We start from the raw sequence: 62753 nt of genomic DNA on the forward strand, positions 1-62753 counted from the left end.
TCAAATCCATCAAGCTCCTCCCATGGCTCCCAAGAGACGTCAAGACGCTGAGCAAGGTCATGCTCGAAGAGCTCCATAACACGAGGAAGTAGCTGTTGCTAAGGGAACTCAACACAAAGTTGAAGCGCAAGCGGAAGTTACCCTTGAATCCATTCAACCCGAAGAATCGGTCATTCCACAACAAACTAAGGCTACGGCCATAACCCGTAATTACGATGGATAGCTAAACGGAGATAATCAAGTTTAGTATATAATAAAAGGATTACTTTTAAGCTATTAACTCTACAACTTCCTAATGAGGGATAAGTTAGTCTATTACATAGATTATAATCAATTAGAACGTACTTAAACTTACAAAAACATGTTAGTATTATCAATTGCTTTTTAGAAAGGAACACGAGAATTGATGGATGGGATATATTCTCTGCATCGCATATATTGACAAGTGTGTTAAAAATATCTTATGGTTATGATTGCTTTTGGATTTTGAATGATGAATTATGACTCATTACAAGATATAGGCCTTATACCGACATTAAAAGCGACGAAAATATTCATAAAGAAATTTTCCCCTGTTGTTGCAAAAAGCATCGTTATTTGCGACGCCATAGAGCGGTCGGTATCAATGTCGTTATGAGCATCGCTATTTGCGATGGTATTAGTGATTTGCGATGCTAATATCGATGCAAATAGTGACTCTAATAACGACGCTTTGTGACGCATTTTGCGACGATAATAGCGACGCGTACAGTAAATTTGCGACGCTAATAGCGACAGTAACAGGGGGAAAATTTTTTTGTGGTAGGGTAGCTGTGTTTTATTTGGGCCATACAAAATAGTTTCAGTAATGTGTACAATGCTTGTGTAAATAAAGGCAAAGTGTACTTAAATCATAACATTGATACATGAAATAAATACATGATCGCATAATGAAAGTGACCGGTACAATCATTGCAAGATACTACTACTACATTGGAAATGTCTACACACATCATGTGACCAAAAAAGAAGGGTATGTGAGCTCCAGGGATCCAAGGGCGAGCTATAGATCCTCGCTATCCAAAACCTCATCCTGCCGCAAAGGCGCATCGAACGGACTTTGCAAAAAAAGAAACAATTACACATCAGTCCACCATACAATAATGCATTCTAATTAAACATAGTAACTACGGACAAGAAAGATGAGTGACTTACAGGGCCGCCACGTCCATACAATTAGTCGATCAATGCAGTGAGACCGTGCCTCTCTGCATATCAAGTCTCAAGGACGGTGGGATCACGATTTGTAATGTAGTGCTGTAAAGAAAACAAAATACAACTATTAGAAACACGATTGTCAGTACAAAGAATATTGAAAAAAATAAGCAAGCAAAACAAAAGAAAAACTTACAAAGTCCTCCAAATATGTCATTGGCCGCCACTCCCAAGATGATGGACCACTCTGGCCTCTAGTCATGCCCTTGCCGCGTCGCGCTACTGTCTCCAATGTCCTAGAGAATCTATAGCCTCCTCCCTGAGTCGGCGCTAGTCATTCGCATCTAGCCACTCGGGCTTTGAAGCCCCACTCTTGAGTGCCTTGCGTATGTTCGATCGTCTATGTGACATGTATGTTGAGATATCGAAATCCACTCGTGATATGCTAGGGTGACCGTTGTGCATTTATGTCACCGACGTGTTAGCTGCAGATGAGGTTGGTACACCGCCCATGAATAATAGCTAGATGACAGCTATGCTTATCTACTCTATTTTGTGGCTCAGTTAGTATGCCACCTTAGTTAGTTGAGTTTGGTTTGAGACCCATATATAGGGTTCTTCTATTTCTTTGTACTAGAGTTCTTTTTGGCTTACACAACTAAGAAGAGAAAAACTGTTTTCAGCCTCCACCTGTGTGTGTATTCCCCCATTATGCAAGCAAGAAAGCTACAAGTGAGACTCCTTCCTTCTCTCCCACAATCTTGACATGGTATCAGAGCCTTGTTCGTGGTAAGGAGCTCAAGAAAGCAAACCAAGTTCGCGGTGTTCTAGTAAGAGGACCAGTATTGCTTTCATTTTTTGAGTTTGGGAGCAAGTCTCTGCAAGTAGCACAGCCGCAAAGTGCAAGAGTGCATTGTCTCAGATTGAGAGACCCTTCGTGGTGTAGCAAGAGGGCAGTATATGCTGCGGGCAAGGGCTTTAGCCCTTGGTTGCCCTGTTTTTTTGATTCGAGGCCATTTCGATGCCTGTTTTGGAGGCGAAAGTTTTCCACATGCACTCAGAAAAAGGCCATGTTTTTTGCTGTGCGACCACTGTTCTACAGGTCGGTGAAAAGTTACTGTAGAAATTGCATCGTATGCCTGTGCATAGAGACATTGGGAGTTACAGAATCATCCTTGTTACCTGTTGATGCAAAATCGTCACTAGGAAGTGACTGTGTGGTCAAATACCACTTTCGTCAGTTTTGCAGATTTGCCCTTGTGAGGCTGAAGCTGTGCTTTTTGCAGTGACAAAATTTTTTGTAGTGTTTTGTAATGGCGTCCGATTCTCTTTCACAGATTGTCACTGAAAAGCTTGAGAAGAACAACTTCCAAGCATGGAAGTTTAGAATGACGAATTTCCTTATGGAAAAAGGATATTGGGAATTCGTTGCAGGAAATGAAGAAGAACCAGTTCTTCCTGATGTTCCCAATCAACAGCAAATGCAGGCATTTAAAGGATGGCATGAGAGAGCCAAGAAAGTTATGTACTGGCTGTCTATCAGCATTTCAGACTCTATGATTGTGCATATTCAGGATACAAGTACGCCAAAGGAGGCATGGGATACTTTGTCAAAAATATATAGCACACATACGCAAGCCAGGAAAATGCAGCTCAAGCAAGAGTTGCACAATGTGCAAAGAGAAAGTATGAGCATCAATGACTACCACATGAAGGTGAAGATGATTGCAGATGCACTTGCTTCCATTGGGTCGCCAATGGAAGATGATGATTTAGTTTTTGTGACCTTAAATGGTCTAGGAAAGGATTATGCACAGTTCCAAACATCAATTTCCGTCCATGAAAGATTTCCTGATTTTGAGGAGTTGATTGCTCTTCTGGTGCATCTTCTTCAGGAGGAACTTCAAAAGAAGCTGTCTTCTACTCAAATGCTAGAAGAGGTAGAGGCAGAGATAGAGGAGGCCGATCTGGAGGCCGTGGTAGAAATCAGAATATGCAACAAACTCAAGAAAACCAGTCCTATGGAGGAGGACGTGGTAACTCTAGAGGCAAGGGGATCCAAAGAGGTCGTGGTGGATGGCAAAGAGGCCAAAATGCAAACAGCAATGTTGAATGCTACTACTGTGGTAAAATGGGTCATATGGCTAAAGACTGCTATAAAAAGCAGAATGACATCATGAATGGAAAATTGCAACAAGGGAATTATGCATCTTCTAGTAGATAGGGTGATGACAGAAATGAGCATTTGTTTATGGTGCAGCACATGACCAATTCTGTGACAAGTGCAGAAGAAAGCAACGATGTGTGGTATGTTGACTTAGGTGCATCAAACCACATGACAGGTCATGCAGAATGGATGCAGGATGCAAGGAAAATGGAAAAACCAGGATTTGTGGAGACTGGTGATGATACTGCACATCCTGTTGTGCAGATTGGAAAAATTCCTTTGTCTATGCAGGATGGGAAAAAGAAATACATGTCGGATGTATTTCATGTCCCGAATATCACCAAGAATCTGATTTCTGTCGGTCAAATGGTTGAGCAGGGCTTGCAAGTCAAATTTAATTCTCATGGATGCTTTGTTGAGGATATTAAAAATAAAGATCGCTTGATAGCAAAAGGAAAGAAGAAGGGCAGAATGTTTACATTGGATGCAGACATGCCTAAATTGAGTGCAGCAATGTTTGCTCATGGGACCGGTGTAGTTGCAGATATTGATATCTGGCATAAACACATTGGTCATGTTAATGTACAACGACTTAAATCAATGCAAGCCCAAAATATTGTTGCAGGATTGCCTAAATTCAAGGTTGCAGAAATCCATAAGATATGTGAAGCCTGTCAATTTGAAAAACAGGCAAGGAAACCATTTCCTAGACATGTTCAAGAGAGTAAGAAGCCATTGGAATTAATCTACTCTGATGTGTGGACTACTAAAGCTGTATCTCTTGGAGGCTGTCATTATTTTGTCACTTTTATTGATGACTATAGCAGAAAACTTTGGGTGTATTTTATGAAAAAGAAAAGTGAAGTTTTTGGGCATTTCAAAACTCTTAAAGCTATGGTTGAAAAAGAAACAGGCCTGCAAATAAAATGCCTAAGGTCAGATGGAGGGGAAGAGTACCTCTCAAATGAGTTTGCAAGGTTCTTGTAGGAGCATAGCATAAAGCAGCAATATTCATGTAGTCATACCCCACAACAAAATGGAATTGCAGAAAGGAAAAACAGGCATATTGGAGAGGTATCTCATGCCATGCTCAATGAAAAAGACTTGCCAGATTTTTATTGGGCTGAAGCAGTTGCTACAGCAGTCTACATAATGAACAGGACTCCCACTGCAGCAATACATGGGATGATTCCAGAGGAGAGGTATATTGGTAGGAAACCAGATATTTCTCATTTGAAGATTTTTGGTTGCATTGACTATGTTCATGTGCCAGATGAGTTGAGATCCAAGTTAGATCCAAAAGCTGAGAAGTGCATCTTTATTGGTTACTCTCTGTAGGCAAAAAGGGTATAGATGCTATAACCCTTCTACTCGTAAGTTTATAGTGAGCAGAGATGTTGTTTTTGATGAGATGAGTAGCTGGTATAAACCAGTAAATGTGATTGATGATGTAGATGCACAAAATGGTAATGCTGCACAGAAACAGCAGCAATCACAAAATATTAGTGGACCTGGAGTGTCCTCTAGTAGTGGTTCACATTCTTCGCCATGGACAGGCAGATTGAGATCAGGAGAATCTCCTCAAAACAATGCAGATAGTGGCATGCAAGTTTCACGAAAAGGAAAAGATAAGGTAGATCAGCCCATGTTTGATGTGAATGCAGGTCACTCTTATGTGGATGGTGAATCCAGTAGCTCAGAACAGAGCATTGATGATGAGTTGGGTATTCCTTCTATAGTTACACCTAGAGTAAGGAAGACCAAGGATGTTTTGAGAGCACCTGGGAGTGAACCTACTTTACGCAGGTCTACCAGAGCTAGGTATCCTGTGGATAGGCTGAAATATGATGGATTTACAGCCATTCACTATGCCTATATGGTCAAAGTGATACAGGAACCAGAACCCACTTCTTTTGAGCAAGCCATGGGAAAAGAAAAATGGGAGAAAGCCATGGATGAAGAAATGGATGCCTTGGAAGCAAATGCTACATGGGAATTGGTACATTTGCCTAAAGATAAGAATGCAATTGGTTGTAAGTAGGTTTATAAGGTGAAGCACAATGCAAATGGTTCTATGAACAGATACAAGGCAAGATTAGTGGTCAAGGGGTATGCACAAATATATGGCATTGATTATGAAGAAACATTTAGTCCGGTTGCAAGGATGGTAACCGTAAGAGCAGTCATTGCTATGGCTACATCAAAGGAATGGTTTTTGCATCAGATGGATGTAAAGAATGCCTTCTTGCATGGTGATTTGCAAGAAGAGGTATATATGGAGCAGCCACCAGGTTATGTGCATAATGTTCATCCTGAGTTTGTTTGCAGGTTGAAGAAAGCCTTGTATGGCTTGAAGCAAGCACCTAGAGCATGGTCTGACAAGATAGGACAGTATCTTATCACTATTGGCTTTCAGATTTCCAAGGCAGATTTCTCACTTTATGTGAGAAAAACAGAGAAAGGTATTATGCTACTTGTCATTTATGTTGATGATTTGATTATGACAGGTGATAGTGATGAAGATATCCTTCATGTGAAAATGCTATTGAAGCAGAAGTTTGAGATGAAGGATTTGGGAGAGCTGCGTTATTTCTTGGGCATTGAGGTGATTAGATCACCAAGTGGTATACGGCTCTTGCAGAGGCAGTATGGATTGGACATGCTGTCCAAATATGGGATGACAGGCTGTAAGCCTATTTCAGTTCCTTTGGAGCAGAATGTGAAGCTGAGCGCAGATGCAAGTGAGCTTCTCAAAGACCCTACTATGTACAGATGCATAGTAAGAAGTTTGATTTATATGACTATTACCAGGCCAGATTTGAGCTATACTGTTGGATTGGTAAGTCAGTTTATGCAGGCTCCAAGGAAACCCCATTTGGATGCGGCTAGACGCATACTCGAGTATGTGAAGTCCACATTGTAGTATGGACTTTTTTATGAGACTGGGGTTCAGATACAGTTGCATGGATACACTAATGCTGATTGGGCTGGTAGTATTTCTGATAGACGATCTACTAGTGGATATGTGTTCTCTTTTGGGAGTGTTGCAGTCACTTAGAGCAGCAAGAAACAGCCTACAGTTGCCTTCTTGAGCACAGAGGCTGAGTATAGGGGTGCAGCAACGGCTGCATGTGAGGTAGCTTGGTTGCATAAGCTACTTTATGATATGCATCAGCCTACAGATGGGCCAGTTGTCATTTATTGTGACAACATGAGCTGTATACACTTGGCAAATAACCCAGTCTATCATGCTAGAACAAAGCACATTGAGGTGCATTATCACTATGTGCGGGAGAGGATTTTACTAGGTCTTATTGATCTAGTTTATGTTAGCACAGAGGATCAGGTAGGTGACATATTTACAAAGGCATTGGGCGCAGAGAAGCTGCGCAAGTTCAGAGACCTGCTTGGTGTGCAGGAATTGGGATTGAGCTCGAGGGGGAGTGTTGAGATATCGAGCTCCACTCGTGATATGCCAAGGTGACCGTTGTGCATTTATGTCATCGACGTGTTAGCTGCATATGTGGTTGGTACATCGCCCATGAATAATAGCTAGATGACAGCTATCCTTATCTACTCTAGTTCGTGGCTCAGTTAGTATGCCACCTTAGTTAGTTGAGTTTGGTTTGAGACCCATATATAGGGTTCTTCTATTTCTTTGTACTAGAGTTCTTTTTGGCTTACACAACTAAGAAGAGAAAAACTGTTTTCAGCCTCCACCTGTATGTGTATTCCCCCATTGTGCAAGCAAGAAAGCTACAAGTGAGACTCCTTCCTTCTCTCCCACAATCTTGACAATGTATGCACATATGCACTCCATCATCCAACCCGTAGAAAACCTATCTACTACAGTTAGTACCGGAAACTCCTCATGCAAGGACGCTACTATGTAGTCCTTGCTTCCCTTCGGCATGTTCTTCCAATGATCCAAGATGTTGTGCCAAAAAACTTGTTGGCACAACTCTCTCATGCGTGCCATCACCCTCCTCCCCTCATCATTCATGATGATGGCTCCTGACCTATCATCTACAAGGTAGGCATACCCCTATGGGGTATGCCTAAGATAGGTCCTTTCCCACCTGTGACCATGCTCCTGGGCATATCCAGGAGGCCCCTGTACATCTGGTGTACCTACCAGGGTAGTATCTCTCGGAGTAGCACCCATAGGGGTGCCACCTGTGGATGGCTGTGAGCAAAAGCCAGAGTGGCTAGAATAGACATCCCCACAGATGTAACAAATCCCGGAGGTGGAGCAACTCCAGCAAAACGATGAGACGAAGACACTGCATTAGTACCTCCACAGCAACCACCTGAGCCACGCTCTCTCAAACCGCCACGAGAGCAAGGAGTAGCACATGTATCCTGATCCGACTGCGAGCTTACTACATCCGGATCTCTACAGCATCCCCCTGAACCACTCCCTCTGTCTAGCCCAAGTCTGGAGTCTCGACCTTGTCTGCTAGAAACTGAATCATCAGGGCGTGCTGAAATAGATCTAATAGAGTGGTCCGATGGTGTCAGAGATAGATCCTGGTTTGCCATATCTTTGAATCTCGCCATCTGATTTGGAGACATACGCGTGAAGATCTCCTGTAGCTCCTCATCGCTCATCCCTTGACTCATCTTGATTATCTAAATATGCACAAATGTCACCTGCACAGACAAAAAATGATGTTAGCATAATCAATATAAATCATACAAAGCACGGTAATATAAATCTTTAAAAAATGATCTTACTTAAAATGCATATCTTATGTACCCTTATAAGTGATTCGTCAACGAATTGAGTAGGTGGATGCTCCAAGTATGAAGTACCCATGGTCCCATGTCAATTTCTTGACAAAACTCCACATACATTGGAAGGTCGATAGACATGTCACCACAAAAGGATGAGTCCACCTCGTTTTCAAAGAATTCTTGGACTCCTGTATTTCCATCATTGTACCCAATGTTGGCTCCTCTACATGCTCCAAGCTTTCGGTGGCCTCCACCCCTTGCAATATCGACCCCTCTATTTGCATATTGTCCTCATCTATGCTCGGAACATCGCTTTGATCATATACTCTCGCACTTCGAGGAGCGGAAGGTATAACGTACCACCATCGAGGTTGTCAAGGGTTTGGATAGAAAATTACATGTTCACAATCACATACAAGAGAGATTTAACTATTGTGATATGTACCATGTCGTAATACAATTAAAAAACACACGAGTTCATGCACCTGTTCACGATGGGCCGGCAACATAAACGTGTCATGCAAATCCATCAATTTTTTTTCAGAATCTATTTCGAGAAATTCAGATGGACCTCGTCGAACTGTTGCTCCAACTCCTTCAAGTACCACTTTGAACCACTGCACATCGAATAAGATCATGGAGAAGCTACGGTAATCCACCGTGACAATACTTTGCAAGTTTCAAAAATACTCCATCTCATCTATAACCATGTTTGGATCCGTTATTCGTCATCGGCTCTCTTGCTCGAACCTTGCCATGATACCACAATTTGTTGTGGAGCGCATTTTGTCAATACACTCCACGCGGAAATGCCATCCACGCGACCATGCTATACTATATATTTTGTACTGTACATTGAAACACTCAATTAGTTATCGTATATAAAATATAGATACGACAAACCATAAACATGTCATCACCTTTGGACTACATCCCCTCAAGAATTCCCACTCCTTGGTTGAGACCTCTACCCCTTCGCGAGATGTTGTGGTTAAAGCTCCATGCAACCATCATGTTGACATAAACCGCGGCATCTCCTCTATGCCCTTGGGATATCAAATCAGTTAATGGCACGTACTACGTCAAAATTCAAATCGCGCTTCCTCTCGATCTTTCCTAGCAGCTTGCTGGTACCTAGTGAGCCACATCTCCATAGAGGCATGGTACAATATACAAAAGCGATTCACTTTCTCCTCCATTGCAGCATCCATTTTTTTTTCTACCCCATTTTCAACCACCACATCTTCGGTCAATCTATCATCATTCTTTAGCGACCATAGCACACTGTTGTTTGAATCCACTATTGATAGCCATTGTGAAATATGCACTAGCACCTCAGACACCAACCAATCTTCAGCCATGCTACCTTCTAGCTGGGCTCGTTGTCGCACAAAGCCTTTCAGGGTTTTCATAAAGTGCTCTAAGAAGAACATCCATCACGTATGCACAGGTCCACAGCAATCTCCACTTCATCTACAAGATGCACAAGAAGGTGGATTTGTATCGTGAGCATGCTACTAGGCAGGTATTTCTCAAAGATACAGACCGCCTCCATTGCTCCCTGCCTCAGGATTCAATAGAGAACATATTAATCTCCTTCTATGAGATCCATTGCACTAAAGTCAACAACCTATAAATCGCCCCTCGTATTTCTAGAGTAAGGTATCCTACAATCGCGATCGGTAGTACAAACTACCACAAACGAGAAAGCATTATGAACAATGACTACACTCCAAATAGCAAAATATGCAGGCCACTTACAATCCATTCGTAGTACAAACCTGACATATCTTATGCCAATCATGGGATTTTAGCCCTAATAATTGGTTGTCTTTAGAAAACACGGACCTGAGAGAATGCATCATACCCATTGGAGTGCGAATAGACTTGACTATTTACTTCACAATGCACTCTTCTTTAGTGGACAAAACCCAAGGAGTGCGAGGTAGCTACAAGCGACCATCAGCACTTGACTGCGGCCAAAGCGCCTCCATATTGCCTACCTCCTTCAAATCCATTCGTGCCCCTACAGTATCTCTCTTTCCTGCGATGTAGTCCCATAGCAAGCTACCCACATTCTTGAAAATATACATGGGATCCAATAAGTGGTTGATTTGTAAGTGGGTCCAATATGGCAACTTGTAGAAAATTGAGAACCGTCGTATTCCGTTTGGATGTGACTCCGTGTGGACCATTTTCAGCTCGTACTAGCTTTGGGCATTCATACGTGCTGGAGGTCATCCAAGCAAACCTTCCCTGAGTTCATGACCCTCTGACAAGAAAGCGGCGTGTCCTTGATATACCATCTTCTTCATGGTTCGTGACCTTCGGGAGTCTAACTGTGGCCCACACAATGGACATCCATGATAACTCTGAGGTAACCAAACCTATCCCAACACCTCTATCCAATGAATACAAACTTGAACGAGCTATGATAGATATTACCAACGAGAATGGAAGCCTACCTACCTGAGCACTCTCTGAATCCCGGAAAGTCATGCATGGTCCACATGAGAATGGCTCAAATATTGGCAGACCGTCAACCATCACACTTGCTCATATCTTACACGGTGATCCCCTCCTCCCACAAAATCTTAAGCTCATCTACTAATGGACGAAGATGCATGTCCATATTTTTGACTTTGTAGCGGCCGAAAACAAGTAAGCTAAGGATGAGATGTCCTTTCTTCGTAGAAAGCCATGGAGGGATATTGTAGTTGACAAGGACTATAGGCCATACACTGTAAGAAGTTGAGCGCAAATCAAATGGGTTCATGCCATCCGTGGCAAGACCGAGCCGAAGATTCCTTGGCTCTTGGGCAAAGCCTAGGAAGGTAGAGTCAATGTGGCTCCATGTGCATGAATCCGTTGATATTCGTTGAACTCCATCTGTGGACCTATTCTGTGTATGCCACGTTGTCAAGCTTGCCATGTCGGATGTACGAAACATGTGGTTTATGCGACGGGGAATAAGTGGAAAGTGTCTAAGAACTTTTTGAGGGATGTTTTGCCCTTGTAAGTCCTGTCGATACCTATGAGTACCACACTTTGGACATGTCTCCATAGTCTCGTATTCTCCTCGAAACAGTATGCAATTGTTGATACATGCATGGATATTGTTGTAGTCCATGCCAAGCTTTCGTAAAACATATCACACATCATCACGAGACTCAAGCATGGTATTTGCAAGTGGTAATATATGATACTTTAGTAACCCAAAAATTTTATAAACACCTTGAAAAAGCATAAATGTTTTTAATGATAGTGCCGAAAAGAAATCAACGAAGCGTACGTACAAGGTACCTGAACAACTCGATCACACTCGCATTGCTCCACCTGTATTTTGCTTGCACACTTAGGAGTGCAAGCAGTGTCTTCATGTGAGATACTCGGCACCCACCATATAACAGTATGGATGCTTCCTCTCTAAGCGGATCAGAAGTCTTGACATCCATGGGCATCAATGCATCGATCATTGCCTCCATCTCAGGCTCCAAGATTGTAGGTAAGTCTAGAAGGCTACATGTCTCCTCTAGTATTGACGGTATAGATTGGGTAGTACCTTCCAAGTGCTGGATTGGCTCAGGCACTCCATCCATTGCATGCCCACAAACTCTTCTAACTGGCCACAAAGGGTGCACTCCTCCTTGGGACGAGACGTCACCTCCCTAGATAGAAATTTGCCAGTCACACCCAATGTTTTTGTATATTGTATTCAATAAGCTTGCGAATACAATGCATAATTGATATACACTTTTCTTACCGTTTGCTCAAAATCTGAGATCGCCTGATCAATGATCTCAGATTGAAACTCGTCGAAGCATCATATGTGTTCTATAGATAATCGACATTTTTGTCTAATTGCCTGCTTACATTGAGAGCAAGGACATGGGACACACTGATTAAAATCATCTTGAACATCACGACCTTCATCGTTTTCCATTTGGTCTACGTTACAACAAACAATTTGTTTTTGGTATCATTCTTTTTTTTTCTTAAATTGTTTAAGAAGGGATTTTTTCTCTTGTAACTCAACAAAATTAACTTATGTAAAGTCTCCACCCACCCACAAATTAACGTATGTCGGAGTGTTTCCCATCTCGTGGTATTGCACTGGACCTCACCACCACTCTCTCTTTGTTTTTTATCCATTCATTCTCTTCTCTCCTTCCATCTCTCTCTCTTTTTCTCTTTCTTTATTATGTTGTATGTTTATTCCCTCTCTCTCGTTCCTTCTTTCTTTTTCTTTTCCTCTCCCTCTCTCATTTCCTTTAACAAAACATCTCTCTCTCTCTACCACTACTACTACCACTACCACTACAATAAACAAGAAAATAAGAAAAAAAAAAACAACAACAACAAACAAGAAAATAAGAAAAAACTACTACTACTATCACTACTACAACAACAACAACAAACAAGAAAACTAAACAACAATAAACAAGAAAAGAAAAAAAACTACAACAATAACAACAACAAACAAGAAAACCACCACCACCACCACCACTACTACTACTACTACGAGGACTACGACTACCATAACAACAAATCGCTACCACTATCACTACAATAAACAAGAAAAGAAGAAAAAACAACAACTACTACTACTACTACTACTACTACTACTACTACTACTACTACTACTACTACTACTACTACTACTACTACTACTACTACTACTACAAAAAAAAAAAAAAAACAAGAAAACTAAACAACAATAAACAAGAAAAGAAAAAAAAAACTACTACTACTACAACAAATAAGAAAACTACTATTACTACTACTAGTACTACTACTACAATCATGACTACGACCACAACTACCACTACCACAACAACAACAAACAAGAAAAAAAGAAAAGAAGAAATAAAACAACAACAACAATAATAACAACCTCTCCCTCCCTCTCCCTCTCTTTCTCTCTTTCCCTATTATGTTTAAGGTTTTCTCCCTCTCTCTCTCGTTCCTTCTTTCCTTTTCTCTCTTCCTCTCCCTCTCTCAATACACATGATTTTTAACAAAAACAAGTTTTAAAAAAAGGAGAAAAACAAAAACAAAGCAAGAAGGAACAATGCACTTACCGCAAAGGCCCGAGGATGGATTCAGTAGCTCCTCTTCGCGACGACGGCTCCTCTTCGCCCTCCATACACTTCCTCCTCTTCTTGCAAATGGTGGTGGCGGCGGTGAGAAGCTTTCCTTCTTCCTCTTTCTCTCTTTCTCTCCCTCTCCCTCTCAAATGCAAGATGGAGTTCGCTCTCCCTTTCGCTCTCTCTTTCGTTCGTTCACGCAAAATAATGCGCTCGATTTTCAGCCCGCGTTTTTTCGTATGAGCAGCGTCGCTATTTGCATCGCCATTTCTGACGCAAATAGTGATAATGCTATTTTGCGTTAGAAAGCGCCGTCGCTATGCCTCCATATCCTTATATTGACTCTTATGATTCCATCCTTGCATAGATAGACAAGTTATGGATTATGGTGGTTTGGGACGTCGGGGTCCCCAACCGAATGCTCCCTAACATTGTGCGGAGTGTGGAAAAACTCACCTATGGGTGGGGGTCCTATACTCCTAAGGGAGGTAGGTGTTTTTGGTTTTTGATCACTCGAGCACCTAAAAGGACAAAGGGCCGAGTGATAAGTGCCCCTGTTATTTAGGACGGCTCCTGAGGCTGGTAGTTAAGAGGGAGGAGAAAGAGAGTAATAAGTGTTGGTGGTGGTCTTGATAAGGAGAGGGAGAGTAAGATGTGATGGCTGGTGGAGTTGGTGGAGTTGGTGGAGATGATAGAGGTGGTAGTGGCAGTGGTGGAGCAATAGTGATGCTTCATATATGCCCATAAGAAAAAGAGGGCAAAATGGACTGCATGGAATAAAAATTGGAGGTTGGCAAATAAAGCTCGCTTCGAAAGCTCACTTCTTGCACGCACTCCCAACAAAAATACATTTTACAGCTTTGTGATCTAACTTCTTGTGTTGTTGCATTGGAACAAAAGCATAAGTCAAGCAACCAAAAGCATGTAAGTGAGCAACTTATGATTTCTTACCATGTCAAGCCTCATACAAAGTGATAGATTTGAAAGCTTTACTGGGACACATGTTAAGTACATAGATTGCACATAAGACAACTTCAAACTAGAAACTATGTGCAAAGCTTAACTCTTAAACAATTATGGTGTATGTAGCATTACACATTGTTATTTTATCCCACATTCGACCTATACTCTCCCCTCCATTAGAATATAGGGTAACCACTTTACATAATGGCAAATTTTCAACTATGCTGCTAAATTGCTTGAAGCACAATTACACTTTTGACTTAGCTTTTAAGCCAAATATCCATGCACGCTTAGAGTAATCATCAATGAAATAAATAAAATACATGTAGTTGCCAAAAGATATTGTTTGCATTGGACCACAAACATCACTATATACAAGCTGCAATTTGTAAGTTGCTCTCACTGAATCATCTTTTGGAAATGAAGCATGTTTCACTTTACCCAATATGTAGCCTTTGCAACTGCATTTTCTAGGTGCCTCAAGACTAGGCAATGAAGTTGTCACATTAGATTTCTACAAATACAACAAACTAGCAAGACCAAAATACACATGCTGATGTTTTGCATTTGAGATTGTTGCAAATTTGCAACAGCACATGCCATATCTTCCATGCATTTCCTATCATTATTAAGCTTATACATCCCACGATATAGTGAACTAGAGGTGATAATCATATCACCATGAGAGTGATTGTGAACTATACATTTGTTATCAACAAGCTTCATAATTAAGCCAATCTTGGCAAATGCAAAAACTGATAGCAAATTCTTTTTTATCTTGAATACATAAAAAGCATCCATAAGTGTGAAAGTATTGCCATTAACAATAGTCATCATAAATTTTCCAACTCCTTTGACAGATGAAGAGGATTTATTAGCACATGTCACTGTACTACACTGAGGGGTAAGCTCAAGAGAAGCAAATAGATCACATAGAGAAAAACTATGCTTAATGGCACAACTATTAAAGTACCATGCATCTAAATCCACAATAGACATGTAGAATCATGTAAAGAAGGGTCACGATTGTGTTATGTACTACATGCCTGTTCAATGTCCTACACAACATTTGCAAGTTTTGACTTAAAAGGAGAAGCATCTGCACAACAACCATACTAACCTTTTTGTTCCTAGCCTCTCTCGCAACCAATTTAGAATAGTCCTTTATGACATGGTATTTTGCCTTATGACTCTCATTTTTCTTCACATCCTTATTAGCCTTCTTTGTTTGAGCAGCATTTGCAAATTTTTGCTTACTAGCAAAAAAGGAAGCTTTTCCTTTACCTTTCTAACCAAAACAAAAGCTTGGTCTATAACACACATAATGGACATGTCTTGTCTAGATTGTCCTTCTTGCACAAAAATAGAAACCAACGCATCAAATGAAAAAGCATTCACATTATCTTTCATTGTCAAATGAAGAGTAGATGCAAAACTATGAAACTGGGAAGACCACTGAGAACAATCTGGACAAATGAATTGTCTGGCAAAATCTCATCCGTAACAATGAACAACTTCTTAAGGTCTCTAATCTTTGTTAGAAAAATATTTATGGAATCATCTTCATCCATATGTTCACTTTCTAACCACTTACGTAGATAAGCAATGCGAACCTTATTTCTTCCTTGATACAAATGTGCAAGAGTATCCCAAGCATCCTTAGCTATCTTACATGATTGAATATGTGGGATTGTGATATGTTTAGTAGACAATGCAATCAAAGCATGAGCCTCTACATCTCTACAATCCCAACAAATCTACTCACAAGTAGGTGGTGGTGGCAGTTTATGGACTAAAACCTAAACTTGCAACATTCTCAACATCGCATGTTTTTGTTGCTTTTGCTACACTTGCAATTTCTAAAACACCACCAATATATCTTTCAATTCCATACACAACATTCCAATGTCCTTTTGTAACCAATACATGATGCATCATATAAGACAATAATGAATAGTTGGTTCCATCCAACTTGTCTTCAACAACCAACATATAGAACATATTATTATTTCCAACAATGGCCATTAACTATACTTGATGCAAAAGTTGTTAGTATAGAGAAAGATATGCACAAAACCAACATGTGTTATACAACACAGTATAAAGGGGATTATAAGGGCTCTTACCTTTAGAAATGAGAGGTTGAAAATTCTACACAAAATGACAAAATAGTGTAAACAGATGCCAAAACGAACTCGGATAAAAAATTCTCATCGAATCCTGTCCCAATCTAAGGAAAATAGCATGCACGATACGACAATAGTGTAAACAGATGCCAAAATGAACTCGGATAAAAAATTCTCATCAAATCCTGTCCCAATCTAAGGAAATCAAGTGGAGGGTGTGGATGACTTTGCCCAAGAGGTCAAAGCTTGCTCTGGTACTAATTGTTGGATTTATTCAAATCTATGATCTTGCTAAACTCTTGAGAGATAGGACAAAGAACATAAAACAAATTAAGAGTACTCACCAAGTAGTTGTAGTCTTGATGAATTGATGGGCTCCCAAGCTTCATCGATCCTGTACAACATACTATCAAGCCTTGCACCTCTCGAATCCTAAGAGCATGTGTGTAAAGAAGTCGACCACTTTGCTTAGTCCTCCAAGTAGAGTAAACAATCTCTCTCTCTCTCTCTCTCTCTCTCTCTCTCTCTCTCTCTCTCTCTCTCTCTCTCTCTCTCTCTCTCTCTCTCTCTCTCTCTCTAGGTCATTTAGAAAAAAAAAAAGAGAATGGGCAGATGAGAAATAGACACACAATAACTTGAAAAGAAGGCTATCCACAAGCTCTTAAGCTCTCCTAAGTAGTAGGCATTTCATTCTTTCAAGCTATGGCATGCATAGAAGCTCACAGTGAAGTACTAAATAGGAAGAGATACGCTCAACTTACATTGTGAAGCAACAAAAAGAGATAAGCTCTTTTTTTTGCACACACATGACCTTTGATTAGTTTTTCCCACATAAATATGAGTGGACACATTTTATAATAGGGTAGAGCCATTTCACTTTGGGCACCCACAACCAATTTCATCCTTTACATCTCCCATTGAGTTATTTCTCCTCACTAAGCGAGTCTACATTAATTGGCACTGGCTTTGCACTTTATGCGTTTGCCATTTTTCATTTACAATTTGCAAGCTCTAGAGAGAGAGAGAGAGAGAGAGAGAGAGAGAGAGAGAGAGAGAGAGAGAGAGAGAGCCCAATGCACAAAAAGTATTTCACATTAATATTTTGGGGCTTCCAACAATTTACGTTGAGTGCTCCTTAATGTCTCAAAGCACTTGGCATCTTAAATTGGAGTAGTGTTCGACCTCACATAGGGTTAATAGTCCTCTTTGCTTATCTCCCTTGTCAACCCTTGTTGAGAATGGAAGCCTCTAGTGTTGGAACATATGAAGCTCGAGCAAAATTGAAGGCATTGCAACACGATCAAATCAAAAGTATCTATGAGGAACTATATGCAAGTTAATATTTTGCCATGAAGGTTTAAAGCATCTCTTTGATCATACGATCAATAAGTTTGTTGGTATCAATTTGCTTTCACTTGCCATGTTAGGAGGTTTAACCATATGGATTGATGAGGTCTCAAATTCCCATGCACTATCCTTATCTTCTAGCATGCTTGAGTTAAAGTTGAAGATAGACACCATGTATTTCCTTAGTGAAATTGGAACCACATTGAGTTTATTGTTTCTAAGAACATGGCATTAAATTAAAGTCTAGTTTTGATCTTTGAATAGGAAGGGCCAAACATTGAGGAGGCATGGTTGTTGATGCAACAAATGAGCTATTATTTGTTGGATGATGATTTAAGAGCCAACACAATTGAGTTGCAATTTGTTGCTAAAAGTAATAGCCTCTTTTGAAAGTGTTATATTGCCAATGTTTTGTACTCTACCTTGGGCACTTGTGAGGATTTAGAGTGAATTCTTGGCCCATACACCATCATACCCTCTAGGCCAAAAAACTTGTAAAAGGTATCATTGGTAGTTTTTGAAATGTTGATTTTAGCCTCTTCATGGCTAGTCTTACAAAAAATAATCGAGTATGAGCACTATTGTGATAGATGGATTCACAATTTTCTGGATAAATTTGCATGTCATATTCTATGCCCTGTATTTGGAGCATAATTTGGAAGGATCTTGAACCTACACCCACATTAACAAGTATATAATAGCCAATTCCAATAGGGTAGGATACATTGTGATTGGCAATTTTGAGGAAGGTTATGTATTGGTAGTCAATACGCAAGTGTAGATTAATGAAGATTTCATAAAGACCTCATAAGCTTGATAATATACAATGTATTGACATCAACCATAATGTCATTAAGTATAGCCCCAAAACATATAGCAAAATATAGGTGTTGTGTTAGCAGTCATGTTTGTCATGCCTTGTCATCTCCTGTCTGTGAGCCTCAGTCTGAGTCAGATGAGGACTTTAGGAGCTCTGACTTGTCTATCACTTGTTTTGACGGAGGAGGTAGCTCATTCTAGAGCACTCAGAAGTGCATTTCCCGGGGCAGTTTCTGCATTCATCAGCCTGCCTCACCTGCCGGACATTGTCCACCCTTTCCGGGATTTTTCTGAGCATTCCTGGCATTTTTACCAGCATTAAATGCTGGTCGGACATATTTATGGCCTCAAATTTCAGGTCGGCCAGTTTGTGGGTTTTTTGGCTATTTATAGCCATTTTCCACTTGGCAGTCAGTTGTATTATCAACTTCCCTCCTTCTTTGGCAAGTGCACACTCCGACTCCGTCATCTTCCTCCGTCTTCGGTGCTGCCGTCATCATCAGCCTGATCTGGTGCCCTCACTGACGCTTTGGGCTGCGTGCAGGGACTGATCAGTCCATTTCAGTGTATTCAGCATTCATTTCAGTCAGTGCAGACTTTCTTCCTTCATTCTCTGCTTTCTCTCCCCTCTCCTCCGTGTTCGTGTTCTTCTTCTGTTGCGCACTCTCACATGGTATCATCGCCAAACTGAGAGCACGGAGGTCTTCATCGACTGGAGAGACACCACACCTATCATCTGTTGCTGCCCCCCTTTTCTCCAACAGCCAGGCGGCCCCTCCAGGTGGTCTATACATTTGCGTTTGCTGCATCAGCCCCTTCCAGAGGCTGCCACGTCATCAACCAGCCCCTATTTCCTTGCGTTTTCAGCTGGGCGGCCTTCTTTTCAGCTGGGCGCCTCCACTACAGGCTGCGTTTTGCATCCAAGGTGGTTGTATTCCCTCCTGGCGGCTCATCTCCAGCTGGCGCTTCTCTTCTGGGCTGCGTTTTGGTGCCTGGCAACTTTCCCTCCGGATTTTGTGCCCTACACAGCTGCGTTTTCACCTTCTGGTGCTAGGCGACCTGATTTCCTGGAGTTTGGTGGTTCTTCTGGTGGTTGGTGACCCTTCTGGTGGTCATTCTTCGGCGTCGGCACAGTTTTCTTTGGTGTTTGGTATTTTGCAGATTTAGAAGATGTCTTATCATCAGTTTACAGGTTTTGATGATTCAGATGATGAGCTTTTGTCTCGACATTCACCTGAACAGAGGCGTGATTTCTATCGCGAGGATCGTCATATGGAGTCTATTCCTCGTTCTCGTCCCCCTTCTATTCATGTATCTCGGCGATCCCCTTCCAATGGGTCGAAGATGCAGCCTTTGGTACCCCCTGTACATGTACCCGTACTTCCTCAGCTGCCCAAAGAGGACCGGTTGGATGGCTCCAACTTTTCTTTATGGTCCTGCAAGGTGGAGTGTATCTTGGACTCCTTCGATCTTTGGGAGCTTGTTTCTGTTCCTATTCCCCGGCCTAAGGTGGATCCCGCAGATGGGACATCTATGGATCGTGCAGCCTTATGGGATCGGCTCAATTCTAGAGCCAGATCTTTCCTCTTTCTGAGTTTACAGGATTCTGTCCTTGTTCATGTTCACAGGTTGAAGACTGCAGCAGACGTGTGGAGAAAGCTCGCGTCTCTCTATCAACAGAAGACGTTTGCCCACCGGATATCTCTCGAAAAGAAGTTGCGGATGCTCGCTATTGATGATAGCCCTTCCATGAAGGACCACATCAACAGATTACAGGATATGAGGGATGAACTTGCATCCCTCGGTCGGACGATATCTTCTGAAGACATGGCTATGATTCTTTTGACTCAGCTGCCATCGCCTCGGTTTGATTTCTTCTACACCAGCCTTCTTACATCGAGGACCCGTGAGAAGCTTCTATGGGAGGAGTTATCCCCGCTTGTCTTGGAGCATGATGAGCGACTCAGAGAGGTCAGTGCTAGTGGATCCGACTCCACTAGAGCCTTTGTTGCAGGTTCGGGAGAACAGAAGAAGAAGAAGAAGAAGTCAAAGGCTACGAAGAAGGACAGTTCTTCAGGCTCTAACTCAGATTCAGAGAGACCGAAGTGCCCACACTGTGGGAAAGGGACACATCCAGAGGAGAAATGTTGGAAGAAGTACCCTCACCTTCGTCCGGGAGCGAAGGGTGGATCTACATCGGAGCCTTCTTCTACCTCTACACCCGCTGTTACCCATGAGTCAGTGTTCCTTCATATCCATGCTTTGGAGGAGGATCCTTCTTCCGTGGCTGCAGTGTCTTCTGCGCAGCCTTGGTTAGTGGACAGTGGTGCTTGGAGTCATATGACTCCCCGAGGTGATTTGTTACAGGATCTCCGTCCATCAGAGGGTTCAGTCTCACTGTTGGTGACATTTTATCAGTGCCTATTAGTGGTGTTGGCACATTGCCTTTGTTTACCGACCGACCTTCGAGCTCCTTTTCACAGGCCCTACATGTTCCGGATTTGGGCCTTCCCCTCCTCTCAGTTTATGGTCTTACGAGGCTTGGCACACGAATGATCTTCACCGAGCATGCCGTTGTTATTGAGGATTCTCTTACAGGAGCTGTCTTATCTACAGGTTGGCAGGAGAGCGGGCTTTACAGGCTCCATTCCCCTTCTTTGATGCAGGGTCCTCCGAGGCAGTCTATTGCTACACCCGTTCCCGCTTGTGCACATTCTATTCCACAGGTTCCTTCCCATCCCCCACCTTCTCCTCTGGTGGTTCCCTCGTACCCTCCATCCCTTTCAGAGGGGGATGATCTCGGTGATGCGGCTATGGATTCCCTGGCCCCTAGTGTTTTGGAGGGGGATTCCCAGGATCGTGAGGAGCTCCTTCAGCAGCAGTCTACATCGACGGACTTCATCGACCTTGGCATTCCTCTTGCCACCCCAGGATCCATTTCTCCCTTGGCCTTCTGCCACATCTAGGATCTGAGAGGGGGTGTTAGCAGTCATGTTTGTCATGCCTTGTCATCTCCTGCCTGTGAGCCTCAGTCTGAGTCAGATGAGGACTTTAGGAGCTCTGACTTGTCTATCACTTGTTTTGACGGAGGAGGTAGCTCATTCTAGAGCACTCAGATGTGCATTTCCCAGGGCAGTTTCTGCATTCATCAGCCTGCCTCACCTGCCGGACATTGTCCACCCTTTCCGGGATTTTTCTGAGCATTCCTGGCATTTTTACCAGCATTAAATGCTGGTCGGACATATTTATGGCCTCAAATTTCAGGTCGACCAGTTTGTGGGTTTTTTGGCTATTTATAGCCATTTCCCACTTGGCAGTCAGTTGTATTATCAACTTCCCTCCTTCTTTGGCAGGTGCACACTCCGACTCCGTCATCTTCCTCCGTCTTCGGTGCTGCCGTCATCATCAGCCTGATCTGGTGCCCTCACTAACGCTTTGGGCTGCGTGCAGGGACTGATCAGTCCATTTCAGTGTATTCAGCATTCATTTCAGTCAATGCAGACTTTCTTCCTTCATTCTCTGCTTTCTCTCCCCTCTCCTCCGTGTTCGTGTTCTTCTTCCGTTGCGCACTCTCACATGTTGTTAGTTCACATTCATTTTTATGGGCCCACTTTCACATGTTTCAATTTTATGTACTTGTTTGAGAATAAAATCAGTATGTGGTGCAATGCATTTTTGTTGTTTCCTAAGCTATTAATTACGATGGGGTGAGTGCTAAGAGTTGTTCAAATGTGAGAGTTGCTACAAAATGGGAGAGGTCTTTAGTGATTTTATTGAGTTAGAGAGGAATGGACATGAAATATGATAATGAGGTTTAAAGTATTTATTTGTGGGGATGGCTATCCAAGAATGTGGTGATGGTAGTGTTAGAAGAAATAAGAAGTATCCATGAGATATTGGAGGTTAAGGTAGGCATGGTCATACGAAGGGTTCTACTACTTCTTCCAAGCATTACATATGATGTCATGGATGTGAGTGTAGTAGTCGTGAAAGGGTAAGGTTTTCTTGAGAATTGGGGACATCTTTGATAATGTGTACTTGGACCTAGTAGGGAAACATCGAGTGAAATGTGACAAAAATATCTTAAGGGTTTATGTATGGGGATAACTAGATGTGGATGTGGTAGGCATGGTCTTGCTAATATTGAAGTTTAGATTTACAGTGAGCCTTAGGGTAGAGTTGAGGCCATGAGGGTAGAAGGGGGGATCACCAATCATATTGCTAACTAAGATGAGGCTATGAGAGTAGAAGGAAGACCGACTGCTAATAAGGTCGCTCCACAAGAAGAGGCCATGATGGGCATATTGAACACTAGTAGGGTCCCCATTTTAGAAATTTGTGTGGTCTAGGATTGATTGTTAGGTCAAATGGGATAGAGTAATTAAAGTTACTAAAGTAGGCATTTGAGGCACCTTGAATAGGGTGGTAAGTTAACAAGTGTCTTAGTTGTGGAGTTTGGGATACTATACTTAGGCAAACACATATGAGATAGTTGGTGAAATTCACATTGGGATACATATATTATTTAGTGTGGGTTGTGCATTTGTTTAGACTACTCACATGCATCTATGGTCAAATCTCTAGCACTATGTTTTGATCACCATATTGCCATGCATAGATATCTATTCATTGTCAATGGTTATAGAGAATGATATCCATAGGTTTATGAAGTGTTTACTATTGGGATGTAATTGCATTTAATTTTCTAAAATGGCAATATTGCCATGTTTTGGTAAAATATTGGAAGCGAGTTGCATAACTTTAGTTTCTAGTTTTGCTTCTCATTTCTCTCTATATTTTCATGTGAAGACAATATAAAAAGTATTGACAGGCTTGGCAAAAACAACATAAAGCTTTAAAGCTCATGATTACAATATCTATATTAAAAGGCTTATGAAAAAATGCATTAAGTTTAGAGGTAGAACTTAAGCCGCTCAATGAGAATCCTATAGTAAATTTAGATGAAAACACCATAAAAGTTATTTGTTGGTTGACCATTAGAGTTTTTGATAGCATAAAGGTGCAAGCTTGGGATATGAAGTGTGCTAAATTTTGGAAAACTTGCACAATCTAGTTCCAAAGGCATTGAAATGCAATTTAATATATGTGTTGAATGTTATGAAGAGAGAAAACATGTAATTTCATAATTACATGCATAGTTTTATCTATGTGTCTATCACAATATAACGGATTTTATATGCTAGTGTACCACAAAATGATGATGACCTTCTGTCTATTTCATTAAGTTCATCAAATGCTTTAAAGGACAAGGCATAAGTGCCATCTCCTACATTACTTTGGTTCTAGGATCTTACTCATTTACTTTACAAATAAGGCATGTGATTATATAATGCTTTAAAGGACAAGGCATGGGTGCCATCTTCTACATTACATTGGTTCTAGGATCTTACTCATTTACTTTACAAATCTAGCATGTGATTATGTAGGCTCTCTTCCCTTACCTCATGTTTGAAAATAGGGTGTGTAAGTATTGATTCCCATGGTTTCATTGTAGTGAGTGGTGTGTTGGGAAGTATGGTATGGCACACATCTATTGTATGGTGGGAGACACAAGGTGAATTGATTCAACCAAGTCTTAAGGGCCTAAAAACTCAATGTCCAATCCTAGGCTTTTGACTCTTTGCTAACTAAAGAGTGAAACCCTTGCTTTGTATCATGTTATACAATTCATAAAGCTTGGAAAATTCATTTGTAAGAGCTAAAGTATAAAGCACTTGATACTACTATAATAATTCCTCGAGTGCTCTATGTTGTCTCATTGCTTACCATGCACTTACATAATATAATATAGGCCAATACAACAACAATCATTGCAACCTAATGTTGTAATTGCTTCATCTTGTGCCATATCAACCTACATGTAGTTTTCTCTTAATGGACTGCATGTAGAGTTCTACTTTCTAAAATTAGTAGTAACGATCTATGGATGTGTGAGTAATCACACCCATATCTCTCTATATATAGCCCCCTACATATTTTTATTGTAAAACTAATATACTTAAAAAAATGCAAAAATATTATTTAATATTACTAATAGAAATAGAATTGCTACAGATAAAAGCACTAGGTTGAGGACACATGTTATCTTTACTAATATTGTAATAGAGGTTTGGGGTTTCGAGGAGGTCTTTAAGGTTGCTTACAAACACTTGAAGAAAGGGAAGGCATGAAGTTTTGGGCTAATCCTCCTCTAGTGGGGGAATCGGTAGCTTCTTAAGGATGCATGGTAAAACTATGGTTGCAAAGTTGTGGTTGTATTTGAGGCTCTTGATATGTGCACTACTCTAAATGAATTGCCCCTCTGTAAAAGAAAGTATAAATGTATCCCTTGTATATTTTTGTGTCACAAAGTTTAAAAATATGTCGTTGATGAACTTACATGATATGATACATTCAAGAAAACTGACAATAATGATTCAAATATGCAAGTTTTCCATAACCAAGTGCCTAATGTATGGATAGAATGAAAATGTGTTGCACATTTCAAGTCACAATTTCTAAGAGATGATAGCCTAATGGCATGAACATTCACTACACAATGCTTGAAAGGTAAGAAACTATCATGTATTGAGATATGAATAACCACATGCACAATTTAAGAGAATCGTGTACTACAACTTAACAATGTTTGCATTAAACATGACTTCATGTTAAGTGCTAAACATAAAATGTTATTTGAGTTTGATAAAATGAAGATGCGACAAAAAAGCCCATGACTTGTTGGTAAGGAATCAAATAATGACACCTCACACAGTATGCCATGGTGCAACAAAGAGCTTGTAATAACAAAGGATTAATTGCTAATACCTCCTTGGTTAAGTGAATACATTATCCCACTAGTAGCACTACTTGTATGATACTGGATTGTTGTCATCAAAACAACCTACCAAGCAAGTGCACTTCATGCATGAGAATAACTCCTTGTAAATTAAAAAATTTACTACTTGCTAGGCCATTGTGACAAAGTGGTTAGAGTTTCCACAAAGCTTATTGCTTTTCCACTCCCCTCATCCTTTGTGGCATGCATGCATAGACAAAGGGTTTTATTTGAACCACTTGCATACCCAAGTAGCCTTGGTTTAATTACCTTTATTTGGAGATGGAAAGTATGGAATATGATTATTTTCTTAGTTTACATGTACTTACAACAATGGATAAGCTCCCATCTTTGTGAGAGGCCTCCCTACTTTATTGCTTTTCTCATGAGTCACATCAAAACAAATGTAGTCCCTACTAACTTGCATGCACCATTATGCAACACTCTATAAGGATCTCCATTAGAACCAACTCTCTTTGAGGGATTGGTTATCGACATGTGATAAATTATTTGGTAGACTCTTTGTGCAACAAAAGAGGCACTTTTATGGGACAATGTGAAAAGTTGTAGGATGCAACAAGTTAATAGTGCAACTTGTAGAAGATGATAGATGTGGAAGCTCCATTGCCATCTTCCTAGTTGCTAAAGTCAAAAATAGGTTGATTGGGACATCACCCATTCTAAAACTAGTTTTCGCAGAAAGCTCAGGCTTAATGTTAATGGAACCATTTGATGCTAAACAAATCTTTGAAGTATTTAGAGAGAGAGTTTTTTGATTTCAAAATATCAAGCCAAAATATAGTAAAAACTTGCAGACTCGGAGGAAAAAACTTGTGAATCAGCAAGCTTGAAGGTTTTAATCTTGGCCTCGAATACATTTTTGATGCATTAAATTTGAGATTGATGGTAGGTGGCCTAACTTGATTCACCTGAAAGTATATCATCTTGATTCACCTGAAAGTATATCATCTGGAAGGATAAGACTCTAGGTCTCCGGTTCAAAACCCACAATTGGGCATCTCCGCTATCCACACCACCTTGTAAGAGTGTTTTGTCTTTCTTTCCTCTATAAGTACATTCAAAAAGCATGCCTCTAGGGCCTAGGCTGTGAGGTTTTAACCTTCATGAGAAGAAGGGCCAAGAAAAGTTGGAATTTTGAAGTTTGAAGGACGGTGATGTTATTAAAAAAGTTGGAAATTTGAAGTTTGAAGGATGGTGATGTTATTAAAAAAGAAGAATAAGTAAAACACACCACTGTGGTGGTTTATTATGGGTGGTTTGTGCAAATCAAGGCAAGTGATGGAACCTGACACAAAGGAGTCAACCTCCTTGTCAAAAGCTATGTCGGGTTCCTCTCTCTCCTTGTTTTCAGACATTTTCTCTCTCACATGGCACCTTTCCCTGCCCCTTCTCCGACTGTTGCTTCTTCTATTGGGATCCCATACCACGCGTGGTGAGCCAGAGCCAGCGCCGGTTAAATATTTGCTACCTCCCTCTTCTGCGTTACCATTTTGTCTTTTCAGAGAGGCAGAAGAAGAAAGAAGGAAGCGACAGAGGGGCTTATGGAACAGCCCCCAAGCGATGGGCAGCAGCACCCTGTTCCCCCTCTGCTGTATGTGCCTCCCCTCAGGATCGTGGCACCTCCAGGTGTGCAGCCAATCCTCCCCCCTACCTTCAATCCGCAGAACCCATTTGATGGTTTCCTCTCGATAAACGGTTTCCCTGCTGACACCAAAATGGGAGATGTAGAACAACAGCACCACAAGCTCAAGCCTGAGCCGCAGCCGCAGCGGCCCATCTCGTCGGCGGTCCGAGACTACCCCCTTGGATGTGGGCGCAGCTCAGATTCCAAAGGGAGCTCAAAGAAGACAGATTCACCCCCCAGTGTGAAAAAGAAGCCCAAAGGAGCAGGCGCTGGGGCAAGCAAGCAGGGCACAGAACCTCGGAAAGGCAAACAGAGTGTCAAAGGCAAGCAATCTGGTCCATCTGCTGGTTCACCCGCCACCCCTGTCACGTCCCATTTCGCAGAGCCCTCGGCCACCCCCGGCCCCGTCCCTTCCTCGGCACCTGCTCAGTCCTTCAACACCCCAACTGCGTCCTCCAGCAAAAAGACCAAACGTGGTCCTTCCACCGATCCTAACCCAAAGTCCTCCAAACGCCCTCCCCCTGGATCTGTCCGCTCCACAGCTTCTCCCAAAAGGGCAGTTTTGGAAACAGTTCGAGTATATGATGCTATACGCCGGAACTTGCTCCTTGATGAAGAGTTCAAGGGTAAAGATGCTGTCAAAGGCAGTAGGCCCGACTTGATGGCTGGAAGTGTCCTCAACAGCAAGGGTCTCGCTGTTAATCGTTCAGGGAAGGTTGTGGGGCATGTCCCAGGAGTGGAAGTTGGGGACATGTTCTATTTTAGGATGGAAATCTGTTGCATAGGAATGCACGGACCTATACAAGCTGGCATTGAGTACCTCACGGCTAAAGAAAGTGAATATGGGACCCCTGTTGCCATAAGTGTCATCTCTGCAGGAGGATATGATGCTCGGGATGATGGGGATGAGCTTATTTACACAGGTCAAGGTGGGAAGAGTGCACAGGACAGCAAACCGAATGAAGATCAGAAGCTTGAAAGGGGAAATCTTGCCATGGAAGGGAGCATGAAGCACCAAGTGCCTGTTAGGGTAACTAGGGGTGTCAAGGATACTGCAAGTCCATCGGGGAAGACCTACATTTATGATGGACTTTATAAGGTGGAGGAATGCTGGCAGGAAAAAGGAAAATTTGGATTTGAAGAGTTTAAATTCAAGCTGCGAAGGTTGCCTGGACAGCCAGAGCTTGGTTCAGCTGTCATTAAGCTTTCCAACCAGCTGAAGTATAAGCCAAACGCACGACAAGACATGATGCTGGCTGACTTATCAGAAGGAAAGGAGGGATCACCTGTCTGTGTAGTGAATGCGGTGGATGATGAAACTCGCCCTGCCTCATTTCAGTATTCAACCAGTGTGCAGTGCCCGAGGGAAATATCCCAGCAATTCGGAAAGCCACAGGGTTGTGAATGCAGGGGTTCATGCGGCTTAACCCAGGCATGCTCTTGTTTTGCAATGAACATGGATGCGTTTGCTTATCTAAACAACAGTATTCTTGTAAAAGAAAGGGGCATTATTTATGAGTGTGGAAGCAATTGCGATTGTTCACATAACTGCCGGAATAGAGTTACTCAAAGAGTGCCAAAATATCGTTTTGAGGTATTCAAGACTGAAGATAGAGGTTGGGGATTAAGATCTTGGGATGTAATTCCAGCTGGCAGCTTTGTTTGTGAATATACTGGAAGATTTGTTCAGGACATGCGATTGTTGCAGACCAAGGACCATGTTTTGAACCTTGGCTTGATGCCAGAAAGTAATCCTCGCTGGGGTGATGTCTCCAAGTATCTTGAAACTCAGGCTTCACGTGCTGTTACAGACATGCCCAGGCCTGATCTCATTATTGATGCCAGTGAACTTGGCAATATGTCTAGATTTATCAATCACAGCTGCTCTCCGAATCTTCTGGTGCAGTGTGTGTTGCAAGATCAGCAGGATATGAAATGTCCCCATGTTATGCTCTTTGCAATGGACAATATTCCACCTTTCCGGGAGCTTACAATAGATTATGGCTTTGAATTACCCACTTTGGAAAACCAAATACAGGGAAGACCTTGTCTCTGCAAATCAGAGGATTGCAGAAAAAGATTTGGATACTGAAACCTGGTCTTGATGTAATTCGACTGCTTGGCCCAGAAAAGAGTTTCTTTGGTTGGTAAGATGATCTAACCTTTTTGACAGTATGTGGCTGTTTCTAGACTAACTTTCTGTAATTGTTCGTGCATGTGCTCAAGCACACATGCATACAGGGGAGGGGGTGAGTGGGTTGCCTTTTTTGGGGTGGAAAAGTATAATGTAGATTTATAATGTGGCTGAACTCTTTGAGTGAGTGTAGCCAAAACAGTAAGATTTTTTTTGGGGGAGGGGGGTTGGGAGAGGGACGGAGGGATGGAAGAAGATGAAATGAATTGATTTATAAAAAATTGCAAAAGGCCAAAATGACCTATGAGACCATCGGTTACAACTGTTTGTAAAATGATACAACTGTCTAGGAAAGTGAAAAAACGTAAATGCTGATAGTAGCATAAGTGGCAGAGGTATCCAACTATCCATACATTATATTAAGGTAAAAATACATGAAATGGACCTAGGAAGGCCATGAGGGTACATATCATCTTAAGAAATCCTTTATTGGTCATTTGCGCATAGGCTCAATCTCATCCCATTTAGAAAAGAACCTAGGGAGCTTGCTACCTAGCTCTGGCTGGGGTAATAATTTGTTGTATCCTTCTATATATGTATCGTTGATGAATTTGTTCGGATCTATAAATCACTTGATCAATCAATATCCCTCGGGTAGATGTAATTTGAGGTTTTGGGGGGACTCCTTAATGCTCCTCTTGGATGTAGATTGAGATTGCTTTGAGGTTGTACCTCATAAAGAAATCTGTGAGTCGTCTTTGGATGAGCCCTTGATGAATTGGTGCTTTACCTCTAAGGATGGTCTCTCTTAGCCCTCATCTCTCCATAAGAAATAGACCAAGTTACCTTTGGTTTGTGTAGTCTGCGACTAGGTTGCACATCGTCATGCAGTCTTACCAAATGTAGTGCTCCTCTCTTTTGCTCTCCCTTGCATATTTGGCATATATGCTCCTCGGGAGGTGTTGATATGTATCTACTAGTCTTGAAATTTGGTTGCTGTGAAGGGGTGTGCAATTAACCAATAGCACATGTAATCCCATGTGATAAATGGGCATCCATGTATCTTCAAATTAAAGAAAAGCATCTAGACACAAGCTTTTATTGCAGTACTATATTGTGACTTCCAATCTCTTGGATGTCACACACCGCCATGTAGTCATACCATCAATCATGATTACTGTCATGGTTGAGTGAATTTTCAACTTATTTCTTTGGAACAAATAAGCTATGCACGTGTGAGATGCACATGTGAATTCAAGTAAAATATCATTTGCAGGTGCACACTTCGATACTCTTGACTCTCCATGCTTGCTGCTACCATTGTCATCAGCTTGATCTGGTGTCCTCACTGATGCTTTGGGCTGCGTGCAAGGATTGATCAATCCATCTCCGTTGTATTAGCATTCTTCTTCAGTTAGTGTAGTATCCTTTCCCTCATCTTTTGCTTCCTCTTTCTCTCTCTCTCTCTCTCTCTGTGCTTCCCTGTGTGTTCGTGTCTCTTCTGTTGTGCACTCTTACATGGTATCATTGCCTAAGTGAGGATACAGTCTAGAGATTCTTGCAGAAGAGCAGGTTTTCATCATGGAGCAACCTTGATTTCTTAAACACAGATTTTCAGCTTGCGTTTATTGCATTGACCATAGTAGCAAGGGAATGCCGTTCCACCCCCGTGGGAACATGGGAACATGCTCCACACCAAAAAAATGCCAAAGGAACGGGGGAACGCTTGTGAAGGGGAAACGGTTAGGGGAATGCTGTTAGGAATGCCTATGAAGGGGGAACGGCTGGGGGAACATGAAGGGGAACGTGGATGTTGCTATTCCCCAAAGGGGAACGTTGAAAAAGTGACGGGTATTGTTGCGACCACCGAAAGTGACCACGAGATGTCCAAATTGTGGCGATTGGCGTGTAAGCTGTCGAACTGTCAGGAGCAAGGCGCTGTGTGTTGTGACTTGTGTGCATTCGTTTCAACCTCTAGGTAAGAGAAAACTGCTCGCTGGACTGCAGTCTCCTCTCTCTCTCTCTCTCTCCCCCCCCCCCCCCCCCCCTCCTATTTGAGAATAATTATAGCTCTCTTTCTCTCTATCTTAGCTTTGTTTTTACAGCTCTCTCTCTAACTCTCTCTCAAAACAAGCTTAGAGCCTCAGATTTAGCTGTTTACAGCTATTAGCCTTTTCTTTTACTAATTACTGCTCTCTCTCTCTCTCTCTAAAATAGCTTTGTTTTCATTGTAGTCTCTTTCTCTCCCGTAAAACAGGCTGAGTCTCATGGAGGGTCGACTAATGCGTTTGATTTCTAAATTTGTAGAAGTTATGGCTTTCTCGGGATCAAAACATTCGGGCAATAAGCGATCTCAACCCAGGTTGTGGGAGGAGGTTGAGAAAGTGGACCACTATGCATCAAAGGGAGGTGCAAAGAAATTGAAATGCAAAAGGTGTGAGCAATTGAAAACAGGAGGATCCAATCGTGTGAAGCAATACTTATGTCATGTTGACATCGGAGCCCAAATAAATTTTTGCCCAAATAACACACCCGAAATGCGAAGGCAGCTCTCGGCAAAGTACCCAAGTGAAGAAGACAAAGCATGTGCAAGGGAAAAGCAAGCAATTGATGCATCTTTTTTTCGTGGACAAGCCGATGATATAGTCATGGGTGATGGAGCCATGCATGGGGGACTCGGAACTTTGCATCCTCACAATCCCATCATGGAAAATGCAGCAAGCAGCAAACCTTGGGAACGGCTTGGGATCCTCGTAAAAAGGACAGGGTGGATGCAACTGTGGCAAGGTTTTTCTACCATGATCATGTTGCATTCAATGTTATAAGATCTCCCTACTTCCTTGAGATGGTCCAAGAGATTGCCAAGTATGGTCCAACCTATAAGCCTCCATCATATGAGACACTGCGTACCACTTTGTTGCAAAAGGAAAAGGATGCAATTGAATGTGCTTTGGCAACTGTGTAAGAAAGTTGGGTCAAGAATGGTATCTCTTTGATAGCAGATGGATGGAGTGATACTCGAAAACGGTCCATCCATGGGATGGTTGCTTATTTCGGAGGAAAGATGCAATTTGTTTCCTCACACGATGCCTCAAGTACAGGAAAAAGTGCAAATCAGCTTGTGGAGGAATGGACGGAAGGTGTTGAAAAAGTTGGGGCTGAAAATGTAATCCAGTTTATTGCTGATGGTGAGGCAACAAATAGGGCAGCAGGTATGAGACTCGAGGAGAGATATCCGCACATCACATTCAGCCCATGCTTTGCTCATTGTTTAAGCAATTTGTTGAAAGACATTGGTAGCTTGTCATGGATTGATCCCTTCATCCAAAAGGGCAAGGGTATAGTCAGTTTCATCCAAAGCCATCAGTTCATTCTTAGTGAGTTCCGCAGGAGATTACCTAAAAAAGATCTATTAAAGTACTTAGAGACCGCTTTGGCTATAACTTTCTTATGACAAAGAGACTTGAGAAGGTAAGCTTACCCCTGAAGCAATTGGTGGTAAGTAATGAGTGGATGGGATGGGCTACTTCTAGATAAAGGCCTGGTATGGTAGTGGAGAACATCATACAAGATCATGCATTTTGGAATGAATTAAAAAGTATCAATATTGTCATGAAGCCAATCATGTGCTTGATGTGAATTGTAGATGGATGAGAGCCATGCATTGGAAAGGTCTATAAGGGGGCAGATCGCATGATTGAGAAGCTAGGACAGCTTGGTTTGGATGATGCAAAGTATCAAGAAGTTCGAGATTTATGTGAGGCAAGATGGAATGCTTATCACTCACTTATGCATGCAGTAGCATATGTATTAGATCCAGAGTTCCAAGGGTGTGATCAAGAGAAGGATGAAGAGGTAACGTAGGTTTGGGACATAGTGCTTTCTAGGTTGGTTTCCATTGATACCAAGAGAAGATTGGTGAAAGATCAGCTTGGTTTTTATAGAAACAAGTTAGGAAGGTTTGGGTCAGCTGATGCACAAATAGATTGGTTTAAGATCAGGGCTGCCTTGTGGTGGGAAGATTATGGGGCACGTACACCTGAGCTTCAAACATTGGCAGTGCAGATTTTGTCTCAAGATGCAAGCTCCTCTCCCATTGAGCAACTATGGAGTGTATTTGGGCATGTTGCATCTAAAAAGCAGAATAGGTTTGGGACAAAACAAGTGAATGACTTGATATTTGTGAGTGCAAACTTGCGCTTGCTTGCAGATGTGGCTTCCCTCAAGGCAGAAAAGTTTATAGCTCTTGATGAAGAAGAGTCCTCTGACGATGAGAATGGGGAGACCCCTATGCCTACATATATGGTTGATGATCAAGATGCTTTGGAATTTGCAAATGCTGATTTTGATGATGATATGGCTTTCTTAGACAATGTGGATGATAGTCTTTTGGATAGTCTTGTTGCTAGTGGCAGCCATGTATGATCCAATGGTTACTTTGAGAGACTTTTAAATTCCAAGTTGCCATATTTTGTCAACTATACTTGTTACTTGATGCTTCTTGACTCTTTTATGTAGTATAATCCTAGATTATCATCTATTTTGGATCTTATAAGTTATGTGCCATTTCAATGTAACCATCCTTTCATCTATAAAAAAGACTATCATGTTTTGCAAATTGTGCATGTGTTTTTCAAAGAGCTTTTATGAAATATATAAATGAATAGTTTAAAATATATAAATCATATATATAGTACAAGTCGTTCCCCTTATGTTCCTGTTCTCGTTCCCTTTCCATTGCTACTATGGCGTTGACAGCCCGTACAAGTGGTCCATTACCTGTTTAACTTTCCTGGCAGTGAGGTAATTTCTCTAGAAGACTAGACGACAGCATCCAAGACCTAGTGTCTATATCTAGGCATTAGGTGGTCCCTATTTTTTGCGTTTTATAGGTGGCAGCTTCTTGATGTAGGCAATCCCCTTTTGGTGGGCAGGCGATAACTTTTTCTTGATAGACGACACATCTATAGTCCGTGTAGTTGACTATCTTTTGTTTCTTGTGTTATCTCTATTAAAACACATTTATTTGGGTGACTGCAGGATCGAAGATGTCTTACTAGTTCATGCGCTTTGATGATTTAGAGGAGAAGCTTATTTCTAGACCCTCTTCTAAACGGAGACACAATTATTGTGATTATAGTTGGTGAGAGGAGTCCCCTGTTAGCACCCATCACCCTTCTATTCATCTATCACCGAAGGCTCCATCCTTGATACCCTTGGTGCAAGTGCCTATCTTACCTTCATTACTCGAAGAAGACAAACTCCATGGTTTAACTATTCATTGTGGTTGTGTAAGGCGGAGTGCATACTCGATATCTTTGATCTTTGGGCTCTTGTTTTATATTCTCTCCCTCGTCTTAAGGAGGATCCAATAGATGGGACTTCTATGCAGTGAGTAGCCTTGTGGGATTGGCTCAACTCTTGAGTCTGATCCTTTCTCTTTATGAGTTTGCAAGATTCTGTCCTTGTGCATGTTTGCAAGTTGAAGACTGTAGTGGAAGTGTGGAAGAAGCTTGCATCTTTGTATCAGCATAAGACATTTGTCCACAAGATTTCCCTTGAGAAGAAGTTGCGTACTTAGTCTTGATGACTCCTCTTTGAAGGAGCACATCATGAAGATGGAGGACAAGGGGTGAGCTTGCCTCTCTTGGTCAGATGATATCCTTCGAAGACATGGCTATGATCCTTTTGACGTAGTTGCCATCTCCTCTGTTCGATGTCTTCTATACTAGCCGTACTACACGGAGGACTAGTAAGACACTCTTATGGGAGGAGCTTTCACCGCTTGTCTTGGAGCATGAGAGCAATTGAGAGGTTGGGGCTAGTGGTTCTGGCTCCATTAAGGCATTTACTGTAGGTACATGTGGAGGGAAGAAGAAGGCGGTGTGGGCCAAGGATAAGAAGCAAGAAGACAAGAAGAATGAAAAGGAGAAGTAGCCCAAGTGCCCACATTGTGGGAAGGGCATTCATCTTGAGAAGAAGTGTTGGCACTTGTACCCCCATTTGAAGCCAAAGAAGAAGGATTTGAAGGCTACGAAGATTGCCCCCGCGATGAAGAGTTTGTCTTTGTGCATGTATTTGTTGAGGAGAATAGAACTCTTGCTTCTTCCCTTTGGAGAAGCCTTGGCTCTTTGATAGTGGGGCCTCTTCTCACATGACTTGTAGACAGGATTGGCTTTAGGACTTGAGTGCGAGAGGGAGCACAGTCACCATTGGTGACAATTCTAATGTTCTTGTTCGAGGAGTGGAGACTATTCCTTTATTGCCGGATAGGCAGTCTTCTTTGGCCAAAGTTCTCTATGTTCCAGATTTAGGTTTTAACCTTTTGTTTTGTTCATGGTCTTATATGGCTTGGTACCTGCGTAGTATCTACACATGATGCAATGATAGTGGAGGATGCTTCTACAAGTGCCGTTCTTTTGGATAGGATCCGGGGAGGGTGGGCCTTACATGTTCATAGCCTTAGCTGTGAGGTCTTTCCACGAGCTTGGGTTGCTTTGGCATACTCGTTATGGACATCTAAATTTTGATGCTATACGACGGGGTTCTCGAAAGAAGATGGTGAAGGGACTTCCTAATTTTCCTTCTCTTCACATTTGGATGTCCTAGTTGTTCGAGGGGCAAGTAGCATAGGCAACCTTGTCCCCAAGTGGCCATGCGAATGGCTTCTACTCTACTTGAGTTGGTTCATACCAACCTTTACGGGTCTATGGGCGCGGCCTTTCTTGGGAAGGCAAAGTATTTGATGCTAATTATAGATGACTTCAGTCATTATGTGTGGCCTTATTTTCTGGAGTACAAGAGTGAGGCATACTCTCGTTTCTACAAGTGGAAGGTGTTTGTGGAGACACAGACTATTTTTAAAGTTCGTGGTGTACAAGCAGATCATGGTGGAGAGTTTACTTCTAATTGCTTTTCTCGATTTTGCAGGGATCATAACACTTGGATGGAGTATGCCTATTTGAACACACATTCGGAGAATGGTGTGTTAGAGTCTGTGAATTAGACCATGCTAGAGATCGCCCGATCGATGTTGAAGCATCGGGGTCTTCCTCATACCCTTTGGGGTGAGGTGGTGGCTACTATTGTTTACATTTGCAGCCGTTCCCTGACTTCTGTGTTATAGGACATGACTCCTTATGAGGCTTTCTTTGGTCAAAAACTTTCCGTGTCTCACTTCGCATCTTTGGATGTGATGCATTTGTTTGTGGACAAGAAGAAGAGGAAAATGAAGCTTGACTTGAAGTTCCAAAAGCTCATGTTTGTGGGCTATAGCACTATCACAAAGGGCTATTGCCTCTACGACCCGACAACACGGGAGCTTGAGGTGAGTAGGGATGTGATCTTCAACGAGGCTGTGGCCTTCAAGGATCCTATTGATGGTTCTCTTACAGGTGTTTCTTCATCATCGGCTGATCCTTTTCCCACCCTCAATTCCTCTCCTTCCTTCCAGGTTGCCTCTTCGCACTCCTTCACTTTCGGCTCCTTCCCCTCCTCCACCCTCTACTCCAGCTTTCTTACCACCTTTGATGGATGCGACTACTATTTCTTCTTCATCGCATACTTCCACCTCTTCAGTCTTCTAGGGCTGCTCAGTTGTTAGAGGGGGAAGCTTCTTTAGATGAGGAGGATTTACCTTCCCTTGGTGAATGGGAGTCCTTACCACAGACAGGTGCATTACAGATGCTAGAGGCTAATCACTCTCTCTCGTGGTAGGATGAGCCTATTCGGATTTCTCATTGGTACCGATAGCTCATGCAGGACTTAGCTATTTCTCACTTGCTTCTCCTACAGGTCCACGCAAATTAGCTTGCTTACAGGCCTAGTGGAATAGTTTACTTTGTGCGAACTATACTTTTATGGCACGGATTTTTAATGCTAGGGAGCCTACTACAGTTGAGGAGGCTGCTGCACAGGATATTTGGTGTAAGGCCACGCAAGAGGAGCTCAATTCCATCGAGCATAATCAGACCTGGGAATTGATTCCGTGTCCTCGTAGCGGAAGGTGATAGGTGTGAAGTGGGTCTATAGGACCAAGTATCGTATAGATGGTTTCTTGGATAAGCACAAAGCTTGGCTTGTTGCCAAGTGTTTTGCTCAGAGGGCAGGTTTAGACTATTTTGAGACTTTTGCACCCACGGCTCGAATGTCTACTATTCGGGCTATCTCGGCTCTTACAACCCACCATCATTGCCCTGTTTATTAGATGGACATCAAGTTTGCCTTTTTGAATGGTGTTCTTAAGGAGGAGATTTATGTTTCACAATCTCTAGGTTTTCTTGTGTAGGGGAAGGAGGACCATGTCTATAGGTTGCAACAAGCCCTCTATGGCCTAAAGTAGGCTCCTCGTGCTTGCTACTAGAGGATTCATTGATTCTTTCTATAGAGTGGCTTCTATCGATCAACTCATGACTCTAACCTATACTTCAAGGTTGAGGGTGACATGTATGTTTTGCTCGTCTTGTATGTGGAGGATCTTATCATTACTGAGAGCTCTACTTAGGAGGTTGATCGTACTCTAGAGATTTTGCGACAAGTGTTTGACATGACGGATCTTGGGATTCTACATTTCTTCCTTGGATTGGAGATCTATTAGATGGCACATGGCATTTTTATTTTGCAGCATAGATACATTACTAAACTTCTCTTGGAGTTTGGTATGGCCGATTGCTGGTCTATTTCTTGCCCCATGGATCCAGAGTCCAAGCTTTTGGTAGCTGGAGCTTCCCTCATAAATGCCACCTATTATAGGTGTCTTGTTGGCTTTCTCATTTGGCTTATTCACAGATATTTCTTTTTCTTCTTTCATGAAGACTCCCACTTAGGAGCATTGGAGAGCGGTCTTGCACGTTCTTCGTTATTTATAGGGGACTTGATCCTACAAGATCATGTATGGAGAGGGGGTTATTGTCATTGCTTGGAGTGATTTTGACTAGGCAGGTGATGTGGATTCGCGATGGTCCACTATAGGTTGTGCCTTTTCCCTTGGATCGGGAGTTATCTCATGGAGTAGCAAGAAGCAGCCTATTGTGGCCCTTTCTTCTACAAAGGTAGAATATCGTGCCTTATGTTTTACAGCTATGGAGGCAGTTTGGCTTTGCTGCATGTTGGCGGAGATTGGCTTTCCTCATGATGATAACTAGAGTGCTCTAGCTCTAGCAAGGAACCTTGTGTTTCATGCTTGCATGAAGCACATTGGACCTATTGTTCGAGAGCGGATCGTGGATTTCGGTTTAGTGGTGGCCTACTGTCCCATGGAGAAGAACACAACAAATCTCTTCACAAAGCATTTGCCCACAACTTCTACATTGTCGTTGTCATTTGGGATTTTTTTTGGGGTCTTCCCTACTTTTTTGCATTTTTCTCTTCAATGACTAGCATTTATTGCTGGTTGGCCAACATTTATGGCCCCTATAGGAGCATGTCACCTAGTTTTTTGTGTTTCGGCTATTTATGGCGGCACCCCCTACTTGGCAAACACACTCTTAAATCTTTAGTCTTTCGTTTGCAGGTGCACACTCCGATATTTTGACATGCTTGGTGCTGCCATTGTCATCAGCTTGATCTCGTGCCTTCACTAATGCTTTGGGTTACGTGTAGGGAGGACTGATCAATCCATCTCCATTGTATTAACATTCTTCTTTAGTCAGTGTTGTATTCTTCCTTCATCTTTTGCTTCCTTTTTCTCTTTTTTTTTTCTTGTAATGCTTCCTTTTTCTCTCTCTCTTTGTGTTCGTGTTTCTCTTCCATTGCGCACTCTCACAGAAATTAGGGTTTCAAAACTCTAATTCTGAGAATTGCAACAAATCAGCCCATTGTATATGGTTTAGACAGTTGGTGCCTGTGGTTTGTTTAATAAAATCTTGTAAAGGGAGAGGCCAATGTCAGAAGTGGATGCAGTGATGGAAGTGTGGGAAATTGCTGTAATAGATTGTTGAACATGAGATAGAAAAAAAGAGAAACATTGCAAAAGAAAAGAACACTGCACAAAGAACTCAAGAGCAAAGAGACACTTGGGAAATGGAATCCATATACCAAGATATGAGGTAGTACAAATCCAACGTGAGTCACTAGTTGTGAAGGCACCGACACCATCTCCCTCTCTCCACCAAAACCTATTAATGATGAATGAATGAGGAGAGATTGACAATAAATAGGCCAAATATCAGCCATCAATATAGGCTGGTTGGCCAGCTATAAATGCCACAAACCATAGACTCTGCCACGAACTGACATATGTGCTAACTCCCTCTCTCAGATCATGGGTGATCTGGTACAATATAATGATACAATGATGAGAACCCATCAAAGTTCATACAACAATAAACATTAGAAGTGAATCATGGATATCTAGGTAGGGAGTGGCCAGCCCACCACCAAGATGCTTCGGAGAGAATTTGATGTCAATGTCGATGGTACGAGCTCTTGAAAACAAAGAAGAATCATAGTAGCTCTCAATATCTGTCAACAATGTTTCACAGTAGCATATAAGACCATCTTGTCAAAAATGCCTTTGAATATATGTGACCATGGATTCCTTGCCTTTTGGCTAGACTGCCAAAGTATCCCTCATGTGAGCTTTGACTAGGAGCCAAGCCCGCTCTCTGTGAAACAACTCATTATGAACCTGGATGTCAATCCCAGCTCTAGGATTTGAACTTGCCAAACTTTGGTTGATGTGTCGAGAAAATCCCTCTCTAGAACCTGTGCATTGGTATACTTGTATAGGTGGTATAGATGGGGCACAATTGCCTCACACCACCCTCTCACACTCCCTCTTTAGCATTGGAGAGTTGTGAGGGATGACCGTATCACCTGTACTAGCAACTGGGAAGGGAGGCCCTTGTAGCCATTGTTGGGGCCACAAAGCTAGAGCCTAAAACTAAACCTGGAGATGAGGAAGACTTGTTGAGAGAGTCATCACCCTTCGTCACTGTTTGTGCTATATATACACATACATACATACATACAGTGGAGAGAGAGAGAGAGAGAGAGAGAGAGAGAGAGAGAGAGAGAGAGAGCTTCAAATTTGAGCTCCAATCCAGTGCGGATTTGCAGTTGTTGCCTTAGATAGTGCTTGTCATGTTTGCTATTTTGTGCGACACTCACAAAGATTGGGCTTTTATTATGGCTAATATGCTGGCGTCAAGTGGTATTGATGTGGCTTTTCTTAACCAACATATTGGGCATGGGGATGAGAAAGAATTAGTTGAGTCAGATGGTGACTCTTTGGTTGAGGATTCTGGTTAGTTGATGGAAGGAGATGAGATGGAAAAATGTCATAAGATGATGGTTGATGAACCGGTTTTGTCTGCTTCGGATTTGCCTCAGCAAGGTGTTTGTGTTTTTTGCTCATAGACTGATGAGTCTTTCCAGTTCATGCTTACCATTGCTAACAATTTTATGTCTAATTATGTTCATGCTAATGAGGGTAAAGTGAGCTCTTTATTGGAAGGGGATCATGTGGTTGTTGACCTAGTTTTACAAAAGATTGCTGCCTTTCATGAGAGGCAACCATCCTTTATTTTACAGGCATGACTCCATTGATTGCTTGGATTCACGCTTGGCTGCAGTCCATGCTTCTGAGTGATGATACGCTGTCGTGCTGCTACGCACATACTGCGTAAAAAAAATCTAGAGTGTGGCTTTCTTATTGATTTAGAAAGACAATGCCATTTTAGACATTAGTGTTAGTGTCCATGGTTCAAAAATATTAGATTTTTGGACAAGTTTTAGCCAATTTTTGATATTTTAGATATTATCTCTTGTAAAAATCCATAAAACTGTAGACAACTTCTAGATTAGGATAACATGTAAAATAAAGCATGTAGCTGTCAGCTAATTCGTGAGGATTTTATGTAAAAAGAGATTGGCGAAATCACGCGACACGCGATCTATGTTTTCAGATAGTGAACAACACTCCAAAGTGGAGATGAAGAAGGAGTGATTTGGCTGAATTCTGGCCAGGTGTTTTGGTATTTTACCCCCCTTTCGAAGCCAATGGAAGCATCAGATTGGCAATCTGAGCAGCATAGAGGAAGGTATTATTTTATACACGTTTTTGTCTATTAGAGTTTTATCTTCTCATAATGCAGAAATAAACCGACAAGCTTCATCTCTGTTAGTATTCTTCTACATTTTCTATTTCTTTTTGTGAATATTCTTCTACGTTTTCTATTTCTTCGAACCCCTTCTCTTCCATCTACTCCTCTCCCTAAATCTCCCTTCACCCTGCTGTCTCTTACCCCTGTGGTGGACTTTCTATTGGGAATAAAGGGCCATTGTGCCTTTTATATGTGCACGGGTGTGAACACACCCTTAGCACATTGTACTTTTATATATATATCTATCTAAAACCTAAAGTGGTACACTGGCCATTGTACCAAAAACGTGCTCACACTCTATACTGCTTGCTTTCGCTCTCTCTCTCTCTTTCTCTCTCACTGCGCATACGACGGTTTGCCTCGATCTCCGTGTCTAATTGATTCCTACAAATTGGTATCAAAGTTGCGGTTAAGGCATTTTGTACTTCTTGAAGTTCGTGCAGGTCAACAGGTCACGTCTTTGCCAGGCGACAATTCCAAGGTGTAGGCGTAGGACAAAAACGTCATCTCGACAGATGACAGGTCGTTTCGTTACTTGGCAAGCAGGCGTGAACCAGGCGACAGCTTTCAGGCTTGTGGCAGGACGACGACTGGCAGTCGACAGGCGATTGGCAGGAGACAGCTCTTGTGGCGACTGGCAGGCGTCAGATGAGCTGATGACACGCACCACGGAGGGACAGGGTAGTGGGCAGCAACGTGGCAGGCTATAGAACGGCGGCGGCTATGCGATTGACTTGCGACAGGCGTCGTGTCCAGTGGGGCAACCAACGTGAACGGCACACGACTAACGGGTCAACGGACCCGTCATCAAATTGTTTTTTCTCTTCAAAATCCTTTGAAATTCCCCCCTTCTAACCAGGGTGTTCGCACGTGCACGCACAGTGTGCAAAACTGTGAAGATTTAAGGCCCAGAAATTTAGGGCTTTTCCCAGATTTGGAAAATTTAATGTAGGACAAGCAAATCTATTTCAGAAATTGCAAGAAATTTGTGACATTCTGTCCCCAAGATTTGGGGCTTTTCATGTACATGCACAAATTGGGCTGAAATTAACCCAATTTCTCGACATTGAGGCACATTGGACCCCGTGCAATTTGGGGCTTTTGCAATTTGGGCAAAATTTGTGCAGCATTTGGTCATTTTATGTACATGCAGGTTGAATTCCATGCAATTTGGACATCAACACTTGGTAAAATTTGAGGGTTTTGCTGAAATTACTTTATTTTGGCAAAATTGGACAGTCCTATGCATGACAGAGGAAATGCAAATGTGTGTTTGACGCTTTTGAACACAAAAATTTGGGGCTTTTGACCGTTCATGTCAAATTTTATGCCTGTGGGTACATGTACAACAGAAATTGCAGCTGAAATTTTGGGTTTTCTCATGTAATGTGATGCACATGTCCTTGAAACAGCTGTAATCAGTTGGATAATGCTGTAGCACTTGGTTTGGTGCTTCTGAAAACTTAATTACAGATCTGAAATCTGTACTTCTGCGTGGTCATTTATCGCGGATTGGTACTTGTTTGTACCTTCGTCACTTGGGTGACAGTTTGGGCCTGCATTTGCTGGTTTTTTGGTCACATTTGGGCTAAAAATCATGACTGGCAGCAATGACAGCAGTAATTTGATGCACATAAAGAAGCTTGAAGGCACACATAATTTTGTAGTGTGGCAAAAACAATGCTACAATATCTTGTTACAAAAGAAGGAGGCAAAGCTGATCAAAACCAAAGGGGCAAAGCCTGCGGACATGGATTAGGACGATTGGGATGAGTTGAACGAGCTTGCATGATCAACCATAGAGCTATCGATTTCTGATGCCTTGCTCTTCAACATTGAAGGTTTGGATTCTGCATATGCTATATGGACTAGATTGGAAGAACTATATGCACAGAAGAGTGCTGCAAGCAAAGTGTATTGGCTGAAAAAGCTTATGGATTTGCGTATGAAAGAAGTACAGCAATGTCTACTCACTTGAGTGAGTTTAACTCCATTTTCAGCCAGCTGGTTGCCTTGAAGTTCATGATTGATGAGGAATTTAAGGCTACTTTCTTGCTTTGTACTCTACCAGAGAGTTGGGATACATTCAGGACTGCTATGAGCAATTCTAACGCGATCCTTTTGTATGCTGATGTAGAGAGTGCTCTACTCATGGAAGAGATGAATCGGCACAACAATGCATCCAGTAAGTCTACCAGTACTTTGCATACTAGGGGCAAATCACAGCAAAAGGGCAAATATGATGGCAAGGGATGCAGTAAATCACGTGGCAAAGATGTTGAATGCCATCATTGTGGCAAGAAGGGTCACTTTAAATGTGACTGCTACAAATGGAATAAAGAGAAAGGAAAAGGTAAGAAGATAGATGATAGCAAGGAAGAGAAGAAGGACAGTCAGCCTAAGAAGAGCAATGTAAAAATTGAAGAGGTGAATGTAGTCACTCATGACAGTGACAGTGGAAGTGACGTACTCTTTGTCTCTTCACACTTTGGTCCACATGCTTTACTTGCAGATACAGATGATGACATGCATACCTAGATTCTTGATTCAGGTGCTTCCTTTCATGTCACCCCTCATCGTGAGTGGTTCTCCGTCTATATAGGGGGTCGACATGGTGTTGTCCATCTTGGGGACAACTATGCATGTGAGATTGCAGGTATTGGCAGTGTGCAGTTACAGTTTCAACATGGCTCTCTCTTTACACTTCAGCATGTACGGCATGTACCTCAGATTAAGAAGAGCTTGATTAGCACAGGGCATCTAGATGATGATGGTTTTTATATCACCTTTGGTGATGGAAAATGGAAGATCTGTAAGGGATCTAGGATTATTGCTAGAGGTTGCAAGAGTGATAATTTGTATCCACTTCATGTATCTAGTGTGCGTGACCATGTTGTTGCCGTGACTGAGCAGCCAAGCGTTTCTTTGTGGCATGATCGGTTGGGACACATGAGTCAAACAAGAATAAAAGTGCTTTCTCGTTTGGGTTACTTGCCTTGTCTTCGTTATGCTGATTTTGAGCATTGTGATCATTGCATTTATGGCAAACATGCACAAACATCACATAAAAAGTCTCTTTCTTTGAAATCTTCTCCTCTAGAGTTAGTATATTTGGATGTATGTCAAATGCCAGGATTATCTTTAGGGAAAAAGAAATATTTTCTCACCTTTGTTGATGATGCTACACAGAAAGTATGGGTTTACCCTATTCGTAGCAAGGATGAAGTGCTTGGTAAGTTTAAAAAATTCTTGGCATTGGCTGAAAATCAGACAAATAAGACACTTAAGTGTCTTCGCTCTGACAATGGTGGGAAATATGTGTCCAAGGCCTTTCAGGCATTTTGTGACAGCAAAGGGATAAAGAGGGGGCTCACTGCCCTTCATAATCCGCCCCAAAATGGAGTTGCAGAGCGTATGAATCGGACCGTACAGGATAAGGTCCGTACGATGCTGTCTCATGCTGCATTATCCCATGGTTTTTGGGCAGAGGTTGTTATGACACCCGTTCACTTAATTAATCGGTCATCAAATAGGTATTTGGGGGGGGGGGGGGGAGGGAAAGCAACAAACTTGAGCCAAAGTCCTGTAAATGCATTTTCCTAGGATATGGTGACGAGGGTGAAATGGGGTATAAATTGTGGGATCCCGTGAAAAGGAAAGTAGTACGCAGCAATGACGTTATCTTCCGGGAAGATCGCATACACAAATAGCCCGAAAAGACTGAGGAGGACCGTAGGGTTGTATTCTGGGAAGAAATACCTTTTGGACAGCAAAATGTGCCCGTTGTACACCAGCAAATACCTGCTGTAAATGAACCTGAAATTGCAAGAAATGATACTGGAAATGATCAGCCAGCTATTGCCCATGAAAATGAGCCATTACATGTGCAGGAACAGCCAGGACAACAAGTTGTTAATGTTGATTTGCAGGCTGAAATGCCAGGACAGGATGCTGAAAATGGAAATTTACAGGAACAGCCAGCAAACAATGACCATTGGGTTAGGAGATCGTCTAGGGCTACCAGACAACCTGAGAGATTTGTTCCTTGTGCAATTAATATGGTTAATTATGTCATGTTGACAGACTGTGGTGAACCATCTTGCTTCAAAGAAGCAATGGATAGACAGGATAGCAAGAAATGGTATAAAGCCATGCTGTCAGAGATGGAATCGCTTGAAAAAAATGGCACTTGGGACCTGGTGCAGTTGCCATAAGGGCAGAAAACCCTTCCATGCAAATGGGTTTACAAGATGAAGGTCACTTCTGGTTCCTCACCAAATTTCAAAGCAAGATTGGTTGCAAAAGGGTACAAGCAGGAGCATGGAATTGACTTTGATGAGATTTTCTCTAGTCAAGATGACTACATTGAGAACCATTTTGGGCTTGGTTGCAGTTGAGGATATGGAGCTTATATAGATGGATGTAAAGACTGCGTTTTTACATGGGGATCAGCATGAAGACATATATATGCAGCAGCCTGAAGGGTTTGTTGAACAAGGGAAAGAAAAAATGGTATGTAAACTCAAAAGGAGTTTGTATGGGCTGAAACAAGCACCAAGAGAATGGCATCATAAGTTTGATACATTAATGCAGTCCCAAGGCTTTCACAGAAGTCAAGTGGATCACTACTTGTACACCAAGAAGGCAGCAGATGGCAGCCTGATTATCTTGGGTTTGTATGTTGATGACATGCTGATTGCTGGCTGGGATACTCATGCCTTGGATTCATTGAAGCAGAGTCTTCATGGCAGCTTTGACATGAAGGATCTAGGTGATGCAAATCACATTCTTGGCATGCGAATACTCAGAGATAGATCTAAAGGCTTACTCTATGTATCTCAGTAGGAGTATATTTCCAAAGTTTTGCAGCATTTCAATATGGAGTGGGGGGAAATAATTGGGGTTCCATTGCCTCCATATGTGAAACTCACTGCAAAGGACAGGCCTACATCTGATGATGAGAGTCTGAAATGGCCAAGATACCATATGCTTCAGCTGTTAGCAGTTTGATGCATGCTATGGTTGCTACACGTCCTGACATTGCCTTTGCAGTGGGAGTGGTCAGCAGATACATGGCAACCCCTGGCAAGAAGCATTGGGATGCAGTGAAAGGTATTATGAGATACCTCAAAGGCACAAAGGAGTTGTGCATCTGCTTTGGAAAGCAGAAGACATCTCTTGTTGTCTTTACGGATGCAGACTATGCTGGTCATGCGGACTGTAGGAAGTCCACTTCTGGGTATGCGTTTACTTTCACAGGAGGAGCAGTCTCTTGGATCTCCAGGCTACAAAAGTGTGTTGCATTGTCTACTACAGAGGCAGAGTATATGGTTGCCACTGAGGCATGCAAGGAGGCTTTATGGCTTTCACGTCTGGTGGGAGAGCTTGGTATCACAAAGTTACTTGTTCTCCATTGTGATAGTGAGAGTGCTATCATGCTAGCACGGAATCTTGTCTATCATGCAAAGACAAAGCACATATGGGTGAAGTACCACTTCATTAGAGATGTACTTGACAGCAAGAGCATTGAGCTTGTCAAAGTGCATACAAATGATAATCTTGCAGACGTTCTGACCAAGGGTCTTTCAGCAGAGCGGTTTGCTCATTACTGACAGATGATGGGAGTTGGATAGATATATATCTTTCTAAAACCTAAAGTGGTACACTGGTCATTGTACCAAAAACATGCTCACACTCTACACTGCTTGCTTTCACGCTCGCTCTCTCTCTCTCTCTCTCTCTCTCTCTCTCTCTCTCTTTGTGTGTCTCTCATTGCGCATACGACAGTCTGCCTCGATCTCCATGCCTACTCGATTCCTACTTTTTCGACACCAAACGCTCGACACTGTGTTAAGGGAAGTTTATGCTATCATCAGAGGTGAATTTGGGGCTGATATCTTCAGCCATATTCAAAGAATTAGCTACAACAATGTTCTTTTAATTCATTTCTTACTCTACAGAAGACATCTTGTCAAAATATGTAAGTATTATGTGCCCCTATGGTAGGGCAATGTTTGTAGATCATTCATAGATGCTTTGAGTTGAATTAAGAGGAGCTTTTTCTCTTATTTCTTGGATGTGGTAACTTGTCCTTATCAAGAACTCAATTTGAAGCTCTCTTGAAGCAAGTCTCTTTGCCCTACAAGCCTTGTAATTGACTCATAAGCTTTTGTCCCTAACAGTGTACATTGAATGTAATCATGCAAAGTTGATTGATGCTATGGCATCATGTATGAATGATGGGATGCATAGTTGTTTATGATACATGACAGCATATTGTACTTGATTTTATAATTTGTGATTGCTCTTACAGTCAAGAAAACAAGCTTGATTTGAGTTAGAACTTATGAGATAATACTCTTGTGATCTTTGCTAAGAACATGCAGTTGGAAGCTCTATTAACATCTTCAAGGACTTGGCTTGAAACCTTCAACCCGTCTCTTATCTCTACCATCTTCGGAGTCTAAGCTCTTGAACCCCCCATACATTTTTCTCTTTCCCTCAAACCTTTGTGATTGACCGTGAAGTACCTCTTGAATCTTTAAACATTCACTGTAATCTACTTATCTCTTGAATACACATCTCTATCTATCTTGTCTAGTTTTCTTACCAAACCCTTGTGGTGACCTTCAACCCTATGTGATGCGACAGCGCGTCATTATAATGTCCTTGGGCAAGTGCAGACTCCTCTCATGGAAGAGATTTATGATGGACCAAAGGGGTTTTTTGAGGCTCTTTTTTATACTTCGGATGTGCGTGCTCGCATTATACAACGTATTCCTTTGTTTTTGGACTTTCAGCTGGTCCATATGGTCCCATGAAGGCCTATGGCTGAGTTTTGGGAGGTTCTTAGGCAGATATGCCCAATTTGGATAGAGGTAGTTAATTTTCTTGCACATGTTTGGAGACTTTTTCCGTTGGTTTTGAGATCCCTTGACGAGGTGTTGGTGGAGCCTTGTTTGGCCTCCCGTAAAAGGAACATGGCTTGTATGCTTTGGGACATTGGGAAACCTCGACCTACTAAAAATCATTTTGAGGTTCTTAGGTTGCAGACGTTGGTTTTTGAGCTCGAATGGGAGACATTTGCTAGACACTGCTTTCAATGTGGCCAATTGTGCCATTTTATTTTTGAATATGATAGTAGCCTTGAGGTTTTGCAGCGTTCTTTGGACCCTGACATGAATATGCAATGCAAGAGCGTAATCTTGAGCCTTTGACTTAGGAGCAAGATGTTGCTCCTCTTGTGCCTCTTGGCCTGCATGGACATGATAATGGAAATAATGATGTTTCTTAGGTTGGTATTGAGCATGAGTCGCATTCAGTAGGTTGGGATATACCTCCTCAAGATGATTTATGGATCACTGTGGTTAGATGCAATGCTCGAAAGAAATCTCGTTCAACTCTTGCTTACCTATCTCCTCATCCTGTGACTCCGACTTTTCAACGTAGGGATAGGGTTTTTACATGAAACCTCAATCTTTGTGTATACCTGTAGTTGGTGTGGTTGATAAAAGTGCTTCTAATTCTGCTTTGCGCTTTGATGCTCGTGGGAGGCTTTTGCCCCCTCGGAATGTTTTCCGTTTTCAGCAACTGTAGTTCCCTTCTCGTGCTTCCATTGCTAGTGTGGAGAGGGCGGATCTCGTGGATGTGATTTATAGTGAGATGGAGAGATTTCAGGCTGCTAAAGCCACATATGTTAAAGGGAAAGCGAGGATTAAGTAGTTCTCTCTCTTTTTGTTTATCATGAGACTTGCTTTATGGAATGTTAAAGGCAATTCTTCTGGCAATAAGAAATATTGATTGTGGAGAATTATTTTTGCTGGTAATTGGGATGTTTTTTGTGCCGTGGAGCATAAACATGCTTTGGTAGGTTCTTCTTATGTATATAAGGATTATACAGTGCTTTTTAGTGGACAAGCTCCACATAAATTTGGAGTTATGTTGGTTGTTTGATCTTCCTTGCAACCATCCTTACTTTCTCAAGATACTCGTGGTAGATTTTTGATGCTGAAAATCATATATGAGGATGAGGTTTTGTGATTGGTGGGTGCGTATGCTCCTTCTACTGCTTGGGAATGTTGTCAGCTTTGGGATGACTTGCACTGCCTTTCCATGGCTCGTCAAGGTTTTGTTATGGGTGATTTTAATGCATGCATATTTGCGGATTAGGCGACTTCACCTCACTCAGTCATGGATGGTCTTGAGCGCTAGGCTTGAGATGCACTAGTAGTTGTGTCTTTGAAACAAGACATGTGGTCTTGGATGCATCCTTTACAGTCTGGATATACTTATTGCTCTCTTCAACATCTAGATACTTGGGGCAGACTTGATAGGATATATATTTGTTAGAGCGATTCTTTCTTCCAGCAATGATTGATATGTGGGTGGAGTGACATCATGTCTTGTCAAATCAGTATCCCTTGGTTTTGGAATTGACTCATAGACTAGTTCATGCCTTTAAGGCTATGCTTCCTCATTTTCCTCTACGTTTCAATTAATCTTTTTCGCTGCAAAATCAGTTTTTGGAGTGTATCCAGTAATTGATTGTTTCTTTTAGCTCGAGGATTCTATCTGGGGGTACAGAAGCATGGGCTGTTTTTAGGGATAATGCATGTGCGTTGTTGCGACAATATGGTATTCAGCATGTGTATTCTTTTTGAGTTGAACTGCGGCAGTCACAAACTTTGTTGGCTTACTCGTTGTCTTTGTATCAATCAGGGGATACTATTGATGACTTAGATACATGCATTGAATGATTGAAATGTACAGTTCAATTTCTTCAAGAGGAGGAATATACAAAATACAAATTGTTGGCTTGAGCAGAAGCTTTGCATGATAATAACTATCAATCTCATCAGTTCTTTGCTCGTTTATGCCAGAAATATGCTTAGGAAAATATTGTGTGTTTATTGGATGAGCAAGGTGACATGGTTTACTGAACCTGTCTCCATCATTCAAATGCGCATTGACTATTATAAATACTTTGTTGGGTCCATAGGAGATTCTTTCTAATGTTGTTCTCTCTGCTCGTCGATACATTTGTGACTCGGTTAGTAATTAGGTTAAGCTTGAATGGGTTGATGGAGGTTGACATCTTAGCGGTAGCTGAAGTGGAGGATGTGCTGTCCCATTTACCACGTAGGAAAAGCCTTGATTGGGATGGGCTTCCTAATGAGTTGTTTTCAGCCCATGTTGAATAGTTTAAGGACCCATTAACTCATTTCTGTCAACAAGTTTTGAATTTTGGTTTGATGCCTTTAGATTGGAAGATTGCAGTGATTCGGTTGTTGCTAAGGTTTCTTCTTTGACTTCCTTGAAACAATGGAGACCCATTTCTATTATGGGTTCTTTGTATAAAATCTTTTCTAAAATCATTGCCAATAGATTGCAGAAAGTAGTTCTATACTTGGTTCATCCTCGTCAATATGGTTTCATTAAGGGACGGAATATCATGTATAACATTTTGAATGTTCTACTGAGGATTGATTATGCAAAGCCTCTAGCCAGCAGGTTGTTATGCTTCAGCTTGATCTTGAAAAGGCATTTGATCATGTTAGCTAGTTTTTATTGCGACAGCTGATGTCTACCATGGGCTTTGGTCTTCACATGTCTTCTCTTGTTGATACCATTAGTCAGGGTGCTGTGGCACGTATTATACTTAATGGGGGGATCATTGATGAAATTGCCTTGTCTCATTTGTTGGGAATAAAGGGCCATCGTGCCTTTTATATGTGCACGGGTGTGAACGCACCCTTAGCACATTGTACTTTCTATATATATATATATATATATATATATATATATATATATATATATCTATCTATCTATCTATCTAAAAACCTAAAGTAGTACACTCGTCATTGTACCGAAAAACGTGTTCACTCTCTACTCTGCTCTTTCGCACTCTCTCTGTCTCTCACTATGCATACGACAGTTTGCCTTGGTCTTCGTGCCTAATCGAATCCTACAAACTGGTATTAGAGTGTAAGGTGCTGCAAACGGTCGTCAGGTTGAGGTAGAAGACCAGAGCTGGCAAGAGACATCTCAAAGGCGAGCAGGAGAGTTGGAGGCAGGCCCGTGTGCTGGAGAGACAGTCGACCGGTGCAGCATCTAACAATGACTGTAGGTGATGATTGACTAGCATGGTCCAGTAGGCGACAACGTGGCAGGTGTGGACCAGTGGGTGCGACATCTGCAGGGAACAACGACCAAGCGAGAGGGCATGCGGGCACCAAACACGCTGCGCCAGCGACGAGGCGTCAGTGTGTGGCGTCGTGGGACGGCGGTCAGGCAGGCGCCCTGACGCGGATAGGTCACGCGACCTGCCCCATAGCTCAATGGGGCCACAATTTTCAAAAAATTTCTTGAATATTTTCCTTGGCCTAACGCGGGGGGTTCGCGCGCGCACAACTACGAAAGGTCAAATTTGTGCAATTTTGGCCCAGAAAGTTGGGGCTTCGCCAGACTGAGCATTGTTTGTGAAACATTGAGGCATCTACATTGAAATTGCAGACATTGTGCGCATTTAAATTGGGGATTTCGCCAAAATTGTTGAAATTTTTCTCATTTGAGTGAAATTTCTCAACATTTGACCTGGAAAATTTGGGGCTTTTCCCAGATTTAGGGAATTCGTTGCAGGACAAGCAAATCTGTCTCAGAAATTGCAGGAATTTGTGACATTTTGTCCTGAACATTTGGGGCTTTTAATGTACATGTGCAAATTGGGCTGAAATTTACCCAATTTCTCGACATTGAGGCACATTGGACCCTGTGCAATTTGGGGCTTTTGTGATTTGGGCAAAATTTGTGCAGCATTTGGTCATTTTATGTACATGCAGGTTGAATTCCGCGCAATAGAGCATAGCTCCCCGAAATGGTGTTTTCGACTAGCTGAAACAGAAATGGTAATGGCCCGAAACGCATTTTGAGATAGGGGTTTTAGGATAGGCAAGGAAAAATCCTAGTTTTGGGTTGTTTTGGTTATTCTGCCTCCTTGCGTGCAGTTTGCATTTGCTTTCCTCTACTCTCCACCCTTTTTTACTGTTACTTACTCTCCTTAGCTGCTGCTGCTATTCGATTCCCCCCTTTAGATCTATAATTGTCTACAGCCCTAAACCCTAAAACCCTCATCCTTCGGCTTCTTAATCCTTTTCCTTTCTTGTCCACATTATTTGCAACTATTTTCTCTCAAACTTGAAATTGTTTTCCCTTGAATTTGTATGATGTAGAGTGACTCTTTAGATCATAGATGATAGTAGATACATTGTGATTTATACTACATGGATGTGAGAATTGATATCATGATCATTTTGGCAGTACATTGTGTACTATACTTTGTAGACTTATTGATTCATGGATCATTGGCATTTGGATGATGTTGCATGTATTTATTTTTCATGTCACTGTCTAATGAGTACTCTCCTTTTTGAGTCTATATGACATAAATGATAATATGAGTCTATGATTGTTTAGTGTTGACATCATCACTCATGGCCTATTGCAGTCTTTCATATTGAGTTTTGAATCTTAATCTTGAAAGTTTTTGAAACTCATGGATTGTGATTCTACAAACTTTGGTAGAATCGTGTATACTTGTTGAATCTCTTCTAATGTTATATGCATCCTCTATATTGTTGAGGAGTTCAAGTATTTTGGTGTAAAGGTTCAAGTTACAAATGATATTCCCCTTTCATATATGCTTAATATTAAAATATCTGGAAATAGATAAAATCCATTTCTTTGTTTCACTATTTCAGCCTCAGGTTGAAACTCTATTTCATGACTCTGAAACGTGTTTTCCTTTCTCCATTTCCGAAACTCCAAGCAACTATGTTGTAGAGAAATTGGTAAATTGTGCATTGGGCAATCTCTGTGTAGTAGAGGTTTCATGAAATACAAGTTAAAGAAATACTGCAAGGGGTGCCAATTTGGGGTCAAGTGTTGGTTGCTTCCAAATTAACTTGTCTATAGCAAGGCAAGGAGAGAAGACATAATTTGTACCCTTAAGAACTTCAAATCAAGGGGCAAATCCGGGGATTTTGCTGCTGGTCATCCATGTGAGAGTGCGCTGCGAAAGAAGGAATACGAACACCGAGGGAGAGAGAGAGAAAGCAGAAAATAAGGAAGAGAAATCTGCACTGACTGAAATGAATGCTGAATACAAACGGGAAGGCAGAAGGAGACTGATCAGTCCCTGCACGCAGCCCACAGCGTCAGTGAGGGCACCAAATCAGGCTGATGATGATGGCAGCAGCACCACGGGGGAGAAGAAGTGTCGGAATCTGCAAGAAGACAAGTGATCAAGTGGGGAGAGGGGCTGCCTATAAATAGGCAAAAGAACAAACCCTAAAAATGCTCTAAAATGGGCGCCCCACATCAGTGACCAAAAAAGTGGCCGGGCAGCCAATGGCTGCTCACTAAAAGAGGCCAAAAAGAATTACACATCCTAAGACAGCCAGTCGACAGTGACTAGCCTCCCCCATCATAACACATGACGGACATGTTAGAGCTCCTAATGTCCTCGTCTGACTCAGACTGAGGCTCACAGGCAGGAGATGACAAGGCATGACAAACATGACTGCTAACACCCCCTCTAAGATCCTGGATGTGGCTGAAGGCCGAAGAAGAAATAGATCCTGGGGTGGCAAGAGGAATGCCAATGTCGATGAAGTTCGTCGATGTAGACTGCCGCTGCAGGAGCTCCTCATGATCTTGGGAATCCCCCTCTAAAACACTAGGGGCCAGGGAATCCACAGCTGCATCACCAAGATCGTCCCCCGCTAAAAGGGATGGGGGGTACAAGGGAACCACTGGAGGAGGTGGGGGATGGGAAGGAACCTGTGCAATAGAAAGTGCACAAGCGGGAACAGGTGTAGCAATAGACTGCCTCGGAGGACCCTGCATCAAAGAAGGGGAATGGAGCCTGTAAAGCCCGCTCTCCTGCCAACCTGTAGATAAGACACCTCCTGTAAAAGAATCCTCAGTAACAACGGCATGCTCGGTGAAGATCACTCGTGTGCCAAGCCTCGTAAGGCCATAAACTGAGAGGAGAGAAAGGCCCAAATCTGGAACATGTAGGGCCTGTGAAAAGGAGCTCGAAGGTCGGTCGGTAAACAAAGGCAATGTGCCAACACCACTAATAGGCACCGATAAAATGTCACCAACAGTGATTGAACCCTCTAACGGACGGAGATCTTGTAACAAATCACCTCGGGGAGTCATATGGCTCGAAGCACCACTGTCCACTAACCAAGGCTACGCAGAAGACACTGCAGCCACGGAAGAAGGATCCTCCTCCAAAGCATGGATATGAAGGAATACTGACTCATGGGTAACAGCTGGTGTAGAGGTAGAAGAAGGCTCCGATGTAGATCCACCCTTTGCTCCCAGACGAAGGTGAGGGTACTTCTTCCAGCATTTCTTCTCGGGATGTGTCCCTTTCCCACAGTGTGGGCACTTCGGTCTCTCTGAATCTGAGTCAGAGCTTGAAGAACTGTCCTTCTTCTTAGCCTTTGACTTCTTCTTCTTCTTCTTCTATTCTCTCGAACTTGCAACAAAGGCTCTAGTGGAGTCGGATCCACTAGCACTGACCTCTCTGAGTCGCTCGTCATGCTCCAAGACAAGCGGGGATAGCTCCTCCAATAGAAGGTGGGCACGGGTCCTCGAAGTAAGAAGGTTGGTGTAGAAGACATCAAACCGAGGCGATGGCAGCTGAGCCAAGAGAATCATAGCCATGTCTTTAGAAGATATCGTCCGACCGAGGGATGCAAGCTTATCCCTCATATCCTGTAATCTGTTGATGTGGTCCTTCATGGAAGGACTATCATTAATAGCGAGTATCCGCAACTTCTTTTTGAGAGATATCCGGTGGGCAAACGTCTTCTGTTGATAGAGAGACGCGAGCTTTCTCCACACGTCTGCTGCAGTCTTCAACCTGTGAACATGAACAAGGACAGAATCCTACAAACTCAGAAAGAGGAAAGATCTGGCTCTAGAATTGAGCTGATCCCATAAGGTTGCACGATCCATAGATGTTCCATCGGCGGGATCCACCTTAGGCCAGGGAATAGGAACAGAAACAAGCTCCCAAAGATCGAAGGAGTCCAAGATACATTCCACCTTGCAGGACCATAGAGAAAAGTTGGAGCCATCCAACCGGTCCTCTTTGGGCAGCTGAGGAAGTATGGGTACTTGTACAAGGGGTACCAAAGGCTGCATCTTCGGCCCACTGGAAGGGGCTCGCCGAGATACATGAATAGAAGGGGGACGGGAAAGAGGAATAGACTCCAGACGACGGTCCTCGTGATAGAAATCACGCCTCCGTTCAGATGAGTGTCGAGACAAAAGCTCGTCATCTGAGTCATCAAAGCTCGTAAACCGATGAGAAGACATCTTCGATATCTGCAAACACCAAAATACAACAAGGGAAGGTTGCCAGTACAGAAACACAAACACCAGAAGCTCTTGAGCTGGCCGCCTTGCACAGAACACAAGGATGATGTCACACACAAGTGCTAACGATGCAATCACCATAGAAAAACAACCGCCTGCCTCAAAATGCAAGTAGGAATGAGATCGCCAGCTTGGAGGAGTGCCGCCAGAGGTTGAACGCAGCCACAGAAGCTGAAAACACAAATTTGGGGATGACGCCAGCATCAAACGCAAATAGGTTGACACCAAAACAGGCCGCCTTGATCAAGGAGATGGTGCAGAAAGTGACGCCTCAGCTGTTGGAGACGTCTTGACCAGCAAACACAAGGTTGTGGGTGTTCTCCCGCGTAAATCTCAGCTCCGTGTACTCTCCTTCGGCTCTGATACCATGTGAGAGTGCGCTGCGGAAGAAGGAATACGAACACGAGGGGGAGAGAGAAAGCAGAAAATAAGGAAGAGAAATCTGCACTGAATGAAATGAATGTTGAATACAAACGGGAAGGCAGAAGGAGACTGATCAGTCCTTGCACGCAGCCCACAGCGTCAGTGAGGGCACCAGATCAGGCTGATGATGATGGCAGCACCACCCCGGGGGAGGAGTGTCGGAATCTGCAAGAAGACAAGTGATCAAGTGGGGAGGGGGGCTACCAATAAATAGGCAAAAGAACAAACCCTAAAAATGCCCTAAAATGGGCGCCCCACATCAGTGACCAAAAAAGTGGCCGGGCAGCTAGTGGCTGCCCACTAAAAGAGGCCAAAAAGAAATACACATCCTAAGACAGCCAGTCGACAAGGCCTCCCATCTTCTGGAGGATTTGCTACAATTCTAGGTGTATTGCAAAGGGGTCCCAATTTTGGGTTCAATTGGGTGCCGCTTGTTTCTCGAGGTGGTAGTGTGCGAAGTTCATTTTATGTACTTGGTAATCAGGTATATCACCACCCTCTTCGTCAAGGTGGGCTGATTTAATGGTTTTATTACCAAGATGCATAAATTGCATTTAGTAGATGGGCGGCAAACTTGAGGCATTGGATTGCAAGTAATTTGCTGAATTTTTTCTCAGCTGTAGTAAAATTCAGCACACATGTCTTTTTCAAGCAATGAATAAACATTATGGTGTTGCCTTATTAGAAGACAATGAAAATAATGCAATGCCAGATTATGGAATGGGCTCTTAGTATGGGTAGCTTGGTGTGAATATTCATTTTGTTCACAAAGTTGGAACTTAAATCCATGAAGATGCTGAAAATTTGCAAGAAGAAGAAGAAGATTTTGATGCAAAGTTTAAGGGTCACTTGATTATAGCTATGGATACTTGATCAAAGTTCACTAAAGACCCATGTTTTGCTGAGTTTATGCAGTCACCTAGTAAGAGTAGGAAGGGTGAGAGAAGGAAAGACAGCTTCTAATGCTTCAGAATAAAATGTATCACTAAAATTGCATGTGGTACAACCTAATATGTATCCAACACATCGAATCAATAGATGCAAATTCTTGATTTGGGGCAAAGACAACAAGTACATGGGATTGGAAATGCAAACACTATGCCTTTTGGATGACAAGGTATCCATCCAAATATGGGACATCCATGGTACTTTAAAGGTGGATCCATATTTCATTCTATGGTTGGTTATGGTACTGTTTCTTTTGGTATGTGTGGCATGAATGTTTTTGGTATACAACTAGATAATGCACGGAATGCATGGGCAAAAAGCATCCAAGAATGGTATGTGGAATGCAAAAAGTCATGTATAGGCACATCGAAATAGTTTCCGATATGCAAGCATGAATGTTTGGTAATGCATTTGGTGCTTCTAATATGTTTGGTACACAAGGTATTGGGGGTAGTCAATAGATGTAATATTTTAAGTTGGAATACTATTTCTTTAGTAATTTGAAAGTTTTGAGGATCTAGGTAAACCAAGGGTAAAAGGCCTAGAACCTAGTGCGGATTTTGGGGTAAGTAAGGTTAGAGGAAAAGTTTGTTAACTTTACTTGGGGAAGTTTCAAAATTTCTCATCTATGGATGAAAAATGGATGGAAGAGGGTGACTTGCTAGATCATTCTTTAGTTGTTACAACTTTACCTCCATGCATTTCGGTTAGAGCAGATACTAGATTCGGCTCATTGAGGTTCAATAGAGCAAGAGGTTTAGAGTACAGCCTAATACTCAAGGGAGAGTTAGCATTTCGACTCCTAGTGATGGATAGCTCATGTATTTAGTGGATCTTGGATGTCCTTTGCTTGCATCTAAGGTATTGTTTGTTGACATTATTTCTACAATTGGGCTCATTATTTAGTGTACTATAATGGGCCAAACACCCGTCACAAGGGCTGGTGTCCCCACCTATGGGAATAGAGTCCAAGTGTATTGACCATATGAGATAAGGCATAGTGGAGCTCCCAAATCCTCTGTTACACGGCTTTCAGCCACCCTAGCCTAAGGGTGCATTTACAGCTGGTCACAAAAGTGATCCAAGGCTAAAACCAATGCTAGGGGATCAAGGGGCTTTAGCACTGATTGTCTTGAAGTCTCTTGGTACCTTCATGTACATAAAATGTTGCATGGTCTTGGCTGTTTTTATTCTTTCCTATTTAGTTGTTAATCTCTTGAATTCTTTGGGCACCTTCAAGTACATAAACGTTGCATGGACTTGGCTGTTTGTGGGCTTTCCTTTGTAGTTGTAATATTTCGTGTAATGCTGATTGTCTCGAATTCTTTCAGTACCTTCAAGTACATAAAACATTGCATGGTCTTGGCTGTTTGTAGGCTTTCTTTTGTAGTTGTAATAGTTCTTGTATATTGTGCGAGAATTCAACTATAGATTGCATTTTCACTTGTTTGAGTCCAAAAAAAGTTGGTGGTTTTGGCTCATAGCTGTGCATAGCATGGAGGCTTTATCTTGAGCTAGGTGCTTTGTATTTTTATAAGCAAACTCAGTCTGCGGAAGGTGACACTCCCAATCAGATTGGTGATGGGAAATATGTGTGAAGCATATCTTTCCATTGTTTGTTTCGTCAGTTTGGTCTGGCCATCAGTTCTACCACTCTTCAATGAGGAGAGAGATAGTGAATCCCCTATTTCTGGATGACCTTTGGGCAGAAATAAAATTGTGTCATGCACCATACTCGGGCTTTTCATATATTTGGGCCTTTGTTAATCATACATTGTTGCTCATTGCCTTATTCCCTTTTGCACTTTCGCTCCTCATTAACAGCAAGGGTTTATTGGCATTGTGACATTAGGATGATATTTCATTTTGTACATTATGTGTCACTCTCTCTTGACAACTCCATTTTGAAATGAAAGTAACGAGTTTGTCAGTTGATGCTGGATGGCCTTTTATGAAAGATGAAGCTACTGGATTGAGGTCTTTGACTAGAGTTGCCAGAGTTAACATGATTTACCCAGTTGCTTCTTCCACTTACCTCTGCAGTTGCAGTAATATATTAGTTGTTCTAGCAACATTTTTACCAGTGCCAATTGTCTATTCAAGAATCAAGAAGATAATATTAAGTGTTTCACCTCACCCGTTGTATAAACTATGTTCCAGAAGTTACTTATGTTGAAGCTGTTTTAACATAATGATTATTATGTTCTGAAGATATATTCAACTGTATGCTGTGCTGGATGGTTTTGCAGATGAGTTGCAACAAAGGACAACGGATTCAGCTGTCATGGGTTTTATGTACACCCTGCAACAAACAGGGTCTCATGTTTACCTGTGATATATGCCATGCGAGGGTATCCTATACCATGTTAAGTCTTTCAGAGATACAAAACAGGGCTAACTCCCTTTATCTAGTGGGTTTGTGGCCCAAAGTCTCAACATGAACTTGTTATGTGTAGGATGCAGCTACAGAGTAACTGTCCCTGTATGTCTGACATGAAAAATACAGATTGTGCATGTTGGTGCTGAAATGATGTTTCTCAGAATATTGTACACTAGAAAGAAACATGTGTGTAAGTACTGTGGTAACTCAAAGGTTGCACATTTTGGAGCATTCTTGTAGGTGGTTCCAACCATAGCCAAAAGATTGTGACGTAAAGAAGATGACAGTCCTTGTATTTTTCTTGGATGAGCATCGAAGTTGTTCTTCTTGCACCAAAACAGTTTGAAAGAAACATTGTCTTATTTTCTTGTCGTTTTTCAATGCAATCATTGCTGTAAAAGTCTTGCATTGAAGTGCCTTAGTTTTCTATCCTCTTTAATAGTTAAACCTTTGATGGGCTAGTTACAGATTTTTTGGGTGGTACTCATGCAGTCTTATGTTGTGTTTTGCATGTACTTGCACAAGGCTATTCTGGTTCTCCAGTGAAAGCTGAAGCTCATGCCAGCTTGCCTTCTAGCTCCCAAATTGGAAACTTTACAGTGTGGTTCACCTTTTCTTTTGTTGTGTAGTTAATGTCTGCATAAACATGCAGCATAGGGATGGCTGTCACTCAGCTCAGAAATTGATCATTTACATATTTACATAAGTTAAGTGGGGTTTGCATGGATAAGCTTAAGAGTCCCAAATATGATATCCTATTGGTTGGAGCTTGAGCTCAGTTTTGATATTTTTGGTTCAAATCTTGCATAGTGCATCTCATGGTTATGCACATTTATTCACAGGGTGTGCTAATGTAAGTCCAGACTCTTGGCCCCTCAAAGGCTCAGATGTTTTCTCCTTGATAGTGTCACCGCGAGGCACCGAGTGATCAGGCCTCACTGCTCATTTGGGCCGTGAACTATCTTATCTGCACATGGGCACTGTGCCTGCCCAAAAAAAAGAGGGGGGAAAAAAGGGGAAAAATCCCAATACTGGTGGAAAATGGCCTCCTTTGCAGTTTGCCATTAAGCACACTATCATATGCCCATCTCTTGTGAGCTAATTACAAGTAAGCTTGTGAATATTGTGTTGGACGTGAGTTCTGGCAGTATCATAAGTTTTTTCCCCAAGAACTTGGATACATAATTTATCAGTATTGTTTGTGGCAATGGAAGGTGGGTAACTCGTCAGAAGTTTACTGCTGAAGTTGCCTTCACATTGCTAGAATTTGGGAGCATATCATTTGCTGGAGATTCTAAAATTCACATCATTGCTGATCTGAGTTCAGTATGTTTTAGATCAACTGTTTCTGTTTCCTGAAAGAGCATTTCTTTGCAGTCTTATGTTCATAGAAGAGTTGTTTTTGAATGGGCGTGTGCTCATTTTGAATCTTATTCTCAAAATTTCTAATTTACTAATTTATGGCAATATGGAAGGAGACTTTTTTGATGTTTTCAGTTGTTGAAATTGATGGCATACGCCAGCTGGAAGGTTTTTATAGTATTCCTCTGCAAAGAGAATTTAAAGTCTTGTAAATTGTTGCCACTCAATCTAAAATGAGGGTTTTCTACCCACTTACTTTCTTGGTGTGAATTGCTGGCCAAAGTGTTCGATGGCATTTCCTTAATGGTTGACCAAACAACAATGCAAGCTTATGTGTTAGTGTTTGTTAGCTTCCACACTTGCATGCAAGGGGGCTAAAGTTAGGGACTTGTGACCTTAGTTTGCATGCATGCGTGGGTTGGTAAAGAAGCTTCTCCATCCAAGGGGTTAAGTTAGGGACTTGTGGCCTTGGTTTGCATGCGTGCGTAGGTTGGTAAAGAAGCATCTCCAGCATTGGTAAAGAAGCATCTCCATCCAAGTTTGTTACTAAGGTGTAAGGGCTACGAGTATGCCCGTTGTGGACATTTATGAAGGTAGGGAATCTAGAACAGGTAGTATTAGATGTGCGAAGCTATGAGAATATTAGTTGTCATTTATAAAGCTTCAAATCTAGAATTGATAATATTAGATATAGTATGTAATCTTGGTTTCAACAAAGATGTCTTTTTTAGCATTTTCTACAAGGGCACATGTTATGGAGATAGCATTTAATCGTTGACTCCTTATGAAAGCATTTAGTATAATGCACTAAATGCACCCAAGTTGTATATCTTGTAAACAAATTAAAACTATGGATTAAAAGTAGTCAAACATTGATTTTTTTTGAATGTGTGTGTGTGTTATGCGGTAAACAGACAAGCCCCATTAGCTTGAGGAGCACTTAAGGAGAAGAATAGTAGCAATGAAGGTTATGTTGAAAATTATGTCTTTAAAGTATGTAGTAAAAATTATAAAAGCTCTTGCATGGAGTGATAGATTGATCTATTCAAAGAAACACTTCAAAACATGATGAGAAAATTCCCATAAAAACACAATATTATCCCATTATGAAAACGCATGCATCCCTCTATGATTAACCAATAAGTTGGTATTCAACATAGTCTCCCCAAGGAATTCATTATCTTGCATGCTATACTCCATTAACCTATATTAGCACCAATTCATGCCACTTCATGGTTCAACATCACATATGCATCGATATCCCTTAAATGCAACAAATATAGCTCTTCCAAATATATTCAATGATGGATTTTAGCTGCATGTTCCCATTCTCGGTACGAAAGTGAACCGTGAGAAGATAGTTGTCACGCCCTATGTTGAATGCACAAGAGATCCAATGCATGCAATACATGCATTTGATATAAGGGTCCCCCAATTTTGACTACAATATTTGTTCTTGGATGTCCATTCTATAAGCTCACATTGAGCTTCATACATCTCGATGTGTTGCTCATGGATTCATTAGAGTAGCACAATAACAATACAACTCCTCTCAAAGGCCATGCAATCCCAAAATCATGTCATTAATTGTTGGCATAAATAGCTCAATTTTAAGCTAACCATCGGCTCTACAAACGAGTAAGTTTTATGCTAATAACAATCTATACAAACAAAGGGCATTATCATCATATTCTAACCAATAGAAGAAATTCTACATTCCTATAATGTGCAAAACCACACGCTATTTTGCCTAATTTCATCACCAATATCCACCTAAGATTGATGTAAACTTGTAATATAAATTTGATATTATATTTATAGCTTCTAATGAAGTCCTTTGCATCGTTGAAAAGGCAAAGTACAAGTTGAAATTTGTAAATACTTGTCCATGCCTTGTTCAACCACCACAAGAATGACAACACATGCTTACATATGCATGTCTTTGTTCACCCAAAGTTACACTTGCGTCTTTGACCTTTAAATATTGAGGGTGGGTCTTTGATGGTGACTTGCACTATCAGAGTAAAT

General features: G+C 41.9%; 1 protein-coding gene and 1 pseudogene across 1 annotated transcript; both read left to right on the forward strand.

The window, feature by feature from the left end:
* The first annotated feature begins 26598 nt into the window (after positions 1-26598).
* On the forward strand, positions 26599-60631 carry LOC148032908 (histone-lysine N-methyltransferase family member SUVH9-like). The gene is made up of 2 exons (XM_087683601.1): positions 26599-29070; positions 59233-60631. Exon 1 carries the CDS (start codon positions 26841-26843, stop codon positions 29013-29015), a length of 2175 nt encoding a protein of 724 aa, XP_087539727.1. The 5' UTR covers positions 26599-26840; the 3' UTR covers positions 29016-29070; positions 59233-60631.
* Positions 29090-33494, forward strand: LOC148032909 (uncharacterized; annotated as a pseudogene).
* Positions 60632-62753: the final 2122 nt, after the last annotated feature.

This window comes from Lygodium microphyllum, chromosome 8, assembly GCF_053477565.2.
Source record: "Lygodium microphyllum isolate KBCC chromosome 8, Lygodium_microphyllum_v1.1.10, whole genome shotgun sequence".
Lineage (NCBI taxonomy): Eukaryota > Viridiplantae > Streptophyta > Polypodiopsida > Schizaeales > Lygodiaceae > Lygodium > Lygodium microphyllum.

Excerpts from the sequence above, each read along its gene's own strand:
- LOC148032908 (XM_087683601.1), top strand. The coding sequence starts at position 26,841 with ATGGAACAGCCCCCAAGCGATGGGCAGCAGCACCCTGTTCCCCCTCTG.